General features: G+C 41.9%; 3 protein-coding genes across 6 annotated transcripts; 1 reads left to right on the top strand and 2 right to left on the bottom strand.

Annotated features, from left to right (window-relative positions):
* Nucleotides 1-10,309: 10,309 nt before the first annotated feature.
* fgf18a (fibroblast growth factor 18a) lies at nt 10,310-19,156 on the top strand. Its single transcript, XM_034133889.1, has 5 exons — nt 10,310-11,835; nt 15,185-15,224; nt 15,337-15,517; nt 17,278-17,384; nt 17,541-19,156. Exons 1-5 carry the CDS (start codon nt 11,804-11,806, stop codon nt 17,811-17,813), a joined length of 633 nt encoding a protein of 210 aa, XP_033989780.1. The 5' UTR covers nt 10,310-11,803; the 3' UTR covers nt 17,814-19,156.
* A 3,964-nt stretch (nt 19,157-23,120) lies between these two features.
* fbxw11a (F-box and WD repeat domain containing 11a) lies at nt 23,121-39,254 on the bottom strand. Of its 2 annotated transcripts, none has more exons than XM_034134061.1 (13): nt 39,123-39,254; nt 34,633-34,701; nt 33,814-34,033; nt 32,711-32,897; nt 32,375-32,465; nt 31,762-31,899; nt 30,370-30,488; nt 27,542-27,791; nt 25,740-25,858; nt 25,401-25,511; nt 25,231-25,309; nt 24,585-24,749; nt 23,121-24,425 (listed from the first exon to the last, which is right to left on the bottom strand). In XM_034134061.1, the coding sequence occupies exons 1-12, from the start codon at nt 39,159-39,161 to the stop codon at nt 24,588-24,590; spliced, it is 1,584 nt and encodes a 527-aa protein (XP_033989952.1). In that variant the 5' UTR covers nt 39,162-39,254; the 3' UTR covers nt 23,121-24,425; nt 24,585-24,587. The 2 variants fall into 2 exon arrangements, with proteins under 2 accessions (XP_033989952.1, XP_033989953.1); XM_034134062.1 differs by lacking the exon at nt 39,123-39,254 and adding an exon at nt 38,685-38,927.
* Nucleotides 39,255-40,797: 1,543 nt separating this feature from the next.
* Nucleotides 40,798-50,137, bottom strand: etf1a (eukaryotic translation termination factor 1a). Of its 3 annotated transcripts, none has more exons than XM_034134089.1 (11): nt 49,990-50,137; nt 49,501-49,611; nt 48,030-48,205; nt 46,161-46,300; nt 45,894-46,032; nt 45,548-45,738; nt 44,814-44,943; nt 44,515-44,703; nt 44,350-44,414; nt 44,109-44,256; nt 40,798-41,557 (listed from the first exon to the last, which is right to left on the bottom strand). In XM_034134089.1, exons 2-11 carry the CDS (start codon nt 49,584-49,586, stop codon nt 41,475-41,477), a joined length of 1,347 nt encoding a protein of 448 aa, XP_033989980.1. In that variant the 5' UTR covers nt 49,587-49,611; nt 49,990-50,137; the 3' UTR covers nt 40,798-41,474. The 3 variants fall into 3 exon arrangements, with proteins under 3 accessions (XP_033989980.1, XP_033989978.1, XP_033989979.1); XM_034134087.1 differs by having other exon boundaries at nt 49,986-50,126; XM_034134088.1 differs by lacking the exon at nt 49,990-50,137 and adding an exon at nt 49,735-49,957.
* Between the last annotated feature and the right edge of the window lie 16,934 nt (nt 50,138-67,071).

Below are 67,071 nucleotides of genomic sequence, written 5' to 3'. Positions count from 1 at the left end.
GCTCGTAGTGTAAGTGAGATTTCCAACCTCAGTCGTCCCCATCAGTCTCTCTGCACATTCTGTGCCGTGTTTCTATTGGAGCAGACAGTGCTGCGGTGAGAAAAACAACAGGAATTTCATCTGTCATTGATTAAGCCCATTAACGGTGGTGTCTGATGTCTTTTACACTCATTCCACACACACCGACATACAGCTGCACTCACAAACACACTGAGTTACATACACTCACACAAACACACACCCTGACTCCCCACGCACTGCATTGCTACCAAGACTACCATACAGTAACGGACTAACCATGGAATATCATCAAGACCCACACCATTTGTGTGTGTGTGTTTGTGTGTGTTTATGTGTATGTGTGTGTGTGTTGGATGTGAATGGATTTTCACACGCTAAGTCATGCAAGCCGGAAAATACTGATCATAAACTTCCAACCAGCATTAGCAACCAACAACCCCACAGAGAGCCAACACACACACACACACAAACCGCTGCAGCGCTACAGGCTACTGAACGCACAAGCTGACGTGATCCACACACACTGACATTGTAAACTGCCATTGAACAAACCGTACTTTCGAATACACTAACACACACACACACACCCTAAAAACTCACTGCTACTGAGCATACCAGGCCACCAGACACTTCAAACTCACTAAACAAACGTCTGAGGTTGTCACTCTGGTATTTACCACTCCTCCACTGTCACTTTATTAGCCAGCCTCACTACTTTGTACAGGCATTGTGATTTTAGCTGCGTGATGAAAGTACAGCTCACGTTATGTGACAGTTATTGGATGAAAAAAGAGCTCAAGTGCTAAGATTTCCCTACGAAGACATGGTTAACATCTCAGTCTCACTGCAGATTGAGAACAAAGCTGGAAATCGTCACGTATCAGAGATCTTCCTGAGCGCCTTAAGCATTGATGTAGACAACGCAAATTTGTCACAGAAATCAGTGTCATCAAATTGTTAAAACACCTCCCTGCAACTTCTCTGCCTAACATAATCCTAACATTAAAACTATTATACTGTGGTGCAAGCAAATATGGTTTTACAACAAAAAGGACACTGAAAGTGAATTGCTATAGATATAACCATGAATTATACATTACATTACATGTTAGACACTTTTATCCAAAGCGACTTACATACTCAATACTGTGGGCAATCCCCACAGGAGCAATTTGGGGTGAAGTCTTGCCCAGGGACACAACGATATGCTGACTGCAGTGGGGTTTGAACCCTGTTCCGAACACCAATGCACTAGTCCACTGCGCCACAGCCTCCCTATACATATATACACAGTTGTTACTTACATTCAAGCTATAATTTTTACATGTGTTTTAATTGAGTTGAAGTATTGGGGTCAAAGGTGTCTCCCCTTAACTCAAGTCCACTTAAGTCTGGGAATTCAGTCCTCATCATAAATGAGGACTGAGATTGTGCCACTGACATTAATTCCTGTCGCTGTTCAGCTGCTTTGTCACTTAATGACATATCCATGCTGAGCCAACTCCGTCCATTTAAGAAAAACTGTGAGATGAGATTGAAAACACTTCTTTAATGCTCAATTGGTTTATTTGACCGATCACTTGTCAATGTATGGAAAATGTCAATTCTCAGTTTTATAGGAATGTTAATAAAACTATGAAGTTCAAGTAGAGAAGTTGCTTCTCAAATGTAATTCTAAGGCTTTAGACAATGTCTGGGAATAATTTCTTGGCATTGCACAAAGAAAAGGAATTTAGATGATTAGTTGTGTATATTGTGGGTTGCTCTGTTCCTTTTCTATTTTCAATGTTATATCCAGTATGTTTGTTTGAGTATTTATAGCCTCTGAAGTTTCCTTTTACTGCAGTCAGCGATGTTCTCACCAGATCATTTTGGTCCAAAATAGTTTCTTATAATACAAATAATTTACCCCCTCCAAGATGAATACAGGACACTTAGAAGAAGAGAGTAATTTAACCAAATGGTTGTCTCCCAGCTGTCATTCATTCAAGGGAGTTATGACCGGCAAGATATAAAAATAGAGCTTAAAAAAAGCTATCCGACTTTAAGATTCAAACCAGCCAAGCCAGAAATGATTATCTGTATCATAGAAATACATCGGCAAATGTCTTTCCAAGTGCTCCAGCTGGTTATCTCCAATCTGGTCCTCTGATATCACACTAACACACTACAACACAATACATTACAAACAACGTAGCAGGTGGCGGATGCTGTTGTTTTCTTGGTAAAGTAGAGCTTTACAACATGTTAAAAAAATGTTTTACGGCCACTAGAAAAAATGTTGTTTAAATGTGTGGGACGATTAGTCCACGGTACTTGACGTGTTATTTTCCCACTTGGCTTTTGAATCGAATAGATATGATGTTTGTCATTTTAAGTCGCTATGATTGTCTCCTAGTAGTGAAAAATAATGAATTAAGTACTTTGGTAATATATGTTTAACAATTTGGATTCATGAGCAACCTCTTTATATAAATAATAATGTTTTCACCATAAACCAGTTAGGGTTTTTTACAATAGTTATTTACGTTTTAATATAATCCATATCAATGATTCTGCACAGAGTAGGTTATACAGAGCTGAAAACAAAGCATATGGCAGAACAGGAGAGTAAAGTGAAGCCAACAGCAGAGACACGGGGGAACAGAGCAGTGATGAGGGACGGCTACCAGAGACACCCGACAACTCACATGGGTGTGCACAGCAACCTACACACACCGGTGCACATGGGCCTAAACACACATGATTGCACACATATACAGATACACAGACCAGTAAAAGGCAGGCATGCAAACCATAGACTGCATATATAAAGGCAAAAACACACACTGGGCCTTGCTCAAAAGTACCTGCACACAATAAACATACATCACACCTGTAGTGCACATGTATACACATCTTTCCTTAACACATCATTCATGCTTGTAATCATGAACCCTTTCTTATCTGTAATTTTCCTCTCGTCTTTCTGCCTCCATCTCCTTCCTGCTTCTATTAAATTCCAGAGATCCGTCACATTCCATATTTCCATCACAGGAGACAGCCCCACGGCCCTGCTCTCCTGAAGTCCAAAACTCTGTCCAACTCACCACTCTGACTCCAGAATACTGCCGTGTGCTTAAATCTAGCTCTTTCTAAATCACTTTACTTTCCCACTGATTGTCACTTCCCATATATCACTGTCATTCAGCCCGTCTGTCGGGGGTCTGGGGAAAAAAGCTACGGGTGACTGAGTAGAGGTGTCATCAAATTCCTATCTGAAACTGTTTTGGTTGCTCTCACACACCCCAACACACCCACATGCAAACACATATATTTTACCTATAAGTCTGAATGACAAAGGGCAGAGGGGAAAAGCAGGTGGGTTTACATGGAGTGAGAGGTTGAATAGAAAAAGGGAGGAAGTGACAGAAGCCAACAGAGAGAGTGTTAGCGAGGGGGAAAGAGCGTGAGAGAAAGAGAAAGAATGAGAAGTAAAGGGAGAATAAAACAACAGGCAAAGTGGGAGAGAAAAGGAGAGGGAGAAAGCCTCCGGAGTGCTTTTTCGCTCCAACGGGACAAAAGGTTACAGCATGACGGGGGTAGGTGTCAGGTGATGTGTGACAAGTCCAAATTAAAGATGACATAATGGTGGGGGCCCGGATGAGGTCCAAACTGGGGGCTGACTGAGACTGAGGGTGGGGGCAGACCGTGGCAACCGAGTCGATCTGGGCCATGCTGGGCTGGGTTAGGCTGGGGCTGGGCAGCAGGGGGCTACCCTGCAGGCTCCTCCATATGGAACGCGTTAGCCTAGCGATTGCTAATGAAATGCAGGCTGACGTCAGGCAGACACCCACCTATTGTTTTGCTGCTTAATTTGTTATAATATTTGTCTTACAAATGAGGATTTTCCCAGGACAGAGGAAGAATAAAAGGCTACAGCTGCAGATGAACCGAGGGCAATGGGTATTACAGTAAGAGCCAATTGTTCAGGCAACAAATTGGGTTTGAGCATTCCCAGAAAATATATAGCAAAGTTAAGGGACTTAGCATAAGTGCGAACACAAAAAGGGCCAGGGCCTCAGCTGTCTAAGTGGGAGGTATAGTGACCCCAGGACATTCATGGGTGGGTGCGCTGGAAAGGGAGGGACTGCTGTAAGAGGATATGAGAATGTGTTAATTGCATATGGAAGTTTATAGCATAAACAAACATTTCTGCACTACTGACAACAACATGTGTTAGGAATGCACCGTTCAGGCTACTCCTGCAGCTGCCTAACTGTTCTATGCATCCTCATTCACACTCTTTCCGTAAGTGTTATTTTTTATAATCCCTCCCTCTTCCTCTACTTCAAACCCATTCACCCAGTTTCCAAGATTCAGAGAATCTTCCCAAAATAGGTTTAGTAGAGCATGTTTAAGAATGCTTTTGTTATTCCAAAAGGAGTTGTGCTGTAATTGACCACCACCTGGGCATCTGGCAGAAGTCACAGCGAGCTGGAAAGAAGGGGATTCAGAGGAAGGAGCTGTGGATGGAAAGAATGAAAGAAATGACAAAACAGAGATGAACAAATAAGGACCAAGGAAGGAGCAGAGATTAATGAAAGTGGGGGGGGGTCAATGATGGAAAGTGTGTGTTTCCATCATTCTCCCTTTCTCTCTGTCTCTCGCTCTCCCACTCTGACATGTCAATTCGACAGCGCTTTATTGGCGTGAGTAATGATGGCAGGTTTTGCCAGGGTAATTACATAGCACATTAAAGGGTTTCATAAACATTACAGTTCCTCTTCTGCCCGGTGGCAAGGCTAAAGGGGAAGGGAGAGGGGGGGGGGGGGGGGGACAGACTGAGAGAAATGGAGACAGTCAGAGGGAGCAGAAGCTACACAAAGGAGAGTGGAGAGGATGGAAGAGTAAAGGGCACTTAGTGGTGAGGAGGGGGAGTTAGGGAGGAGTGTGGAAGCGATGAACAGAAAAGATGACAGGAGTGAAGGTTACCGTGAGCGCCTGAACATGAAACAGGAAGAAAGAAAACGACATGCTGGAGCCACAGCTGCCTGAAGCGCACAGGATCACTTTCTCTCTCTCACACACATTCAGATACACTTGCAGACATGTGGAATACACGCCTACACAACTTTGTTGAATTGTTGCATACACTCGTAACCACTCACACTATAGCCACAGCATCTCCACACTGAGCTGCGCAGAGTCTGTCACTGAGGGTCATGACACTCACTCAACCAAACACACACAACCACAAGGACCATCATTAAACAAACATCCACCAAGTTGTTGAGCATTGCATATTTACATACAACCTCATTGGTCAAAAGCAATTAGCTCTTTCTACTTCTCTACACCCTAACGGAGCGCACTAAAAAGTCCCTGCCAATCTGAGTCAGATATCATGCACATCCACATCACACGGGACTTTGTGTGTTTTCCACATATTGTGGCAGACTTATCTTTTTTATCTATTTATGGGTCTTTTTGATAGAGAAATATATAATCTAACATAATCTGAAAACATCTATCCAATGCAAGTGTGCATCACCTGTCTCTAGAAGGACTTTTATGAAACTGGGAAATTAGGATAGTGGTTGAAAGGAATGTTCAACAGCAGCAAAGAATAATGCTCTCATTAAAAACATTATATTTTAAAACTGATGTGATTGCATGTTGTTTTGCTGAATTAACCAGGAGTATGCTAAAAGACACCATAAAAGTGGGGACATTTGCGGCACATTTCAAGTGATCAGGTAGAGGAAGTTTTAAAGAAAAAGCTGTCTGAGCAAAATATGTTTTTCAAATTGTACAATTGCCACTTTAAGCACAGTGTCTTTGGTTTCTATGTCAACCAAATATGCAGATGGTGTCTGCTGTTGTTGACATTTATGTTGGTCTTTCTTTGAGATTGTCAGAGGTTCTTAAATAGTTGGCTGCTGCATGAGGTTCAGTGATGAGTTCCTGATGATGCTGATTTATGATCCAGGTGCACGAAGATGGCTCCTTCCCAGTTTGATGTCTTTATGTTTTTGTTATCTACCACTTCATCAATGCAAAGTGTCCTAGCTTCAACAAGCGGCCATGCCAGATGGCGCAGAGGTGAAGATGAGACAGCCGTACTGCTGGATTGCATGTGTTGGTGAATTTGAAGTCAGTATTGTGCACTTGCTTAATCACATGTGTTTTGTATTATTTGGTATTTTGGCAAACCTTCTCCACAACAATGACAAAACATTCCTGAAGCCATATAATAACTTCAGGAATGAAAACTATACTATGACTCTCACTCAGAAAGCAGGTTCAAAGAACCCCCAAAGAACACAATCCAATAATTCAGTCTGCAAAATCAGGGTTAAGCCTTACAATGACAGGTTGGATTAAAATAATGATTATCCTGACACGAGTCCAAAGCAGCATCAAACCATCCAATTTGAAAGTGTCAAAGTAAAGTTATTCCAGTGCTTCAGCTGGGCTATGTATAGAGCAACAGCTGCAATAGATTGTGCAATGGAGGAGAGTAAACGTTCATATTAACTGGATTAATCTTGCTAAGCGAGAGAAGGGAGCAGGCTGTGCACCACCAACATCGCCGTTAATAAAAACAATATTTAGCTTTTCTCTTCATCTCAACAGCGGCTTGCTTTCGCGCAAACGGCTCTTCGCTAATTAATTCCTGCTCTTACTAAGTTGCAGCTGTCGATTCTCTCATCTCACAGACGCGGACAAGTGGCGAACAGGTTCTCATTTCAAAGCCCTGCACACTGTACGCATTCCTTGACTTCACATGGGCCCCCCTGTCATCAAAGGGCCTTTATTAAGTGTCTCATACATTTACACATTGGGGAACAGTTTAAACTTGGCCCATGATTAACGGAGTAGGGATATCTATCCCAGAAACCGATGTAAGCCTGACATCTCAACATCTCATGTGAAGTCTAAGGCCCATATCTGCAGGTATTAATCAAAGCCAAAAGCCCCCCTTTCCCTCCAGAGATCAAACAGGCCAGTTTCCCCGATCCCTCCTCCCATCCAATCATATACAGACCATACGTTATAGACAAAGCTAATTGGACACAATCCACTGCACTTGACACATCTGAAAACTCAAAATCTGTGTGTCACAAGAATGATGGATTACATTTATGCTGTTCAAAGTTCTCACAGTGTCTAACACTTCAGAGAACGCAGCAGGGGGACGATATCCCCGTCTGCCAACTTCTCTTTACTGCATCCAAACCAAGGAATATCTAAACTTGACTCCTCACCCACACCTCTCAAACACAACTGTCATAATGGGTCAACAACTGGCCTGCAGAGCTCCGAGCTCTGCATTAGGTTCCACTCCAATCACCCATAACACAGAGTCCAGCACACCATGCCTCTCCTCCACGGTGACCTTGGGGTCAGGCCAGAATGCCCTCATATAATGAGAGTGCTGTTTGGGGATTTGTTGGACTGTGATAGAGAAAGGGCGAGCACACGCAATGCACCCTGGGTCTTTGTCTGGGTGCTGACGGTATTGACGAGTGCTGATCGATGTTAATTGCTAGACAGAATGGCCATATTGACCAGGCTCCCTGGATGAAGAAGCCTGCAGGCCCAGTCAAAGAGAGAGAGAGAGAGGTACAGAGTGAAAGCTGCTGGCCCCAGACCTACAGCAGCCACACACACACACACACACACACACACACACACACACACACACACACACACACACACACACACACACACACACACACACACACACACACACACACACACACACACACACACACACACACACACACACACACACACACACACACACACACACACACACACACACACACACACACACACACACACACACACACACAGCTCTCATTCACTTTAATGAGTCGAGAAAGGAGCACAAAGGCATAACGTCCATCAATGCCAAGTCTATTCAACACAACAGAGGGTATATGCAAAAAATAGATGACCTGGTGTGTGTCTCTTTGTGTGTGTTTATGCACACGTGAGTGAATGCATGTGTGCATTTATGAATAATGTGTGCGGCAAAGTTGGTCTGCATGATTGTGTGAGTGTGCAAGTGTGTGTGGGTCTTAGCTAAGGATCAATAGGCAGGAGTTGCAGAGGCAAAGACATGGGCAATCAATATGCTGGCTGCAAACAGAGGGAGGGACAGAGTGAGCAGATAAAAAAACAGCCGGGAGATTAAAGAGAAGGATAGGGAGGACAGAAAATGAATGAGAACGAGTGATGTGACAGAAGGAGAGAGAAAGAGGAAGAAAATACCAGGTTGGTTTACACACACCACCTCCCCCCCCCCCTCCCCCTCCCTCCCTCAAACGTTATGTTATTTCTGGATCCCAAAATGTGATTTCCAAATCTTGGTTCAACATTTATTCACATAACTCCGCAGAAGGAGCAAGCTACGACGTTTTTAAGACTTGCTGTGACACCTTTATCTTGTGAGGAACCAATATTAGTGAGGTATGACAACATTATAACTGATGCAGATGTAAATGGGTCTTAGTTTAATTATTTTTCTATTTGTATTTTTAACCAAAACGTATGTGTGTATGTTGCTGAGCCGTATACTCTTAGTCTGGTTTCCCATAAGAAGCTTAGACCAATGTTAATTTCCCAGATTTACAATGAGAGTCGCAGCATCAGGATCCTTTGGAAAATCTAGCTACAAATCCACTGCTCCAGTCAAATCAGGCTTTCATGCACTGTTGTGAATGGAGTTGAGCTCTCCTGTCTGCTTTTTCTTACTCCACCATTGTACCAAGATCTGCTATAGTCCTTGTTCTGAACCCTTCCATCTGGGCTTAAGAGTACCAGACGGGCCTCATTCCTCATCACCAGAATGTGGTTCAAATCCCTCTCCACAACATTTACACTCGTGTCCCTTGCAGCAGTGCGGTGAGCAGCGAAAAAGCACCCAGACACAGGTGCAAAGACAGAGAGAGCCAGTAGTAGGAAAGAAGGCCAGAGGCTTGTCTACGGAGCATGACTGGAAAGGCATTCAACCACAATACCCCTACCCAGTCCAGCTCAACCCTGTCCAGTGTGTGTGTGTGTGTGTGTGTGTGTGTGTGTGTGTGTGTGTGTGTGTGTGTGTGTGTGTGTGTGTGTGTGTGTGTGTGTGTGTGTTTTTAAAGTACAATGTTGAAAAGAATAAACCTACACTTGAAGCCAAGAAAATTGTCCCTGATGTATGAAGCCAACCCTCTCCCACTTCTACACTTCTATTACACATACACATGAAGACATACTGCAGTATGTACACATTTACCTACTTTCCCTGCGTGTGCGTGTGTGTGACTGAAAGGTATGGCAGGAGTGTTGTGTTGGCTTGGCTGACCGTCTGCGGTTGTGCGGCGGTGAGAGGGAGTTTTGGGAACGCAGAGCGGGCGTTGCTGCCGAAATCCCTGAGAAATGTTCGTTTTGGATCCGTGTCCGTGCTTACATACCGCCCTCCCGACTGTCTCTCATTCTCCGTTTCATTTTCCCTCTTAAGGTTTAACTTAAAAGTTATGAAATGGGGAGTCAAAATACATCACTTGAAAGCGCGGCGGTGGCTTTGTGTGTGTGCGCGCGTGTGTGTGCACTGCACTGCCCTCCACCCTCAACCCTGAGACCGGGGCCACTGAGGCTGCAGGGGTGAGGTTATCTTAAGGGGAGATAATGGAGGGCAAGAAGTACGCTTAGTTTGAACTTTTAACACAGATGTTCACTTGACTGAGGCAGGTGTCTTTGTTTAGTGGAGATCTTTACAAAACAAAACGTTTTTTTCGCTTTTTCCTTCTGTCCCTAACATTCATTTTCTTCACTTTCAAATCGTATTTTCTTAAAAATAGGCTACGAACAAACAAAAAACCCACAACAAGGATCCATGTAATCTTTAAAAGTATTTCCAATGCATATATTTTTTCAAGTAGCCTATATTTTCCACCGACACATTATTTGAAACAATGCAGAAAAGTCCAGAAGAAAAGTGCATAATTACAGAAACAAATTGCTTTGTATTGTAAACAAGTGAAAATGTCCTTATCATGTCCAGATGTTTTTCACATAGAACGCAATACAAATTTATATTTTGCTGTGTAAATTGGGTCGGCATATCATAGCGACTGACTAATCCCATTTTATCCAATAAGTGTGCATGTGCGTGTTTGAGACAGAGAGGTGAGAGAGGGAGAAAGAGAGAGAGGAGGGAGGGAGTGAGGAGAGGAGAGGAGGGAGGGAGGATTGATCCGCGTCTGTTAAAATCTTGTTCTGGTTTTTCTTGGAGTGAGGTCTGTGCCTGCCGACGCGCCTCTACTGAGCAGCCCCCCTCAAGAAGAGCTTTTTATGGAAGGTAACCTTGGAACTTTTGAAAGCGAGAAGAATCTGCAAAATACCAAAGAAGTGGATAAAAAAACGCACGACCGGGTGTTTTTTTGCATTTTCTCTCGCGTTTTCTCCCCTTGTGTCTGAATGAAACAGGGAGGCAAATGTAAGGGGAAGAGGGACGGTGCAGGTTCTGAACTGGGAGTCGATCTGTCAGAGTGATTTTGGGTAAACACGTTTCCAGTGCGCCTGTTTTAACTTTATTTCTTCTGAAACTGGTGAGCTCCACTCCTCTCCTCTCCGATTTCGCTTTTTCTCGTAACAAGGAGACTTTGGTGTTTCCCTCTCCTTCAGAGAAACTGCTTAAACTTTCTACGTTTAAAAAAATAAATAAAAAGATCGGATTGCATTTTCCCCCTTCAAACATTTTGGAGGTGATGTCATCGTGCTGTGTTTTGGCTGGTATTGTGTCGAGAGGGCGCAGGGAGGACTCCTGCAGCCAGGCAGTAACCAGCGTCTGAAGCAAGCTTGGAAGTCCGGAAAATCAGGTGCAAAGTGCGGCTGTCATTTCCTCGCTGTGTCGCGGGTGGCTGAGTCCGCCACCCAGTCACAGCTGTTCCCATCCTCTCCGCCACCCCGCCCTCCATCGTCTTTTTTTCCTTTTATTATCCCCTCCCATTTTCATTCAGCACTCTCGATAAACTGAGCTGGACCGCTCCGGGACCTTATCACCCTCCCTGTCTGACACTGTTGGTGGGTGTCACCTGAGCCACAGACCCGTTGAGCCAGCGTGGGGACGCAGTCATGACCGAGGCAGCCCTGCATTACCCTGCGCCCGCAGAGCCCCCGTCTCCAGCTCGCCGTTTGCTCCATCAGCTAGCCCAGGTAGCCCACCTCCAACAGCTCCTCACCCTGCTCTGCTGGGAATAAATCTCCTACTCCAAAACATTTTTATTATCTCACCGACTGCTTAATTCATGTTTGTGACTAGAAGTTTGCTGTTGCGCTGAAACATTACGCATTGGATTACGCAGAAGATTACGCACGCACCGCATTTGTCCAAATACCGAGCATCACTCTGAGGGTCAACAAGATCGATTGGAGTTGGTTATCTATCACGCGTGAGCGCGCTTTCACCTGTTCCTCTCCTTGTCGGGAACGCGCAGCCTTTTAAAGACCTAACCTTCCCCCTTTGCTCCCCCGCCCATCCGTCTCTCCGCCGTTCTGGACAGCTGTTAGAGGTTGCCCGGCGGTCACAGTGGCACAGTTACCCCTGCCTCACATCCCAAATTCCCCACGCCGGGAGAACCGGGGCACGCCGCCGCCGATGCCAACGGGAGTGTCCGCAGACTCTTTTACTCTACATAACATCCAGCGGATTCAAAACACAGAGGGGAACTCTCCGGACTGTCGGACTGGCTCAGACCGAGCGAGGAGACTGTCTCTGGGACAAGTTCCATAGTGGAGGGGGGAAGCAATGTGGTCCCTTCTCTCCACGCTGACCGTCTTGTAAGTCACTTTTATCACTTTTTCATGTTATAATCTTAATTAACCAATCAGGAATTATCCATATCTGCAGTTCTTTATACTAGTACATTGACATGCCCAGCTAAAGGATGAAGATGACGGAGAGGAAGGTTGCAGTGTCTAACGATTACATCACTCCTCATCAGTCCCCATAGAAAACATGCCATGGAAGGCCCTGTTTTGATTGGCTGACGGTTCAGGGTCACTGGGTCAGAGTCAGTGCCCTGTTACTCATAAAACCTGCCATAAACATCTCCATCACCATCTGCACTTACTTCAGGGATGGCCAAGCGCCCCCACCCCCTCCATTGAAAATAGAAGTTGAGTTAAATAACACTGGCTTTATCTAGTGGGATAGGAAAATGATAAAGTGCCAGGAGCAAATCTAAGGGAGGGGGGTATAGACTCTGTGGGCTTGAGTTTGCCCATTTGAGGTGTGTCTTGTTAAAAGCCAAGGGATTTATTTTTCTTTCTTTGTGTCGGCTGTACTTCTCCCAGATGGCAGTCATCTCCAGATACTTCTCATTCCTTACACAACCTGGACAGGGTGTGTGCTGCTGCTGCCGGTGTCTGCCTGACTTTCTCTCTTCCTCTGTCTCCCTCACACTCTCTCCACTTACCCACCTAACTGCCTACATCTGTCGTCCTGTCTTGCCTATACCCCATTTTTTCACAGATACTTGCTCAGATAAAAAGTATGAATTAATAACTGATGAATGATGGCGCCCCTGGCAGTATCCAAAGAGGAGCAGTCTCACTGTTTAGTCTGCTGGTTTAGTTCTTTCTTGGCCAATCCTCTTTCCTTGAGTTTCCTTCTTGCCTATCAGTTTTAAAACTTCACTTCATCCATGCTGTTAGGTTATCAAGGTTATTGTACTTGGAAGTTTTCATCCAGTGAGAAAAGCAAAAGGGCCTTTTGCCACAACAACCTGTTACAGCTCTTCTCATAAAGCCACAGCTCAGTGTCTAGGCCCTCTGCTTCTCTAACCATGCTCCACCATAGGCCCTGTTACTGCTGATTCCACTCTCACGCCCACTAGCCTAACCACTATTCTTCACTGCTGAACATCTGAAACTCTTGCACCGTGCCGAAGCCCACTGCCCCAGTGTTGGCCTACCACGCTAACCACTGCTACACACAGCTGAAACCGCCGCTCTGTGCTGAGTCCCACCAGGCCGACCGCTCTCACTCCACGCTGCTGCCCAGTCCTCGGTGCTGAGGCCTGCTAGTCTAACCACAGACTCCATACGGTGGATCTGCTGGGACGCAGGTTTATGATGTCAGACCCTTGCTTATTTTGGCTGTTAGCCAAAACGCACCGGGCTTCATACCTCCTTCTGTCTTTACTCTCTCCAACTTTTACTCTGCACTCTCTTATTCTCTCGTTTTCTCCCCCTCCCCCACCCCCGGCTGATCCTGTCTCCCTCTTTCCTCTCTCTTTCTCTTTCTCTCTGTGGCTGGCATAATATGGAGTGTCTGTGGTTTTTGTGGGAGCAGGGGAATCCAGTGCCGAGGCACTTTTCATTTAGTGTCCTCGGCGGCAGTGCAGCCGTAGTGTTTTAACAGCTGAGAGTCCTCACAATGCACAGGCGCTCAGGTTTTTTCGGCTGCGCAGGCAAAATATGAGGGCCAACACTCTACTGCATTGCCCAGGATATCTGCATCTATTAGATCGACTCAGGGGCCAACACACCAGCTATGGGAAAGAAGAGGAGGGAAGGGGAAAAGGAAGCATATGTGTATGCGTGTGTTAGTCAGGAGGCAGTGACATGTGTTACGATGTGCATGAGTTGACCCCCCCCCTGTCTCTTTCATTCCCATTATTTATCTTTTTGTCTACTTCTCACGCCAGACCACACTCTGTGGTTACACTACTGTCTCTCATTTTGCCACTTTTTCTCCTCATTCCTTCAAGATGTTACCTTCGTCTTTTCTCACATTTGTGCATCTTTTTTCTGATGTTATCTCTCACCTCTCTTATTATCTGTCAGCCTTCATCTCCCCTCTATTTATTCTTACATCACCTTTCTTCTCCCTTTCCCTTTGTGTACCTCTCAGTCTGCCTCTCTCAGCAGTGCATATGTCTTTGCTTTGGCCCAGCTGTCAGCTGCCTGCTCCTCCTGTACACACACATACACCCTGCACACATCTGCACATCTGTGTGCATGTCCATGACAGTGTGGAGGAGTCACCCTTCTAACCCCAAACATAAAGGAAAATGGGAGGCAGGGAACGATAGGAGAAAGGTAGAGTGGACAGAGAGACAGGGAGGGAGAGATAAGGTAGAGAAGAGATAGGGAGGACAACAAGCCAGAGAAAAAGAGTGGAGTAGAGAGAGAGGGAGAGAAGAGGCATGCAGAGAGATAGCAGAAGATGAGGTGGGGAAAGACACAATTCGTAGAATAGCTTTTCAGCCCACACACTTGGTTCTGAACTTCATCATGTCTTCAGCCACTAATTCAGAGCAGTTCAAGGACTGCCAGAGTAAATTTTGTGCAACACGATCACTCCCTTACTAAAGCTGTGAATAACATTTGATACATGACCAAGGTCAAGGTCTAAACTTCAATTAGGCACTGTGATAAACTGTGAAGAATTTGTATTGTAACTGTAACCAGCTGTTTCATAACAAACATGTCTCAGATCAGAAGTAGTTAAGTCATTAATAAGAAAGTATGCATGAATGTTATATTTCCATAAGGAAAACACACCTAAATTCTGCATGCTACATCACCACGTTTACTTCCCACGATTTGATTCCTACATAAACCAGTTTTCCACACGTTTTGGTAGCTCATGTTCTCACTTATTCATAGCATCTCTAAATGCAACCACAGTCCGCCGCTCTCCAAAGCCACATCACAGCAGAGGTTACACCTGTAGTCCAGCCCAGCTGTCTACATACACAGAGCAGCCAAATGAGCCAGCCCAATCCCTTAGATGTCCAAACCAAAACATGTTCTAGTTGTCTAGGCATGTTTGCCATTTCGCCACGGTCCAATCGGGTCATTTGGAGGCCAGATTTTGGTGTGGCGAAAGTCAGGAAAGGGTCAGAAAGGGGGTTTGGACAGAAGGCTGGTAGCGTAACAATAAACACTGCTGTGGGTGTTGTGTGTCTGCCGATGCCTGGACATCTGCCTGTCTGTATGTCCTGTCTCTGTGCCAGCCGCACACCCAGCAGTGTGAGTAGTCACCCAATAAGGAAAAGAGATGTTGAACAGAAAGAACGGCAGAGAAGAAAGAGATGGAAATGATGGTGTCACGCACAACTCTTCCAACATTCAATGATGCTTGCATATTTCTTAACTCGTCTGTTTTAACTTTTTCCAGATGTATCCAGATGTTGCTGGTGATGTCCAATCCATTGCAGGTAAGAGTGTGCATGCATGACAAAGAGCGATCATAAAGGACAAGTTATATTTTTGTAATACATGCAGTTTTGTATTAGCCTGTTCATGACTTGTGTGTATGTGTGTTCTCAGCAGGTACTTGGTGTGGATGGGGTCAACTTCAGTGTGCATGTGGAGAACCAGACGCAGGTGAGAGACACCATGAGTCGGCGACACCACCGGGTCTACCAGCTCTACAGCCGCACCAGCGGCAAACACGTCCAGGTGTTGGGACGTAGAATCAGCGCTCGAGGAGAAGATGGAGACAAATTTGGTAAGACACACACACATAGTAGAACACACACAAACTCTTTGGTACATGTGAGTGCATGCACAGTTTCCTGCAAACACATGCACACTCACACCGGGTGCAAGTACAAAGACTTGAAGGTTGACCAAGTGCATGCATGAACGGATACAGAATGCAACTGTGCAGGCACACTCACAAAAGCACACACACAGGCCTCCCCAGGCTTTGGCAGAGGGGCAGTGGAGCTTGTCTTGGGAGTACAAAGACCTCATCGACTGGCTGCTGACTCAATGATTCACAAGAGAGCAAAAGAAAGAGAGAGAGAGACAAAGAGAGAAAGAAGGTGTCAGTGAAAAAAAGTGTGAGTTAGCTGGAGAAGCCTGGCAGGTAGAGTGTTGGGCCGAGTGTTAGAAACTCATCTCCTTCATCGATCCCTGCATTGATTTCTCATCCTCCCTGTTGTCTCCTCTGGATTTAAAACAGCAGGCTTCCTCTCCCTCCCTCCCTCCATCCTCTAACACTCCCTATGTCCATCCCCCACTCCCTCCTCCTCTCCACCTTTCTCCATCTGTAATGATGTCTAAACCATTCTTAAACCACACACAGAATCAATGGGCAGAAGAAAGCCAAGCCATAAAGCCGCAGTTCATATTTCTGCATGTGCTCCAGCGGTGGCTCACGTTGCACATCCTGATTGATTCACAAACAATTGAAATGGCTAAGATGCCACTTCAAGCCATTGATGGGAAAATAGATGCAAAAGGATGTCCGCTTTTAGACGCCTTTCTTAAACTGAACAATCTACCCAAAACTGACCAATTCTGGCGATTAGGTAGTACACAGGGGAACAGAGCAGAGAGAGAGGAATTCAGGCAAAGAAGGGGCGGGTGCATGAAGGTATAAACATGAAGCGAATGAGCAGAAGGGAGACGAGAGGAGAGTTGGGGGAAGAGAGAGGAAGAGGGCAAGAGGGAGGGAGGTATTGATTTCTCTTGACCCCTTTGTTGACTAAGGTCATGTAGGAACCATTTTAGGGATTTATTTTTAAACAGGCACAAGCGCTCTCTGAAGATGTGTAGTTGGTAAAGCTGTATTGCCTGGGAGGATGAACACACACACACACACACACACACACACACACACACACACACACACACACACACACACACACACACACACACACACACACACACACACACACACACACACACACACACACACACACACACACACACACACACACACACACTTACCTTAAAACAACAGTATCACAGACACTCAGTCTGTGTTCTCCAGCTTCTCTCGGCCCACCGTGCTCCGTCTACTCTTGGCTGTTATCTTTTTTACGAGGCCCATTTGTGGTCAGCGGCCGTGTGTGACCGGGCTTATCTGACAACCATCTGTCCAGCCCGGGACATTTACACCGGTCTGTGATTTATCAGCACATTTAACAGCAACTATGAATCCTAAAACGGTGATTCAATGTGAATGCCTTATCTGGTTTAAAACCCCTAATGTCATTAAATGGTGTCTGGTAATCTGTGCAATTAACTTGGTCGTCGGTTTGTCCTTGTAAGCTTGAATGTGGTTATTTGCTTTATTAACTGAATACAACATGAAACTAACTTAGCTTTGAATCTGGGTCATCTTTAACTTTCTTCCCTTTATATTTGTGTGATATAATGTATTAAACCTGTGACTAGGTCCTGCCCTATCAACATACATTTATCTGAATTGCCTGTGGCTCTAATGTCTGTCTGTCCCTCTGTCTGTCCCTTCACAAGCCCAGCTCGTAGTGGAGGCTGATACCTTTGGTAGCCAGGTGAGAATCCGGGGCAAAGAAACCAATTTCTACCTGTGCATGAACCGCCGTGGCAAGCTGGTAGGAAAGGTGAGACTTCAACCTTTTACAGACAAAAATGAAAAATATATATTTTCCAGTTTCCTGACCAGCCTCTCTTTGTTTCTCCATATGTTTGTGTGTGTGTGTGTGTGTGTGTGTGTGTGTGTGTGTGTGTGTGTACCTCTGGTTTCTCTGCTCTCTCAGAAGGCCAGTAATCGAAGCGAGGACTGCGTCTTTGTGGAAAAGGTTCTGGAAAACCACTACACAGCTCTGATGTCAGCGCGCTACACAGGCTGGTATGTGGGCTTCACTAAAAGAGGTCGTCCTCGCCGTGGCCCCCACACACTCCCAAACCAGCAGGACGTACACTTCATGAAGCGCTTCCCGCCAGGGGAGCAGCCTGACCTCACCACCCCCTTCCGCTTCACCACCGTCAGCAAGCGGGGAAAGCGGGTGCGCGCTACCGGGCCCCGCTAGTAGTGGCTAACACTAGCACCCACTTTCCTGTCATCCAAAGCCTTGACCTGAGCCTGCGAATGGCTAACCCAGTCATCTCCTCTGTCGCACAAGACTGAACACCTCCGTTTGTTGGGACAAACATTGACCAGGAATTGATGAATCATTCATGGGGCTCAGCTTTACACCTACTAATGTGCCACTACAGCCCCCTAGTAAGTGATCATTCCTCTCAATATAAGATCCCAAACTGGATCATAACTGGTACATCGCTGGAAGCTCTATGGACCTGGTCTGCTCCCCTTCGTTGGCCAGAAATACTGACAAAGAACCTGAAGGCCGCCAAAGTCCCAGACTCTACTAAGGCCTCTTTTTCCACAACCACAAAAACAAGGCCTTCATGTCTCCTGTTCTGGACAAGCTGGACAATTTAAATTTGGGATTACAACTGGACCATACAGAGAGAGAACAAGGCTGGGAAGGCTGACTGAACAAGAGAGTGGGTGCTAGTCCTACGGATAAAGGGAAAACAGGAAGGAGAGGAAAGGAAAGCGGACAAAGGGATTGAGTGATCTGCACAGATCAAATGGACCAAAAATGGACTGTTGACATGTGACGCACTTATTTGTCTCACTGCTAAATTGGTGTGAACCTGTGAGACTGTTGGATGAATGAGTGATTTAGTGAATAAACGCATGTTTGTAAGAACAAGAAGTTGTATGCAAGAGTGTTTGTGTGTGAGTGAGCGAGTGTACAAACAACCATGAGTGAAGCTGGATCACGAGGGACTCTGGAAAGGGACCATCCAGCTCCTGCATGAACCCGTGACAACTCACCGCAGGGACTGAAGCTTTAAGAACTGGAATGTATAATAACCAAGCTGCACCAAAAACAGCCAACCAAACACAGCAAACCAAACCAACCAAAGACAACTGGAGATCTTCTTCATGACTCCTCCACACACCCTGCCCCCCCCGAGGACACTACACCCTCAGCTTATAGGTGCAGAGGATGACAAGTGTGGTTGGGGCACGGTGCGGAGGTTGCCTTGTCTATTAGCATTGCTATAGAAACGACCCAGGGGATGATGCTCCTGTGCGATACCGTGGAAACAGAATGCTGCTACCAGGACATTCAGTGGAACAAACCAAAGTCTCATGCATACAAACAGGAGAAACATATTAAAGGGAACAATTTATTGAAAGTTATATATATATTATATATATAAAAGAAGACAGAAACCCTAAATAAGCAATCTTACTATGATGGTTATTATAATTATTACGATAAAATTATTTCATTTATTTATTTCAGCTCTGTGTGCAGCAGTCTTTCTCGACTCAGTAAACCTTACAGAAACATTTCCTATGTGTCTCAGCCTCTTTGAAATGCTTCCTCTCATGTTTTTTTTCTCTCACAATGATTATATTTAAGAGATTCATGTTCATTAATAATCTGGATGTGATCGCCTTGATTTATTGTTCGATTGGTTGTTCAACGAAAAATGATTGCCAAATTATTCCAGAAAATGTTTATGTCATGAATCAAGCAATAGGGCCAAAAAGGTGGTTTGAAGGTGTAATGGTTTATTCTGTTTTATCTTCTCTGGGTTATAGACTGTTAATTGAACAAAACAACCGTCTGAAAACATTTCCCTGGGCTCAAAGAATTTGTGAAATGCTGTAGGGTTAAAGATATGATGATATATACCATACAGTTTATACCAAGATATTCATTAGTTTAATATATCTGGTTGTTCTAGATCATTGTTGGCATTATTGCGATCAGTGGGTAATAAGTAATGCTATTATTGGGGTTGCAGAATGTTTGCACCAATGACCCTAAATTTGTTTCACCTATCTAATCATCTGGATTAACCAAAAACCAACATTTCCCTTTTGTGTTTCTATCCATTAACAGCCATCTTTAATAAAGGGTAAATTAAATAGTAATGTAGTTAAATAAAATGTGGTAAATAATAATTTTACCGTTTACAAACAATGAATTTGTAATGATTAATGTTAGCAATTTATAGTAAGAAAGTCAGACAGGGAAATTCACCATTTCTCAGAACTCATCTTCCAAACTGGGAAAAGATCCCAACTTCCTTAGCAGATTTCTAATAGAGACAAGGTGCAAGAACGTCAGATACGCAGAAAAACAGATTCTGTAGTTCATAGTTCTCATAAACACGGGTTGAAGTAGTCACTGAAGGTCAAAACTCAGACATTAGATTGCATAAAGAAAACAATCTAAGATGGAACAACCTTACTCATGGAACCCCTTCAATATGCTGAGTACCGACTATTTTGTGCAAAATCAACAGTGACCTCCACATCATAAAGTTTTGCCATGTGTATTCAGCATGAAGGATCAGACAGAACAGTGGAAGGGAAACATGCAGTAGTGAGATAGAGTTTCATAGCTGCTTCTCCTCTCATCTCTCCGGCTCTTATCCCCCATCCCTCCCCTTCCTTCCCTATCCTAGCAGGGGGTCACCGAAGAGATGTCGCTGCCAAATGACCCAATCATGCCTGCAGACACAAACAGCTGACTCAGGGGAAAAAAAAGGGCTGTACCAGAGGATTCCTATTGCAAGGCAGCAGGAATCTGCGCTGGAGGGGGTGGTATAAGGGGGAGACAGCGGGGTGGAAGGGAAACGGGGTGTGGGATAGAGAAGAGCGAGTAGGGGGTGGTGGGGTGAGTTGTTCATTTCTGGAACGTTGCTCCAGTTCCACTCGGGAATGATGGAAATATTCTGCGTAGCCAAACCCAGAGTGGAAGGTGTATGGTAATCATGTCGGGGAAGGAATGCCAAATATGTGCGTGAGAACGGAGCTGTGACCTGAGAGCTGCAGGAATTATGGGCCAAAATCCCACAGACCCAGAGGAAGCACACACACCCATATTCAACTCATACACACATCATATACTAATGGTGCTCCACCAAGCACAAATCCATCCCACATAACTTATTTCCAGAATTGAAACATCTAACTATACTAAACTAAACCCAGATATTTAGGAAACCAACGCTCCCCTACTTCTTCTAACCTAGAGAATGCACATTGTACAATAACCAGACATTATCGAGCTCAATTACACTAAACAGATCTTTGCTATAAAGGCATCACTTTATGCATCTCAAACACACATTCCTACTTACAAGTTACATTGTTTACAAGACTGAGAATGTGATCTACTGTAACAGGTTGTTTAGACTCCAAACTTTGCGGCCAAACCGACAAAGCCAATGTCTAACAAACAGATTACACTGTGGGAGAAAGCTGAGGGTATACTCCCACCTGGTGGCCATGCTTTATAAAGTGCAGTCCACACTTGTATAACCAACATTTGTTTCTTGTGAGGTGATTTAAGTCAAAGCTATTAAAAAGTAATTATGATTGTAATGCAATGCAATTTTTAATACAAGTTACTGCACCCTGGAAAGCCTATGATAGGTTAGGGAGAATCAAATTAATTTGTAAGGCATATAACATGTGGTTACAAATAAAACAAAGTAGATTTTAATATTGTGAGTCAGTGAATGCAAACTGGACTGCATGGGATGCAAACAAGATCCTGTCAATCAATTGTACTCCCTTTAGAGAGTAAAAAAAGGGTATTTTTAACTGATGAGGGTCTGAACACTGAAACATTGCTGGTATGGGGACAAGTGATGGTAAGTTGTAGGATTCTTTGGGGTTTTCAAATGCATAAGTTAAATTAAAGTAACAGGACAGTGTAGATCGACTGAGACACATATAATCTTGAAGTCAACGTTATACACATATATATATATATACACATATATATATATACACATATTTATATCTACACATATTTATATCTGATACAAATGTTTTTTCAGGAAATACTACCTTTAATAAAATGTGAATGGACAAGTATATCCAAAACGTCCCAATTGCTGCTATCCATTAATGCCACAGTGGATACAAGAGCATAACATGTACTTCTAGCCAATAGTAGATCACTTACATTTAAGTGCAGCAACAGGGATGATGTATGTTTTTTATGTTTACATGAGCACTAGTGTATTAGTTATGACAAGGCTTTAGGAGTTCCCAGCTTATGTGCTGCCTTTGTTAACACACCCTGTACTGGTTTAGAGAAATGTGGAAATGCTACTGGAGTACAACAGAAACCGGGATTGCTAGTTGGTTCTAACTACTACTGAGATGCTGAGAAATCAAGATCGCTGCACAAAGTTGATCAGGAACCTGGATAGAAACATGTGTACAGGGATATGAACACACAGGTTTCACACATCTATGAGATACACTCTGGTTTAAGTGGAACAATCTCACTTGACCTTCCAAACAGTTTGACATAAAGAAGCATTGACCAGCAGCTCTGCATCCTTACCTCGACAACTACAGTTTCTCCCCCTTAAAGGCTGAAACTTGGCATGGATGGCAGGTGTGTCCACAGTGAAGATAGCTTTTGGATGAATATTGGACATTCACTCCGGAGTCTTCCAGTCATGTTCAGTGTCGGCAGTCAGGACGTAGCTCTCATCGTAGCCCTCGCCCTTAACCACAGGGTTTCACTTACAGACTAGAAAGTAGCCTGCTGAATTTTTTCGTAAAGATAAAAGTAAATTAGCAATGCACAAACCATTACTTGTCCAGTAGCCCAATACACATGATGCATTAATTTAGAGATTATATTTAGATTGGATTTATAGGCCGAAGATATGGATTTTCGCATACAAATATTCATACAAAATAGAAAAAGCAGTTTGTGTCCTTCCTGTGCAGTGTACATTTTTTTCAAAAACTGCCATTTACAAAACAAAACAATATTCATGTTCAATAGTTGAAGCACTAGAAAGAACAATATATGTGGCTTTGCTAGTCCAGTGGAGTAATACAATGTGCTGCATTGATTTGGAGTCACTTGGTCACAGTCTGGAAGCTAATGGAGTAAATCAAGACTTTCAACAAAAGAAAAAATGCACTTTCAAAAAATATATTCATATAAAAGTTTCCAGGGTGCCAATACAACCTGTAGTCCTTGGGTTGCAGTATATGGAAACTGTTAAATAACGATATTTATATAAAATAGAAGCAGCAAACACACAAAACCAGGTGTGTCCTACTCGTCCAGTTATGCTGTGTTGATTTGGAGTCACACAACAAGCTTTTGAAAAGAAACAAGCTGAATTTCGATAAATATATATAATAAACATCACTAAAATCCCATCAAAAGAGGCGTCCTACTTGTCTAGTGTAGTTACACCACGCTGCATTGATTTGGAGTCGCATGATATGGAAGCTATTCAGAAAACAAAAAAACAACAAATAATTGCATCTACATGGCAGATAGCGGTAGCATAGCACAAACCCACTCACACATGCACACAGACAAGAACAGACAGACAATTAGACACTCATTCATGTTACAGTTGGTTCGACACTCCACCACTGTCAAGTACTTTATTCACAATAAGGTCATTTTCTTCTTTAAAAAATCATTTTTAATATACAACACAATTTTTGACAAGACAACTCCGTTTACAGCTAAATTTGAGCTCTTGAGTTCCAGCTTCTCTCATAACCAAAGCAAGCACGTAGATGATGGTAAGAGAAAGATGGAGTGGAAGAGACAGATGGACAGGGTCAAAGTTAGAAGAAAGAATGAGGAGAAGACAGTAAGAGAGGGGAAATAGAAAGAGGACTACGCTTAGTATGATTTTTGTACTAAGAACCAAAATACTCAAATAAAATGAGAAAATAACAGTAATAAAAAACAGTAAGAAAGTAAGAGTTAAAGAGAAAAAAAAGCAGAGGTTACCGGGATGCTGTATCCAAGGCAACCTCACATGCATGTCTGTCTGTTTGACGCTTCAGCTCTGTTCTGCCGCTTCACAAGTCCACATACACAAACACTCACGCAAATTTGAGTGTGTGCGCCCCCATATTCCAAGCGAGTGTGCATCTCTGGGGGTTAGAGGGGCGTGGGGGGGCACGGGAGGGTGGAGAGAGATAGGGAGGAGTCTGGGGGAGTGAGAGGGAGCAGAGAAGTCATCCCATTCACATTTCTCCCTCATTCACTCCCTTCATCTCCCATCCTTCCCTCTTTTTCTAGAGCCGAGTAAAGAGTCTCTGTCTCCCGCATCACAGCTCCGGTCATCCTCTGTCCAACTGTGCCACTGTTTGTGTGTGTGTATGCGTGTGTAATATATATATAAATATATATCTATAAGCAATTCCATGTCTGTGGAAACCTGGGGTTGAAAACTGAGCAGCAGAAGCTGCTATTAGCTTGTATTAAGGGGAGAAAAAGGAGCTTGTGACTTATATAAGGTCTAAGTTAATACTGTCATTAGTGTACTTTACAAAACATAAATTAGTAGAAGAAGGTGAACTTCTTTGGGGAGTTGCGTTGATTCTGTAGTAAGGAATCCTCATCAGTGTTGGCCTGTGTGTTTGTGTGTGCATGTGAGAGTACTGGCAGGCAATGGGCACAAGCTCAAGAGTCTGTCAGAACGGGCAGGAGGAGGTGTCAGGGTGGACAGAGAGATGACGAGGAGGAAGGAGAAAAGATGGACGCACCCATCAGCCAAACAGCCCTGGGCTCCTCCAAGAAAGGGTGTGTGGATGGCGCCACCTGGAGGGTAGTAAAGATTTAACAATCACACAAGGGTCTTGGCAGAGAGCGTTATCATACTGGCTGAATACAACATGCACAAACACAACCTTATCATGGGACATGTTTACAAAAAGAATGAAAAGGTCTCATCATCTAAGTGTGACTGTTTGTTTGTACCTGCTATCTAGAAATGTAAGTGTAGGTGCGGGAGGGAGACCGTCCCTCTGACTGGCCGTTGGTCGAGACGTTCAGGAAGTCCCAGATCAGAATGGTGTCGTCGTGAGAACTGCTGATGATCTGAAACTCATCGAACTGGAGGCGGAACACGCGGCCAGAGTGCTCCTGAAAACACAATTCAGAGATAATGTTTACATTCATACAAACAGGCAGAACGTGGATGTTTCTGTGTCAGCAAAATAACACATTGGTTGCAGGTTGACTGAAAAAACATTAATGTAAAATGGTTTGATTTGTCCATCACATATAAAAGGCTTTAAATATGGGAAGCACTGGACTTCACCCACAGATATATATTATAATACATTTTGAAAACCTCTTGGCAGTCCAACCTTAAAGGACTGTCACACACAGTCGGCGATCCCATCAGGATCAATGATGGTAGACTAAATGTCAGTAACATCTCACAGAGTAAATCCACAGCAGATCAACCAGTGATAATACACTTAAGAGAGGCAGATTCTACAAAATGTTTTGAAAACAAAACTGATCATTATATCTGGCTTTACAATACAGTTTACTGAATAATTCTTAAATTATAAAGCATACATTACACATACGTAACAGGCTCTCAGAAGGGACTTACCACTAGAGTGCGCAGACATAATGTGCTGGCGGGGGCTCGTGGGTCCAGCGCTGCCTGCAGGTCCCACACCTTGATCTTGCTGCAGGACGAAACGTGAGACGACAAAATGTCAGACACAAAATGCGTCTCCTTGCAGAAAGCTGTGTGTATGGTGTGTGAGTGATACTGACCCATCGTAGGCGCCACTGACAATCCTTTTGTTATCGAAGCGGATGCAACGCACCAGCTCCTCGTGACCTTCCAGCACTCGCAAACATGCACCACACTCTATGTCCCATAACCTGGAGAGAGAGAAGTCTCAGTAAACACATAAGATCACTCGGCTTTGACAGGGGGCCACTTTTGCAAAAAAAATTACAGAAGAGCAGAGGCCAGTTATGCCCAATCTTTGGACTACATTAAGATCATCATCAAACAAACAATTTTGTTGGAAGTGATTTTAATAATGTACATTTTAAATATAAATACAACATGATATCAACCATTTACATTGTAATTCTCACACGTACCGGATTGTGTTGTCAGATGAGCCGCTGACCACCAGGCGATCTCTGTACTGTAGACAGGCGATGCCCCTCTTATGACCATTTAGAGTGCGCACAAACTCACAGGTGCTGGTGCTCCATACCTACAGGGGGCAACACAGAGAGCGCTGTGAAACAGTGGCCTGTATTTATTCAGGAGTGCATCTCACCAAAGCTCATTATGATTTATTTAATGTAGGAACAAAGGGATTGCAGTAGAGCAGTGGACACCTCACAAGAGACGAATAATTTCAGCCAATATGAAAAATAATCCCCTTTGTGCTCAAAACTTTAAGCCATTTTCACACATGCAGTTACCGAATAATTCTTAAATGATTATTTAATAATAAATAATGTATGTAACGTGGGGCCAAGTGTGAAAGCTGTATTTAAAAGTATGATTGCATTGACAAGAAAGAGGGGCTCTCATGTGGGGCGATCAAACCAATCACAAGAGTATAATAATGACGTACACCCACACAGTGAGAGACCATAAACAACACGTTTTCACAAGTCATCCATTGTTTTTCTAATAATGCATGATTCAGGTTACAGTAACACACGCAGCATAACAATGACAAACGATTGCAACTTGTTGAAACTTTGACATTTTACTATAGTTTAGTCAAACAGGCCGCCCTTTTAATAACAGCCGTAATCCTTAACATAGGAAAAGTCAACACCCAAATATCCATACACTGTCTTGCCACTTATTCTTCTGGTTAGTTTAATGGCAGTTGGAATGCTTAACTGTTGCAATACCGCCACCTGCTGGACTGTCCCTAACCCCATGTTTTCAGACATTGCCATGTTACGTATAAAAATAATGGTGCGAGAAAGAAATGTTTCTGAAAGTTGAACATGTGTGAATAGTGAAAATAAGCTGCACTGCCTGAAAGGTTATCTTAGTCATTTTCCATGAACTGTGTGAGACAGAGGCTTTATACAAATAACATGTCATAAAGCCCAAGCCCTGCAGCAGTTCTCTAATGGGGCATTTCCACCATGGCGCGGAGCGCGGTTTAAGCGTGCCGTGTCGGGCCCGTTTTTGGTTGCGCTTCCACTAGGCCTAGTTCCGGCCCGGGGGTACTTTTTCACCTCTTTTCTGGCCCGACAAAATCGTGGTTCTATCGGGGCCAACAAACAGGGCTGAGTCGGGCTGAGTTTGCTAAACTAGAGAGAGAATCGCTGGCAAGGGGGCTACAACTACAACAAGATGAACATATTTGACCGTGATTTAAATTGTAATACACGTTTCAAAATGATGCCGAAGTAACAACATACTGATACCGGTTAGTAAAAACCATGAATTAATGCTTTGGCAAGTCTGCAGACAGACGGCAGGCGAAAGACCTTTTAAAATGCGTGTTTTCTAGGTGGAGATTGGCTAAGCTAACTCAATATATGCTCCGACCGTCCACACTCACAACAACGGCCTATACAGACATAAATAAAGCAGCGACTGTATTCGCCATGACACAGACAGTCTGTGGTGTGTACTTGTTTAACTTTTGTCTAGTTTCTGAACATATATAAGGAGCTGTGAGCTCTGAGTGCTAACAGCTAACGGCTGTGTTGTTTTTCTGGGGTTCTCATTGAAGATGACGTCACGGCTCCGCCTACACTGCGTTACTATAGTAACTACCCCAGTTCCTAAACTGTAATGGAAGCGCAGCATGAAGTGAGCCGGCCCTAACAAGGCCCAACGCGGCCTAGCAGTACCGAGCGAGGCCGAGGCCGACCGTGTGGTGGAAATGCGCCATTAAACACTCCTCAGTTTATGTTACCTTGATGGTGCGGTCCCCTGAGGCGGACACAATGTATTTGTCGTCAAAATCGACCACGTTGACGGCAGCTCGGTGTCCCACAAGGACACGACGAAGGCTGATGTCAGTAGGAGAGGCCATGTCCCAGACGGCAATTGAACGGTCTTTCGAGCAGGTGACCATCAGGCCGTTGGCGAAGCGCAGGTGAAGAACTGCCTCGTTGTGGTGGATCAGTGTGTTCAGTACCTCACCCGTCGTGACCTCCCACACCCTGCAGAGGATGAAGGGAGAGAGTAGAGAAGTAGGAGGAATGATAAGAGCATAGGAGACAGAGAGGAAAAGGAAAGGCAGGAAGGAAAAATGGAGATGTGAAGGAATGACAAAGAAGTGAGGAAAGTGATAGGAGGAAAGGGGGAGTAGGAAAAATAAGATGAGGGCAGTGGGGAGAGCAGTGAAAATGAAAAGAAGGTTGAGGATGCAGAGTGGAAAGGAAATGTAATGGGAATGAAGAAGAAAAGGGAACAATAGAGACAGGAGAGATCATTATGTTTATTAGTTTTACAATGGTGAGTAACTCAAGCTTCACACGCACACACTAACATGTCACTGAACTGTCCCGCTGGGCATTGAGAGGGAAATATAGGAAACACTGGAAAAGCTGACAACCAAAACTACAAACAAAGTGCCCGTCAAGTTGTTGCTAAGGAAGTGAAGTCACATTTTCCTTGGATACCGCCCAGCAAGTAGGGCTGAAGTGTGAAGTAATAAGAGAATTAATGCTGAGCTTCTGTGTGCAGTAGCCAAGCATGTGTCAACATATACAAACACGCCAGGTCTTTAAATATCGGCAATAAAACTGTTGTACTATCTCTGGTAATCATAGTAAATCTGACTCATAAAACAATAAACACACTCATGTTTATTTCTTGTAAGCACTGTGAGCAGGTTGGGTGGGAACTAACAGTAAACTGGAGGCGCCTCAGGTACTTTTAATACAATTTAACATAACATGGTTACATTTGTATTTGTTTTTATATGTTTCTAGTTATTGTGCTTTTTAATTATTGGACTCTCATTGTGTTATTTTATATTGTATTTATTGCCTGTACAGCACTTTGGTCCACTCAGGTTGTTTTAAATGTGCTATATAAATAAATAAAGATTGAGATTGAGATGCTTGAGTCATGACTAAGAAACTGACTATAATCAAACTGTATGTGATATGATGGCTGTTTACAGATAAATGACCTTACTTTGAGCAGCTTCAATGAGCTTGGTGCAATATGGTTAGGAACGCTCATTTTAAGTTGTTAATAAACTGCTGAAATTCATTTTCTACATTTATTTCAAAATGTTTCGTTGTCCACTGCAATAACCAGGTTTTTTTTAGCAGAGGTGAAATTTGCATCAGATATTTTGCTTAAGGTTGCTGGCAGGCTCTCAAAAGATAAAACACAATGGCCGATGTTTCAGGTGATAAGAGAACACGTCATGTGAGTTTCTCTGTGAACTTTCATTTTATTCTACAGACGCACTCACTTTTCAAATCTGAACAAACATTTAGCACCTTTAGGATGAGTGATCTTATTGAATTTAGTGAAATCCCTTACAGATGTGAACATATATTTGAAAAGTACATCTTTCTGCCATGTGACTTCTTTCATATAAATGAAAGATGATACGGATATTGCAAAAGAAAAGAGATGCTGTAGGTTTAATCTGTAAGCCAAACTATTGTTAAAGCTGCCGCTTTGTTCAGTTGTTGGCAGTAATGTATTCAAACAGAATAGTGGCTACGAAGACAGATTGTTCTGCTATTACAATTACAAATTAGTGGAGTGAGAAAAGTAGATTAGAGACTTAAGCTACTTTACAAGTCAGTCAGTGTGTCACAAAGAGCAGGAATGCAGCATTTGGCTAAGATCACAAAATGGATTTTATTATTCAAGTACACCCCTGTGTATCTGAGCTCTACTGCATGGGGCGGGGGGTTATAAGATTTAATAGAACATTAAAAATGGAGCTTGATTTAAAATAATACAGGAGTAAACATGTAAGAAACAAGCTAACCCAATGTTGCCATTGTATGCTATATATTTGCAGGGGGCATTATGCTGATCTTATTTAAACTATCTGATTGGATGTGTTTCACTATTAAAGAAGTGCACAAAAAGATGGGACCCATCTGTGATACAATAATTTTTTTTTAAGTTTAAGCATATTGATGAATATAAGGATAACATCGCAAAACACATTTTGGATGTGATAAATCTGATCAAATGTCCCCATTGTCCCATGCCTGATACATTATGAAGCTTTCCTTCAGTTGGGGAATACATGATTCACAACTACATTGGCTTTACTGCGCCCAAACTATTTAAAAAAAAAAGTATTAACTACTCTGTTTTGTAGATTTTTGAAACGGAAACAAACGTCTCATGTACTTTTGGCACAAATGACTTCTTCAACACCAAGGCTGACTAATGAATACAAAAAGAAACAAGGAGAAGCTCATTACTGTTGACTTATAACCTGACCGCTAGAGATAATAGCCTAGTAGTAAATATAATGGAGTATCAGAAATCTTGTCTTTATAAAAGCCCATCTTCTCCTCTTTCTTCCCCCCCCCCACATCTCATTATAGTGCCAAGGCTAACCAAGGGTGTACATTGTGTTCAAACTAAAAATATATGAACTAAAGATGAACAGATGACATTTGATCCCAGCAGTTAATCCCTTGAAGTCATCCAAACATCCAGCCTAATTAACTCTTGAGTAACAGTGTTTCTTCAGCTGGTCACTCTTCAAAAACACATTGTGTTCATTCGGTTACTGAATGTGTGTCGTACCTGACAGTTGAGTCAGAAGACCCGGTGACGATGACCCTCTCGTCGTACTGCAGACACAACACTGATCCTGTGTGACCGGTCAGTATCTTCAGACACTCCAGAGACTGCTTATCCCAGATCTGTCAGGAGACCGGAGGAGGAGGAGGAGGAGGAGAAGAAGGGAGAAAGATGAGTGAAGCCGAGGAAGAGGAGACGGAAAGAGGCAAGATAAGTGGTTGTATAAAGGTTGCAGATTGGGGTTATGTTAACATCGGCCTGTTCTCACAGCAGTGTTCATGCCCCACTTCCCCACTGCTGAGCTCTGATTGAGTACGTAAGAGCCATTCAGCCTTGTCCTGGGTAAGCGTCAGCCTCCTCCAAACAATACGACAAATGCACCCTTCTCCTCCCTAAATCCTCCCCTCCTCTTCATCACCATCTTCTTGTCCCCTCCTAGGCCAGACAGCTAAGTGGAACACACAACGGGTTTGGAGCTGAGCCCTTTTATCCTTTAATTCACTTGTGTTTTTTTTCTCAGTGTCTGCTGGGTTAGCTCAGCGCCACAGACAATAAGATGCTAAGCCACACTGAGCACTGAGAAAAGATTCATTTCATACAGCAGGTAGAGGAAAACAACCTCACACACAGCATGCATGTGCTTTCATAGCCAACATGTTGGGCTCTCAACTGCTGCTGCTTATACACACAAATAAGATGTTCAAGTCTAATGTATGCCTAACTACTAGGGCTGTAGTTATATTCCAGTCTTGACAGATACCAATCAGTCATTAATAAAAGTACAACAGAAATATCAGGTCAAATTGAGCTTTGTGATTTATTTTCACCACATTTCTTCTCTCTAACCTTGATCAAAGAGGGGGTTGCAGCTACTGTGTCCTTAATCAGCTCTGTTGTGGGCCAGTAAATGTATTATGTAAAACATTTCATGAGTGAAATGTGGAACAATGCGGTGTATAGAAACAACAACTAGCCTCACTCTGCAATTAATTTGTCCCGATAAATTACTGTTACATCATCAATCTTTGCTCACCACACCTCCGTTTTTTTTTTATATCTCAGATGTGCGAAATTATTGATCATCCTTTTGGTATCAACCATAAGAAGCAGGTACTTCTGGTTATTGTTGATGTGGGATATTAAATCATGTCATGCATCCCTTTCCTGTTGCACACGGCCCCCTTAGACATAAAGGAAGAGTATCTCACATAATGAAACAAACAGCCTTTTATCCATTTTTAAATTAACGTGTCCACTATACAGACAGCTCGGGTAGTTCTGGACCAGAAACATTTGTGTGGCCAGGTAGTCTAGTAAAGATTAAAAAAAAATGAAATGGGCATGGTAATAATCTCATAGACCTCGGTTGTTGACTGTTGTTTCATAAAAGCGTACCTTGATGGAATTGTCTCTAAGGCCACTGATGATCTTGTCATCGTCGTACTGGAGGCAGTAAACCCCTTTACTATTTTCTGAGCGACACTGAATCCTCTGCAAGTTGTGTCTGCCACATCGCCAATTTGCCTCGATAGTCTGGAGAAAAGATGGGGAAACAATGAGAAACAGAAACACAGAAGGCAAACACAGGAAGAGAAGCACTGCAGTTAAACAGAGTGAGATTATGGAGTCAAACCGTATGTAGTGTTATGTTACTAGAGAGATCAGTAACACCAGAACAATAACCTAAACATCTTTTGTTAGCTGTAATCAACATTTTCTACATGTGTGTAAAAAAAACAACACTTCTGAAAAGTGCGAATACATTTGTAATTTGAATATAAAACCATTAGATTAGCCAATGGGAAGTAGAGCGTAATTGCTCAAAAAAGTCTGCTCATGACATTTTGAAATGCGCCTTTAGGAACATGTTTCATAGAGTTTTGAAATGCACTGCCTGCAAAATGTCATTTTTAACAATGAAGGAAATCTGATGCAATAATAACGGCTGCTTTTAGAGTCGATTACTGGAGAAAACCGTTAATACTGAAATCCATTTCCTGCGTCTTACCTCTATGTCTTGGATGATCTTGGGATAAAGGGAGTGATAGTAGGAGTTGGGTGGGACTTCTGGCGTGCGGTTCTTGAACAGATATTTCTCCCTAGGGGAAGAAAAATATAAAAATGACAGCTGCTTTGTATCCACTGGGATTGTTCCTTTCTTTGAATGCAGAAACTCAAGACCAACCAAGTATAACTGTACTACTATCCACTTTAAATTATCTTAAATAAATGCCATGTAAAAGAACACTAACAAGTTTACTGAAGACACGTAGTTTATCTAGAAACTCAGACAGCATGCAGCCATTTTACACTAAAGTATGTGTATGTGTCTATATCCTCTCACCACTGGTGTCTCTCAGACAGGCCTTTCCAGAGCGGGTCGGTGCGGACCATGCGTTCGATGAGCTTCTTCCACAGCATACCCTCAGAGATGACCCTCTGCCACTCCTTACACACCAACTCTGCCGAGCAAAGCGAGCGTGCATCCAGGAAAGACAGGATGTTCTCCGCTATGTGATCCAAGCCTTGGGCTAGAGGGAGGAAGGGAAGAGTCTGAGTGTTTGCTGTGAAATTAATAGGATTTCATACGCTCGCTTTATCTGTGCCTGGTTTTTTAAGTAATCCTTGTTTGTTGGTATTTATTATCAATACTTGGAAATGTCTTTAAAACTAAATCAGCAATAGCAAAACCTGCTTGAACATTTTAGGAATACCATGTAGCACAAACGTTCTATAGTTTAATCTATGTTGTTGTTGCTGAGTTTATCAGAAGGCCACATTAACTCTTGACTTCTAGGTTTGTAGCAGAGAAAAAACTTGGCCATGGATAAAAATCCCTTGAATAAACTTCTCCGTTATAAGATCTGGATATTGTTTGAGCAAATCTGTAAAAAAAAAAAAAAAGAAATGTTGTATGTACTGACGGGTATTGTTTAAAAAGTTACGATACCAGTACCAAATCCAGTACCCTTAAAGACACTACACCGAACAGTTTTTTATGAAATACCCATAATGTTACTGTAAGCATTCTATACTGTAAAAATCCCACCACTCCACCCAAATTATTTTAACAGCAATACATTTTGAAAAGGTTGAAATGACAAAAATATATATTTTTACTGCGCTCAACATCTCCCGACTACAGACTATGAGTTGGGGGTCATCAGTGGACCACAAGTCACCCTAGAGGTGATTTGCTTCAAACACAACCAGAGAGATAGGCAATTGTTTTCAAATTCTGGCAACAAAAAGGATTAAATGCTGTTATCGTTTGACTGACTGGAGAAGTTTCAAAACTACTTGGTGCTGGGTTATAATGATCAATACCTTAAAGGGTATCGAGCACAGATACGCAGCCTAACTGTGGTCACACTGCATCAGAGAAGATGGAGCGCACACTGTTGGAGTTCTTGCTACCAATTGTTGCCTTTTATTTTGTCTTTGTACCTGGCAGCGCAGTGATGAAGTCCCTCTGCAGCATGGGTTTGAGGTAGGAGTTGATGTGGCCGTGCTGGTAGTGGCACATACGGGAGATCAGGCGCTCGACAAACTCAACCTGGTCGGCCTCCGACCACTGGTCGAACAGGGCGATGCAGTGTTCTTTCTCCTTTTCGTAGTTCCCCTCTGACGGACGCTTGCGGGACACGGCAACAGGACCATTACTAATCTGTAAATTTGAGAAAACACATTTTAAAAATTCAATTTGAGATACTACATTAGAATACAAAAACAATAGCAACTCAATCCTTGTCAGGTAATTTTTCCATCCTTAAAAACAGCTTGTGAACAGGATCAAGAGGAAGTTCTTATTGGTGGACTCGGCTCAAAATCAATTTCCATTGCCGAGGGTTAATGCTATTAAACCACTAAAAGCCTGCAGTATTGTGGGTGTTTGTGGGAATAAGAATTTATTTAAAGGAATGTTAATGTCAACATCAGTGTGAAGTTTATACTTGAATTGAACAGAATATCACAGTATACTATGAGTCCAATCACAATTTAAAATACTAATAAACTGCACTTCCTTAAATGTTGTAATGATTTTGAAGGCTGTGCTTTAACTACAATATCATCAACCTTTTATAGGAGGGTTCACCTTGGTAGGATATTTTAATATAAGTAATGAACTTATTAAGTATGACATTCTTATGTAGCATATACATATTTGAAAAGAACTGTAATTTTAAAGGATCTAAGCAAGAGGTCTTTATTTGTTGACACGAAGCTGCTGTCATGGATCCACAAAGTTAACACACACACACACACCTTGAGAACTGTGGTCTTCTTTGGCGACAAATCGTCCACGAGGGTCTGTGAATCCATCCCTGACGTGTTCTGTAGACAATTAAAAAAACAACACAGAGGTGTGGGTTATTGTTTTTATTTTATTTTGCATGATCTGTGTTGAAGGCACTGTGAGAGCCGGGGCAGCGGTGTGGACAGCGCTGGACACAAGAGTGCCACAAACACAGCCAAGAAAGGGGAACCATCATGACTTCTGAGGCGAGCACAAACACCCGTGCATACACACACACGCACACACACACACACGGAGTAAAAAAAACTAAGCACCGCAACAAAGGGAATCTATTCGCTTGCTTGTCTACGATGTTGGCTAAGTAGTCTGGACAGGAAATTAAACTGCAGCATCTTGGGTATGTCACTGGCAGCAGCACGGGCAGGACTGTAATAAAATCTGATAGTGACTAACAACATACACAGGACAGAAAAATAAAAAAATACTGGGAGTTAACCGGATCCTACCCATATCTAGCAAGTCCCTTAGTGCACTGCAAAGATGCTACAGAGCCTCAAGTCATTTCAATAGCAACAATTTGATGGCACAAATCACTCATTGACAGGCTGACCTGTCTCTTATACAAAATATATTTAGTATTAATAAACATACAGGTTCTTTATAGCATATACAATTCTTTGGACAGTCCAGCAGCAATATCATAATATTTGATTCATCATCACATAAGTAAAAACCAACATGGAGACCTGCTATTATCTATGACGGCTGTGTTTACTGGTTTTAGTTGTGACTAAAGATACGCCTGAGTTTTGATGTCAGGAGACCGCCTTAAACCAACATGTTTGCACACGGTAACATTTACTTTTTCACAAAACAAGCCTATTCCTGAACTATGAAGCCTTTGAAAACTCTCCTGAAATGAACAGGGACCCAACAACCAGAGCACAAAAAAAAAAAAAAGGTATTAATGCATCCATTATTACCAGATGGACTTCCAAGCCACTAACTAATTCAAGGAAATAGGAAAAACAAAGGTTTTACCTGGGAGAGAGTTGATCCTATCAAATATATGCGTAGGTGATGACTGAGCCAAGGTCAGTCTTTGAAAACAACATTGTTGGCAAAAAAGGTAGATTAGAGATCTCTTTGTATTTATCTGTTACTGCTTCTTCAGCTGGCTTTTTTTATATCAATTATACTAAAAGTTATACTTATTTACAGGATCGTTTTTAAGAAAAACCCGAAACCCCTTCAAGATCTTTAAAATGTTTTGCTTAATGTAATTATCCATCTAAGATGGTGACACAGCTAAATGTGGAGAGCAAAAACAAAAAACAACATATAAGTTGTTGGCACTAACCAACACACAAACAAACAGTCAGGTACCAAGACCCAAGCAGACGGGACGAGAAGCCAGAATGGGCTTGCTGATGTTGATGATCATGCAGAGCAGAAGAAGAGAAGGAAAGAAAAATAAAACAGACAGACCAGGTTTGGTCAGGCAGGCAGGCAAGCAAGCATGTAGCCTTTCATAGCTTGAAGGGAGACCCCGCACCTCCAGGTAGAAGGCAAGAAAATGTTACTCAGTGTGGGGTTTTTCTCTGGTACCCCCTGCATCCTCCCTCCACTCACACCAAATTACTTAGCAAATAGTCTACTATTTACGCTGAATGTAAAAGCATTCCCTTTTCATTACACAAAACCCTGTTTGACTTTTTAAGTGACCTGAGGACTGATTTAGATGCAACAACTGTGATTTGACATCATTATAAGTAAGTTAATTACAGTTTATAAAGCTACAATTCTTTGTCAAGCAGAGAGAGTCTGAGGACACACCAGAGAAGAACCTGAGAGCAGTGTGCTTCCAACAGTGAGGAAAGGACAACATAAGGTGAGGAGGTAGGAGGGTGAGCGGGTGCAGTCTGCACCAGGGTGGTATGAGGAGTCATGTGGAGTGGGCTCAGAAGTGAAGGATGAGGAGATGGCAAGGGAGGAAAGGGAAGGGAGAGGAGAAGGAGCAGCAGAATTAAGAGGAGAGAACCTGGTTGTGAGCCCGGTTGGAGGGGATGCTCTGCAGGCACCTGAGTGCACACAAACTCTCAGCCACCGAGGAGCAGCCCAGCCAGAGAGAGCGAGGCACAGAGCACTGTGTGAAAGAGAGAGAGGAAGGGAGGAGGAGAACCAAGTGGACAGGGTGAGGGAGGCAGAGAAAGGGAAGAGCAAGAGACCAGAGATGGGAAGTAAAGGAAAAGGGGGGGTGGGGGGTGTTGATGAGGGAAGTTGGGAGGAGGAAACCAAAGGGGATGAGTGAATGGATGGATCAATGAATGAAAGGATGGAAGTGGTGAGGAGTTGGCGAGGAATAGGACAGGCGGTGGAGTGTGGAAAAGTTCAAATATAAATATAATGGGATAATAAATAAATAAGGTTTGGTTTGAAATTGAGAGGAGGTGGGTGTGTAACCATCAAAGGTGAGGAGAGGAGAAGAGGGGAGGAGGTGGGGGATAGTGAGGGGAAAAACCAGTATTAGAGCTACACACACATTGACAGTGAGCGCAGGAACACACACTCCATCACACACAAGATACAGACTGATAAACATACACACAGAAGCATTATTAGACATGAACTGGGTGGGGATAGGTAGAGAGGGAGGGGCGGGGGGATGGGAGTAATCATCAATGTTGGTCTCTTGTTTTGAGAGAAACCCCACCCACTGTTCTGCCAACCCCACTCTCATGAGTGATTAGTGATTATCACTGGGACAAAAATTATATTAAAACAAATAAATGCAGAGACAACCTGGACAAAATTGAAAATGGTTCGTAGGACTGTGAGATTACGGACCACAACCCCTGCTCAAATGTAGATTTATTTTAATTGTAATAGTTGTGTCCATCTATCACGTTTCGTTCTTCAGCGATAGACAAATATAGATGATGTAAATGTAACTAAGTTGTTAGGATACTGTAGTATGTGCTATTGTGGACAGATAAATTACATTTCATACTATGTTAGGCTAATAAACTCCTTCCAACATTAATATGTCTTTATGTTACTTGGTAAACATGTTGGCACATTTATATTTTCTGTATTTATAATCAAGTCATTATCTTCAAATACCAGACACCAATGGAAGATTTTGAAAGTAATTCACCTATTACATTTCATTGTATAAAGGTTTGTTATGCTTATCAACACCTTACTTAAGTATCCTTCGGTCTCTTAGTTTATTTTCATTTCTCTGAAGTAAGTTATTCACCGTTTGTAAAACATCTGTAGTAGTTTTGGATAGGACCTTTCAGCAAAAAATAGGCACTACCTGCTCACTCATGCACTAGAGTGTGTCACAGGAGACGTCTGGTCCCTATAATCGACAAAACAATCTAAGATATTAATGTAACTTTTAGGGCCTAACGTGCTATGTCAATAGCAATACAATTGATGTGTTTGTTGGGAAGCTGAGGGCTGTGCGGTATTTCAGATATGTAGTACGAGGACCTGCCACACGAAAGGAAACACATCCATACATTAATTGACAAAACACAGTTGTGCCTAATCTTAATTTGCGTCTTCCTGGAGACCACTTTGACCCCTGTAATCTTAATGTTAGCTATTACTGAGCTAACGTTAGCCTAGCTGGTTAGCTTATCAAGATAGCTTATCATTTAACAGGAAAGAGACCTTATTGACCAAAATATGACCGTATATAGAAAGGAAGCGACATTAAACGGAGAGTTCGTGATTCTGGTTAACAATAGAGCTTTCATCACCCAGGTCAATTGTCTGTTTTGGTATGGTAATAGCTGTCAAGTACACCTAGCATTTTTAGCATCTTAGCTACAAAGCTAATTGCTACCTCGCTAATCGTGGTAAACGCTATGTGAATGAAAAAGTACTACACTTCCTTCTACGCACTTTGAAAATATAAACAGAGAACCAGCACACTGTTACGATGTTTAACAACATCCCGTTGTATAATGAAATGTACTTGACTGATCCACGTATCGATTACCATGAAGACGCCTAACATAAAGTACATAATATAACATACCCGTACATTTGCGTGGTTGATCGCCCTGTAGCCTGTGTTAGCTGCGAGGCTAGGTATCAGACAGGGCCCAGTTAAAGTGGCGCAGCGTCACCGCAGTGAGCGTTACCCCGAGGATCCTGTCTTCGGCCGACGACCGGGCGTCTACCGTTCAATTCCCCCGCTGTGTACCAGTGTTATCTCAAACAACAAATGATTATAATCTATCAGATGCCGAAGTCAAGGTCTCGGCTATTTGTCTATCCAGTATGCGGAGCAATCCTAGCGAAATGTATCGATAATTTCAGGCCCTCCCTCTGTTTTCTGGTCCCCCCTCCTTTCTCCTCCACCTCTCAAGCCGCTTCAGCTCGTTCCTGCCGTCGAGTCGAGTCTCGGCTCTTACCCCAGAAATAAGAGCGATACTGAACACTTCGGATGTCCAGGATGCCATAACGAAGCGATTCTTACCATAAGCTCCAACGTTTTGTCCTCCATCTCCGGCTCCATGTTGACGATCCCCCCCGAAACTCGCTCTGAAAATGGAAACCCAGCCCTGCGTCGGCGGCCCGCAAATGCAGAGACGTCATTCACTTCGCTCAACCACACAGCTTTGGTAGGGCAGTGTCAAAAGGGTGGGTGGGGGCGATGGTAACGCCCATGCGATGAAAAAACGCGCTGATTGGACAGATTTTGTCAAAGGGGGAGTGATTTGGTAAGTTTGCTTTTTATTGATTGGCTTACCGTGCTACCAAGGCTTCCCCGGTGACTCCCCCAAACAAAAGGGCAAATGGATGAAGATGCTGTTGCTATCCTGAAGTGGAATACACTAAGGCAAAATCAATCATCCGCATAGCTTTGCTATGAGCTGCTGCATGATGTCGGCGATTGTAATGTCATGTGTGGTTAAAGGAAATGTTAATTGTAATCCTGCTCCAAAAAACAGTAACCGAGATTGTGTTTTCAAGTAGTTTTTTCTTCAAATATTTGAAAAATTAAGGTCTAATACAATTCAGAGAAGATGTTTGTGTTGTTTCATAATATCTCCACCCAATTGCATATGTTAGACATATGCTTAAAAAGAATGCAAGTGAATACACAGAGGGATGAAAGTTACACCAGGGACCTCTTGCATAAAAGCATGTCACAGAGCTCACATCACAACTTTGAGTAAACATGAAACTGCATGAGCATAGATGGAAGTAATCAAAATAATCCTAAGAACTCTTCATCAGGCATGATATTTCCTCATCCTTTACCTTTGTTCACGCTTTCCACATGAATCCCACAGGCATTACATAAGGTTGGCTGCTCAGTCAATTGAGTGTTAATGTTAAATTACTCATCTGATAATCAGAAAACTGTATCGTCATCTTCACAGGACATTTTTCACGGCTATAATGTGCAGGATGTTGAGTTTCCTTCCTAAACAGAGTGCCTATTCTGAGAATTCATCTAAGCAGGAGCCTTAGTGCAATTTGACTACCTTATCGTGTCCTTTGAACCAATGTAACTCTTTCTGTAAAATAGTTAATGGATGACTGTGGTGTTTCACATGGCCATTTTTTAAAAACCGCTTTGTGAAGCTCTGTCACCTTTTCTCAACAAAGCATTAAGAACAAAAACTCACCTTTATCTTTAGGGTTTCCCTAATAGAGGCAAGCACCAAATCTGATTTTCCTAATCATCAACACACACACATTTTTGTAAAATATCGACTGGAATGAATCAACTAATTCAGATGTTAAACAGATGTCTCATTACAGAAAGCTGTGACTAATTTTAAAATGAAACCACACACAGGAAGAATTTTAAAATTGGGAAAAGGATTAAAAAAAATAAAAAATTCATCTCATGACTACTTCATCTTTTGTCAACGGGGAGATTACCTTTAAATTGATTTGGAATTTAAGAAAGCAAAGTTATCAGGCCTTTGTTTTCAGCAAGTTAAGATGAATTCAATTGTAATAAGAAGAGGTGGATCCTGAGAAACCAATTGGACAACAGAATCACCTAAAAGCAATCATGGGTACTTATCACTAACAGGAGAACAATGTATTCATTTTAAGTCAGGGAAGCATAGAGGGGGTCCACTCTGCCAGGAAGGTGACAGACGCAGCACAGGATTGAGACCAGAGCAGATGAAGAGGTAGCAATGGTTTTCAGCAGTTCAAATTTAATACTTTGTCCCCCTTTCTCTACAGAAACCCAGGTAAAAAAAATCCCCCACTCTCATAAAATACAACAGCAGCAGTTACCAGTAAAAAAATGAAATGCAAAAAAAAAAAACGAGAGAGAAAGCATAGAAGGGATAAGAGAGAGAGAGAGAGAGAGAGAGGGTAGAGGCATGAAGAGGCAAGAAAGGAAAATATATTTTCTATATGCGAGGAGTGAGTCCAAAGTTCTTCTTCAGACCGGGTCTGGGAGAGCGAGGAATCTGGGAACTTGCTGTTGTGTTCGTTCAAAATGGAGGGTAGGAGAAAAAAAAAAAAAAAAGAGAACAAAATGAGTCGAGTCCAATCCAACTAGGGGAAGGAACCAGCACTCTAAGGCAGGGATTTATTCAGGAAGGGCTTTCTCCCTCTCTGGATGAAAGAAAATCTCACTCCTCTTCAGCCTGTGTTATACATTGTGTCATGTGTGTACAGATGAAATGTATGCGCAAGTTTGTGTATGCAACAGGTAAATTGGAAGGTGTGTCTGTCATACATATGGTCAACACGGTTGCACCTCTCACTTGCTGCAAGAGAGGTGGCATTTTTCTTTCCTCATTTCTTCATTCATTCCTTTGCTTTTCTTCTCCCAATATCAGTCCCCGACTACCTAGTAGTCATCCAAATCAAAGATCTCATCGTTCTCTCCTTGGTACTCCATGCCCTGGAAATCAACCCTGTACCGCAAGATACCTGAGGAGCACAGGGAAGACAGATTAGCAATGGGGTAATAAGATGATTTGCCAGCTTATGTCATGTTTGGTTAGATTGTGAGAACATTAAAGGAAGAATTTCTATTAGGATAAAATAATCCCTCTTTGCTATGGCGGTGGGAGTTTTGTAAATATAAAGCACAAATTCATGAAATCCTTTTATTTTACTACTTACTGAATAAAAAAACAAAACATAAAATGTACTTTTCATTTGAGGAAAATAACAGGATCTAATATTTATCATTTCCAAATTAGTTGCCAACTAATTCAGTCGTCGATTCGTTGGTGACGTCATCACGTGTGTTTTACGCGCCGTTGAGCTCCAACGTTATCGGTCTTTTTATCGGTACTAAAGACATTTAAAAAATATATGTCATATGTATTATTGCTACATAAACATTATATCGCAGTGTTAGTGTCGCCAACTCGTTTCTAATATGCAAAAAGACAAAAAAAATTGCGTCTATGATGTATTTTCGATCTTTCCAATCCAGACGAGATCTCTCTCTCCCCCGTCTAACCCTGCTACATGCATGCAACACACGGCGGGGATGGCGGAGAGAAGCACTCCGAGGTGTGGTTAAACTTTACCCGTCTCGATGTGGACAATGCTCGTTGCCAATAGTGCAATAAGAGTTTAGCATGTAAGGGCGGTAACACGAGCAATTTGTCTAAACATTTAGCAAACGTGCACCACATTCAGACGGAGAAATGCACCGGGTTCGACTGTCTTTCTAGTAGCTCTGTAGCCCCATCCACAAATAACTTTTCCACGTCAGCAACACACGGAGTTAACAAAATTATACAAACATGGGTTAATGATTAGAGGTAACGGAGTTATTTATTTTGTTAAAGTTTCAGCTATTCTGTTTACAGTTCGGTTATCACATTATTTAATACGATTTGTTAAAACATTGTTGTTTCTTTTGATGTGAAATATTATTTATTTTATTTAAAGTGGACCTATCATGCTATATTTGAAACATATATTGTAGGGCCATACCTATACAAAACATGTCTGTGAAGTTTAAAAAAAAAAATACCAAACAGATCACCCATTGTAGCCATGCCTCATACTGCTCAAACCCCTCTTTTGCAGCCCTGTTAGAGAAACGCAGATCTTGGGTCCGTAGCTTGAAAAAAATAAAAGAAGAGGAGGCGGAGCTAATGCCTGATCAGAATTCTACCGGAGATAAAGTTAAATTCTGCTGTGATAAAACGCCATCCTGTTTAAACCACGTCAAGGATTATTTCTGAAATAGTATAGAGCTCAAATGCTTTTTCTCTTGCAGGTTTATCACAAGGTGAGTTCTTTTTTTATTTCCTGCTTTTAAAAACACATGTGCTCTTCAGTACAGGTTAGCTGAGTGTTAGCGAGGCTTGCTAATGTAAACAAAGACGTCCAAAACACGTCAGGCATTGTTTCTGAGGGTCCGCCACCGCTATTACATCACAACGGATGGAATCTGTATCCGCTCGTTGTACACCCGTTTTTAAAAGATTTGGGTACGGAGGAAAAGAGAGGGTTTTATTTTCTGACGCTGCGTGAGTTCCCCGACGCACCGGGGACACATATTTATGTATAAAAGACATCACAAAGTGCATTTTGCATGATAGGTCCCCTTTAAATAAAAAGCAATGTTAATTTTGTTCACAATTTGTTTAGTTAATTTAATAACATATGTATTTTTGAATCAAGTATTCATCTTTGTCTTCATTGTTAGTTTCCACATGCCTAAAACAACCTCAAGCTAAATCTAAAAGTTGATGGCTAAATAAGAGCGTTTGAGAAATTGTGCAAGGCATAATAGTCTGAATAGTCGATTAATCGTTTCATTAATCGATAGATTAATCGATTATCAAATGAGTGGTTTGTTGCAGCCCTATAGTACGGTAAGGATACTGTGAAACTATTTATTACACACCAAGTACTTTTAATTTGCATTCATTATGCCTAAATTCTTTACTTTTCCATCCACCAGGTCACCTCAAAATAATCAAATGACAGTAAAAAGTGACGGGGTAAAAAGAAAAAGTAACTGTCAAATTTGCTTAATCAAAATGTACATCAAGTGGTCAAACCAGTTAAAGTGAATGCGTATAACTTTGCTCTGCTGCATGGTTATTTATAAAGTGATTTGCAGAAAGAGGTCCAAAATAAACTATTTTAAGCCAAATAGGTTATAACCATAAACTACAATGTTTAGATGAAAGTCTTTAGTTCATGGAGATAAGCCAATGATTATTAATAGCCTGTGACATACTTGGAATGCTTAACTCTGGCTATCAATGTCTTGATTGATGCTGAACTCAACATAAAATACATTTAGGTGGAGCAGCTTCTTTTAAAAGATTTTTTTTTTTTTTATTGGGACATTATTTCACTTAGTGAGCAGATGTACTTCTCTTCAACTACAGGAAGTTAAAGGCCCCATGTATCCTCAGGTTTCCATTGTGTTTTCTCTCTACTAAGTCACATACAAATCACTTCCGCCCTCATAAACCCCATCATTAAACATCAGTGTGCTCACCCCCGATGCCTCCAAAGCCCTTGACAAACTGGGACCCTTCCTGGCTCTTGTCTGTGACTATCTCAAGCGTGGCTCCAAATTTCTTGTAGTTGTTAGCAAACCACTCCAGCAGTGGCATGCTCTCGATCAGCTCATGTTCCTGCCCCGTCTAGAAACACAACCAGTCAAGAACAAATGGCATGATGGGTAATGGGTTTAACTTAAATCACAAGCATTTGTCATTTTTGGTTTTTGTGCTCACCTCCTTGTCTGTGAAGTGAGACTTGTCTTTCTCCTGCTCCGGCGTCAAGTACAAAGTCTTCTCATCTGAAAACCCAAAGGAGAGACGTGAATATTTAAGCATCATAGCAGAATGTTATAGCAGAATTTTTAGGTTTTGTTTCTCAGCAACTGTTTGATGGTATACTTTTGGGAGGCAAACCGTTCTCGGCCCCGTTGCTCTCGGCCCCATGTAGACGTAGAATGTAACGCATTGTGTCCAAGTTCTCGTAGACTATAAGGATCTCTACTGCTCCCATCTCCAGGGCTTTGAGTGTGTCCTCCACACCAAAACAGTACTTCCCCGTGTCCTGACTGATCTCGTCGAAGTAGCGCCCTGTAGAGAGGAATAACCGTTTAGGAAAACCTCACCACAACAAAAGCTTACCTTTTCTTTAGCGGGCACTGGACATGTCTAATAACAGTTGTTCCAATAGGAGGACTCACCTATGAGCTTCTTCTCCTGGATGAACTTTACATTAGAGAGAACCTCTGCTGAGAGCTCAATAGCCTGGTTAAAACCATTCTCTCCTCCGTAGGAGATGTCCACCAGCTTCAAAACCTTGGCCTGTAACCTCTGTAGAAAACACACACACACACAAGTTAAATACAAGTTACAGATACCAACACAGGCATAAAGGGATGTTATTAGGGCCCACTTCATATAAATAATATTTATATCTAACCCGGCAGCTTTATAACAAAATCACTGACATTTGAGATATGGTTTAATAAAGGCTATCAACCGAAATATACAGTCAGTAATCAAACATTATGCTTTGGGGTTTTTTCCAAGCAGAGCTGTTGCAGGCTCATTGAACAGTTACCAGTATTAAGATGCTATTGCTCGATGGTTAGAGCACTGCAGTACTAAGCTCACATTTAACTTACTGTTGTTGATAAATATCAATATTTAATCCTCTTAACATAGATCTTCATTCATCAGCTGTCCCTTACAATAGAAATAGTATTGCTACACATGTATATAAAAGTAACTAATATTGAGCTTTATTGTGGTGCATGTTAACCCACAGACAGGAGCAAAAAAAGCAGATTGCATTAAATAGCGCTGCATAAATGATTGTTCAATAGTTTAAATAAACTTATATAACCATCATCAGATTCTGGATAGCAGTTCAATCCTAATGCTATAACATCATTAATACTTAAACGTAACTTACTGGGTCAAACATGTCCGACTGGCTGAGCTCAGTCTTGAAGTCAGCAGAGCCAGCCAAGACCATTCCTGCCACATTTACTTTGTCGTTGGAAACAAAGAGCTGGACAGCCGTCTCAGCGACCTTTCTCACGTAGTTGTGTCTCTTTTCCATTCTCAGACGAGCAAAACGCAGAGCAGACTGTCCTCCTCTGCCTGAAAGAGAGATAAAGAACTTTAGAATGTTTTAATTATGGGCAAAACTAAGAGACATAAACTATTCCAGAGAAATATTTAAATAATGATCTGACTATTGTGTGTAGGTAAAAATATCCAAAGTTTAGTGTGTTGTGAGTTTTGTGGGTCAGTACCGTGCTTCTTGGGCAGGTCCACGGTGAACTTGTGAAGCACCTCCCTGGTGTTGCCCTGCAGTGTGCCGAACAGCGCCCCGCTACCATCGATCACAATAAAGCCAAACTTACTGTCGTCAGACAGCAGGGCTGTTAATGCCTGCGTAAAGGGAGAGAAGAATAGATTATGAGTATGTGACAAAAAGAAAGTGCCATAGAAGTACTGACATTGAAGTTTGTACAAGAAAAATATCATAAGCAGACACAAAACCAAGTGAAAGATCTCACCTCGGTGTGGAACTTGTTGTCGCAGAGGTACAGGGAGGTGTTGATTGGCTTAAAAGGCTCAAAGTCGATATTAACTTTCTTCTCCTTGCCCTCGTCTGTCACAATGGTGCCACAGTAAACAACCAAACCATTGGGTGGCACTGACAAGAGAGAAAAGGCAGAGAACAATAGTTTAGACAAACATCAGGTTTTTGGATGATCCTCACTTACTATGCGTAGGATGCAGCATTGGTTTTTATTAATGTATAAAGCCATTTTAGGTAAGCTTCCACTCCACATATGTGCCAGATTTGCTCCAGTTTGTGACTCTTACAACCTCAGATCCAGTGCCTGGATACGGTTCCAGGTACCTGCCGTGCGGACTGAGGCTGGAAAAAGGAGTCTTTTTTTATTATGGTCCTTGGTCTTGGAATGACCTTCAATCACGCCTAAAACTGATGGCACTTGTCTCTATATCATGTTTTAAATTGAAGTTGTCTGAGGTCCTTACCACCAGCTGCTCTTGCAGTAATAAGTAGTGCACCTTTCTTACTGTCCTAATGGGCACAATGTAGTGACTGCTTTTTCATCTTTTGTTTTCTTAGTTATGTTCGCTGTATTTTACATGTTTGTGTTATGTGTAACGTTGCTGCCTTCTTGGCCAGGTCAGCATTGTAAATGAGATTTTATCTCAATGCTTTTTTATCTGGTTAAATAAAAAAATTAAAAGTACAGATAAAAATTACAACATGCAGTTTCTGGAGAGGCCAGTAGAATTATCAATCTTTCTCTAATACATCACTGCACATGTTCCGCTTTTAGTTGTCCCTGAATCACTTTTCTATCACGATGTTGAGTAAACAAACAGGTTCCTTCTCACTTGCCTATAGAGAACCGCAGTGACGCGTCCTACAACCCGGAAGTAAACTCCTTCCAGTTCCTTCGTCAAAAACGCAATGCAATTTCTCCATAGGATTTTGGAAAATAGCTCGAAATAAGGTCTGTGGTTGACACACATTTAAGAGACGGATCACGTTTTGTTCAGCCGGATAATATCCACACGTCTACCCTACTTTTATAATTTTCGAATCATAAATCTAGTCGCCAGAAGGAAAATGCTAACGTTATGCTATAAACGAACTACAGCAGGGTCGCTGCTTCAACGTCACGCCAACTTAAGATCCATATTCAAACGTACAGATTCGTAATGGTACAATTTGAAGCGTTTGTTTGAACAGTTTGCAGGAGGCAGGTACTTGCTTTCAAGCAGAACAGGGCAAACAAACTTAGCGGGAGTGTTTTACGTGTTCGGTGTAATGACGTAAAACGGCCTGGACAACTTCTGTAGTCCTATTCAGCCACATGTGAACAACCATCGTTTTTCAGACACGTAAACTCTTCAAAAATCACCAGCGGGGTCACTGCTGATGTATTTAATGTCGTAGAAGAAAACGTGATCTGTCTCTTCAATTTGTGTCAAACACAGACCTTATTTCGAGCTATTTTCCAAAATCCTATGGAGAAATTGCATTGCTTTTTGTCGAAGGAACTGGACGGGGTAAAAATGCTAACTTACTTCCGGGTTTTAGGACGCGTCACTGCGGTTCTCTATAGCAACCTACTTTAAATCAAATGCTATTAACAACACATTGTAATATAGCATTAACACCACATATATTAATGGGAACCTGTTTATGGTCCATTGAGACAAAGATGATGTACATTTAAATGTATATAATGTCCAGTTCAATCTATATTCAACTGTAACTGGCCTTTACCATAAACACAAGGGTATTTCTCTGGAAAGACATTATTTTCCGCTGCCCCTGAAAACATTATCACAGATGGAAGACAGCAGGGTTTTATTTGGGTTTTTGTTGTAACACATACCTTTGTTGTAGAGTTTTAGTCTTTGCTGTACAGAGGTGATGGCCCCGAGTACTGAGAGCCTGTTGACTCGACTCTTAATGTTGGAAGCAGTGCCAAACTCATCTGCCAACATCTTGGCCACTCTGGATATCTGGTCCTTGGGGGGGATGATCAGTGAGATCATACTGGTCCCATTTCTAGAAAAAGAGGGATATGATTTAATGTTAGTGCTCACATAAATACACACAAGATGCTATGAGATGCAATGTCTAACAGCTTGCATTGTTGCTTTACCACTTCAAGAGTCTAGCAGAATAAACACCACAACAAAGGATTATTATATCTGGGAGTTAGTTATCTAATGTAGCTACTGTATACATCAACATTGATTATTTGGAACTGCAACTTTGACGTTGTATAAAACTTGGAGAAAACCCTACGTTGCCCTCATCTCATTTTGTAAACACACAACACTTTTACTTGCAAAGTATCACCTTGACAAGGCCTAAAATGTTGAGGGACAAACTGGGTGGGATTTCAGTTAAACAGTATACAATATCTGCCCTTGAAGCAGAGGACTGTTTCAGTTCCACTGCTACTCACTCTCTCTCCCCCTCTCCATTCACTACCAGTCAACAAAGCATACCAGTACAGGCTGACACTGCACACATACAGACATAGGGCAGGTAGCAGCAGCTGGATGAATATAGGGCAAACGGTCAACTGTGTGTGACATGGCAGGCGGTGGCGCACAGGACAGCAGATTCTGCGCAACACTAGACGGCAAGCTGTCGCAGACCAAGATACAAGCAAGTGTAGCGACACCCACATTTCACATGTCGTGTTTGATCATTCAAGAAGGCCACACTGGCAAGCAGCTGATATGGATTTTTTTTTAACAGACCGTTTCGTTGCTAGCAGAGCTTTAGTTTATTGTGACGCTTATCAGCCCGCTTGACATGAGGTGAATAACCTGGAGACTCTTGCTGAAATAAAGAAGCTCTGTCATATAATCCTCGTGAAAAAAGGCCAGACGAGCGTCATTTGAAGTCTGCTGGAGCGAGTGGAAGTCACACTGTAAGCTAGCCGGCTTTCCTCTTTCATCAACGTGCTCTCTTGATGAAGACACCCATGGCGGCCTCTTTCCACAGATGACGTCTATTAGCCGGTCTCTTTAGCAACACAGCTACATTACCGTTACCTGCGTTACACGCTTTGTGGGACTGGAGGAATCATTCTCCGTAATGACAAGGACACATCAAAAGACACATTGTTCCATATTAACACGTTTCCGACCTCCAGACGGGTTAAATGTGACAGCAGTTAGCAAGCTATAACCAATAGCTATGGTAAGCTAAGTTAGCCATGCTAAGCTAACCACTCCCAAATTCTGCCCCGCTTATCCAATCTCCAGCTGTTGCCGCGGTTAACATTCACAGCATCACAAAGCACTTTCTACTATTTCGTCTCACAGCTCAAATCCGTCCCTTACCCGCGGGCAGCTTCCAAACTCTTGATCAGCTTCTTGATTTTCCATATCTCCACGTTCCTATCCGCCGCGCTGGGGTCGTCCGCCATCTTTCTGCTGTAATCGGTTCAGCACCTGAAAAGACGTGAAAAGGGAGAACAAAACATATTCAGTGAACCGGAAATGAAAGAGATTGGCAGAAAGTTATAGTCCTATTATGCTGGCAAAATATGTGCCCTAACCAGCTGGACTAGGTACCTCTCCAACCTAACGGCGCAGTGTCCGTTAAGGCACCTGACCAGTAGCCGGGCTGCCAGAGAGGGAGAGCCTGAACCCGGCCTGCCTCTCTCAGTACAGAGCGCGGAGAACAACGGGCCTACTCCTGCCAGGCCCTAAAGCCCACCCTGTTCTTATCTAATACGGCCTACTTTACTCTGTTCTCCCAGAAACCAGCTGTCAGCTTTTAAGACCCTTCGTGTTTATCGGTGTAAATGGAGCCTGTACGGTACCTGCCTCGGACAACGCCGCTCCGCTCCGCTATCTGACCGCTGGGCTACGTCGAGTCGGTGGTCCGAGGAGTGACGTTGCCTTCCAACCGGTTTCTCTCCTCCACACGCTGCGCGTGGTGCAAACGACGGGGCTCACATGTGGGAGGTGGTTTGAAATGTGGCGTTCACTTCCTGGAAACCACCTAGAAACCAATAAGAACGCTTGGCTTGTACGTCAATCATAACAATCTAAGCAACGATTGGAAAGACGCTAAAAGCATCATTGAATGTGGGGGGGGGCTTTAGAACTTAGCATCATGGGACTTGTAGTGTGTTGGTGTACTGTAAGGGGGAGATCCGCTGGCAACTTTTAAAATACATTTACCAGATGAACCAAGTTAATTTTCCTTTCTTTCTTTTCTTCTTTTCTACGAGAAAATACATGTCCTTTTTAATTTCTTGTAAGTTGAGGAACCTGCGATCTAAGTTTTTCATACATTACATAATTACACCATAGTTGTGTAGGCCTACATGACAATAGACCTTTGAATCTTGAATCTTTGAATGTCCTGGTTTTAAGACTGTTATAAAAATACAGAAACAATCATTCTATAACATGAAAAATGTATCTTACTTGCTGGGGTCCTTAGAGGAAAAGTTCACTATCACCTTGCTTCGCAGTCTTGCTTAAACCTTTAGTTTCGAGAAACACTTCAACTCACACTGGGCTCAAAACCCAATAATAGGTCAACTGAGGGCAGGAGGGTAAACTGTAGTGACTCAATTTTCTGACATATTCATAGATGTTGCCAGGTGTATAAGTCACAATGGCTTGTGTTTTTCTCAGAACTGAACTCTATACCCTCGCAGCCTCTCTAAGCTTACTATTTGGTGATGCGACATGTTTCTTTTCTCTTTGGGTTCATCATTTGGGGTTTTCTTTGTGTATCCAATTAAGCAGTGTTGTTCATCCTTTTAGACTGAGTGTATCAAGATTGTGGCCTCCAAACTGCAGGGTGTGCTCTTTTAAACCAGTGAAAGGTCAGCTGTCCAATTAGTTTGACTGGTGGTATTGAAGACTTGCTTCAAGCCAGGCCCCCCAATAATCCAATTACCTTCTGTTGTTGTGGTTGATGATGCAGATGCAAATGATAGGATGACATATGTGAGCCAAAGATTGCAGTGTGAATAAGTACAGTTTGGTCTTATTAAGGGTTTTAGGTTGCTCTGCAACACAGCACTTTATGGTGGGTCATATCTGTAGTTAAATATATGAGTTTGTCGTATTTGCTCTTGGGTTTTTGTTGTCTTCATTGACATATTGTGCCACAGGAGACAAAACATAGCAATGGTGATAAAACAAAATGACACTGGTACACACTTTTAACACTTTGAACTAAGCACATTTAAGCGTAAAGGTTTCTGCTTACTGTTAATGCTATCGTTAATCTTTTAAATGTTGTGTGTTTGTGGTGATTTTAGGAAAAACTAAGCAACAAGTGATGATTGTTCACCCTGTGACTATTAGACTGTCAGGACGGTTAAGTTAGGCAAGCACTCTTAATTATTGTATATTTATTGATATATTGTGTTTGAAGTCAGATGTGTCACTTTCCTGATATGTTCCCATATTGCATTTGCCAGACTTTCTAAACGTAGCTTAAAGGTATTTGTAGTAACAGTTACCAGAACAGGGTATCAATTAAAGCCTGAGTAAGAATCAAAAATAGCAAAAATATAGAGGGACAAGACCCTGAGCCTGATGTATTTTCTTCTTCAATTGAAGATATAAAGAGATGCAACCTTTTTTTCTTCTTCTTTTAAATAGAGCAATGGAAGTTCACTATGACCTACTATAGATTTACACCACTAGATGACAGCATTGCTTAAAGGAAAAAAAAACATCATCTGTCTCTGGCTTGTTTGGATTAGTCGATGAAGGAGTATCACATCCCTGTGGTTACTTTTTTTTTTGCATTGCTCAATGGGACACTCATAAGTCAGGTCTTGTTGTGTATGTTGTCTTAATTGTGGCGTGCTGTTTGTTAGACTTTATTAGGTTGCCATATGCTGGATATTAGTCAGCGTCTTTAGCGAATTGTGATTGTTTCCATCAGAACAAACATCTGTTTGTGCATGAAGCAACAAGCCCAAGGATTATCTCAGTGGTAATACCCATCATGGTCAACTGTTGGTGTGGGAGGCGGTGGGTGGAGCTTCTGTCTGGATCTGTCACTCACAGGACAGCTACATCATTGAGAAAAAGTGATATAGCAGTTTGTGCAACTGACTGCCTCCCAGATTGCCCAGTGCCGGTATCAGCGCCAATTCATCACCATCTGTCGACCATCAGAGCTGTAATGATCTGTCGTTTGGAAATGGATGGGGCTCGCTGTGCTGTGGATGAAGGCTCTGCTGGTCAGGGCTGATATTCCTCATTTCACCTGGCCATCACACATGAGCACTGAGATAAGCAGAGAAGGTTGACATGTTTTTGAATCCTCAGCATTGTAGCTAAATAAGACACAGTATTTCGTAATGCAGTGACAAGGAATGCAGTCAGAAAAAGGAATTATATCAGGGGTTTCAAAGCTCTTATTCCTTTTGCCTGATGGTCCACATTTTAGATCCTTCGAGAGCATTTCAAATATACATTTCAAACATGCATTATTTCGGAATTTTCAAACAAAAAATCTGGAGATAGATCAGAAAATCATGATTGTCTTTTCCCGTGCTCCAAATAATAGAATAATTCTCTGGTGGACAATAACAGATGTTTCACTGTAATACAAGTAAGTATTGATACATATCACATACTCTGATATTCAAACCCAGGTTTTGATGACTCAATACATTTTGATGGGGTGCGGTGCGTTTGTGCATTTAAACTGTATTTATTGTATTTGTAAATTCAAATGGCTTGATACTACTTCCAAGTTAAAAACGTTAAACATTGAATTACATTTTACTAGTTACTGGTACTGCTAGACATTTTCACTCATGCACCTGCCTTACTGCCCTTTCAGATTGTCAGATATGCTCTGTATTGTGTGAGAGACCTTTCATACCCTATGCATGTAATGATGTCATATCGGATCAACTAGCCTGTGTGGTCATATGGCCATAAGAAGGAAGTGCTGTGTGTGTGTGTGTGTGTGTGTGTGTGTGTGTGTGTGTGTGTGTGTGTGTGTGTGTGTGTGTGTGTGTGTGTGTGTGTGTGTGTGTGTGTGTGTGTGTGTGTGTGTGTGTGTGTGTGTGTGTGTGTGAGAGAGTGTGAGAGAGAGAGAGAGAGAGATCTCCCTTTTTCTGTTCATGTCTCAGTCTAAGCTGTAAAAGTGTTATTGTGAGGCACTCACACACTAACACACATCACGTTCGTCTTCCCAGAGTGAGTCCTGTGTTTTCTTCCCATGCTGTCATCTCTGTTCATCATTAGTGCTGCCGATCAAAGAGACTCCAACACAAACAAACCAAATATGCATGTCAGGTATAATTATCAGATTGTGTTTCTATGGTAACAGTTAGCAACAGATTGTTTGTGTGTGTGTGTGTGTGTGTGTGTGTGTGTGTGTGTGTATGTGTGTGTGTGTTGTACATAAGTGGAAGAGTGCAAGAGTTATGGTGAGTGTGACCCAAAACAGATGCCAGCAGGTTCACAGGGCTCTATTTCCCCCATCTGTGGCCATCTGCTTAAGAGGAGTTGAGGTGAGAGAGGGATGAGTGAAGGTGGGGATCTCAGGGGGATTCAAGGACACGGTGCTTGTCATCATGAAGAAATGTGAGCAAGGTGAAAAAGACAATGCATCCAATCAGACACTTCCAGGAAGAGGCAGACAGTTACATTACCAGAGAAGCATAAACAACACGTGCATATCGTAGAGAGCCAACATCTAAATTGTTAGTCAAAAATGATTGTTAAAAAGACTATTAAAAAAAATCTGAGCTCTGTGATACCCGTTACCTGACTCCTTCCTGGCATGTTGCAGCTTTGATGCTCCACTCCCATTAAAACTTAATTTACCCCTCGGTGTGTGCAGTACAACTTTTTGATGCACAGACAAGGAAATGTTCGAACTCCTCAGAGAGAATTAAGCAGCTCTGACTAGCTAATCTGTGACTCAGTATGTGTCTGTCCCCAGGCTCTCTTTCTGTGTCCTCCCCAAAAGAGGATCATAATCGTCAGCACTTCAATGGCTTGCTCATGACTTAGACCAATCTTCTTAGGATGTATGTACGAGAATGTAGCACTGTTGGCACCTTCCAGCCATCTGCTGTACCACTCTGAGTTTTTTGTTTTGTGACAAGAGCAAAGATTTGGGATTGCAGCAGCAGGGCTGGGCAGGGTGCAAGCATGTTTTTATGTGTGTGTGAACATTCCAAAGTTGACATTCTCATCACATCCCTGGCTCTCTTACTTGTCTCCACAGAGGCAGAAGGAGATTTACGGATCTGCGTCCTAATATTTAATATTAATCAGGAATGGAGAGTCGAGGTTGTCATAAATATAAATGAGGTCTTTTGAGGCATAGGGTGAGACACGCTTCATGTCCACACAGTGTAGGCTATTAGGAGTTTATCAGCTCAGTGGATTAAGACCAATAACCTAAATGTAAAGGCCAAGACACACAGTCAATCTTAATGATGCATTGGAAAGGGGTTAAACCCAAAGGTAATACAGACCAGCAGGGCTGCCTTCCCCACTCACTAACCCAGGGAATAATCCAATTGTCTTTCACGCCTCATGTGAGGAGTTCAGTGTATTTTGCAGCCTAAATTAGATTCTAAAACTATTTTTTTGCCTTATTTTCTGTAACTGAATTTCATATAAAAGCAGAGCCGCTTGAGCAAACAATGTGCAACCTGTCAGAGTTAGCCTGGAGGATATGTGCTGTGTTGCAGTCAACACATGCAGCTGATAAAGCCAGGACTGCCACCCATTATTCCCATCAATCTCGCATCATTCCCAGGATCTGATGGGTTCCTCTTTGCCAGAAATCTATGTCTGAAAACAGAATTAATATACACATTTGTACATGCAGAACAAATTATATTTGTGTATGCCAATTTACGGCTCTTAGAAGAATTAACATAGATGGAACATGAAGAGAATTATATAAGTCTAAATTATGCTGAATTATTACAAATTAGTTTGGTGGCGTTTAGATGAATCTATAATGTGGGGCTGTGTCTGAGTACCAGAGCTGCTGAAGTCTTGGTTGTCACTCCAAAAGAAAACGTTTTCATACCAGTGAGTCCAGTACACGCAGTGATCCATATGCCATCACTCATGCAGCGCAGCCTTAAACTAGTCTGAAATCATTATATCGGAGCTACCACTATGACAACTTCACAGATAGGGAGAGGAAGAGGGGAAGAGGGGATGAAACAGTGGAGAGAGATGGTGGACAATTGATTTTCTTCGAGCTGCATTAATCAAATTGACTACAGAAGGGCATTATCAGTACAATGGATTTAATACAGCGTATGAAATGATGACAAAGGCGTGTCTGGTGAGGCAAACTCACTCTGAGGGATGATGATGGGAATTATCAAAATTCGATGACAGTTGGAGGACATCTCAGAGTGAAATTATTAATACAAAAAACGTTCCTAAATGTATTATTCAGTATAAATGTATAACTGTGTGGGTTGTATTTTATTTTTATAATGCCTCAGTGTTTCTGCAGGAATTCAGAGTGCAACTTTCATTAGAATTTTGAAATTGTTGAAAAATAGGACTGAAGGACATATTCACTCTGCTTGCATTGAGCGAGACAAAGATCCATTTTTAAAAAGAACAAATAATTGTCGATACGGACAATGCAATTTAACACAGTTCCAATACAGAGCATGAAACTGATGTGCTGCACAGAGAGTTTACAGCTATAGTATTTTAAACTTGTGTCCCTAGTTGGGCTTTTAGCCTAAATAAACGACAACAGCATATAGAAATACAGTAAATGATTGTGGTATCTTACTGACAACATCCTGAGAGTCCTGGCTAGATCAGTCCGACTAAGAAACTCAGAGAGAACAAAATGAATTTAACATCAAACATTGAAGTTGTTCTTATTTGCTATATTTATCTTTGAAATTAGTAAAGAAATATATTAGGGAAATATAAAAGGGAAATTGCAGGAATGAGTCAGAGAAAGAGGAGTTAGTTAGCTCCACAGGAGGCAGAAAAACACACCACATGGTAAAGAATGGGAGGGGTGTAAAATAGGGGGGTATGGCCGTTCATTTATTTTTAGTAGCTTTATGACTGTTATTAAAATCTTGTAGGAACTTTATAATAATCGATTGAAAGGAGAGGCAAGAGCAACCCTGCAGACTGAGAATGAAATACTTTATATTCTAGGTTTACCATCGCTAATAGCTGCTATTGTAATATTTAAATGCAGGCAACACTGTTGCCATTGATTCATGAATTTTTGAAAGGTACCTAAATTGATTTATTTACAATTAGCATGCACATTTTAATAAACAGACAGTATTTTCCAGTTTAAGATGGGAATGCATTTATAAAGCATTGTTATTCAAAGCATAAACCATTTAGGTACAGTGTTGCTCAAGGACACTTTAACATGTGGACAAAATAAACAAGGGTTTTAAACAACTAAGACCGCAATTAATGGATGACCAGCTCATCCTGCTTGCTCAGTTAAACTCAGCTAAGAGGCTTCTTCAAACAATCCCTGCCTCTATTTGCAAAGCCGAGGTTGCTGTTATTTCCCTTAAGGTCTGTGTAAATACTGCTTTTTCAAAGAGGTCAAATGTTATAGCAGTCTGTGAAGACATCAACTCTGAGCTTTTGAGAAAAAGAAGAAGTCCATATCGCTGTGATCACAGCGTTGAACTGAAGCATCAACAGTGTCATTGTGATCATCAAGATCAACTATCAACGTGATCAACAGCTTAACATGACCGCTCATGTGTAGCTGGGAAAGACAGAAAAAGTCTTAATTATTCCTGTTTCGAAGAATACAGAAAAAGTACAACCATCTCAGAGGGTTGATTCATTAACAATGTTGAACCCTAAAAGGAGCCCAGCGGTAAAACACAGAACCGAGTGATTGCCTGATGGAGGGACAAAAAACCATAAACCAGAAGCTGGCCTTCCTGCAGGAAACATACAATATGTATGGCAGTGCGTACAGTAAGCTAATATTTCTGTCCTCGCAGACTGGGACCAGAGGCAAAGAGAAAAGAGAAGACTGAATGAGGGGAGAATCTGAACAAATAAAAGACAGAGAGAGAAAGTGACAGAGACAAAGTCTTTTTCTTAAAAGGCTTCAAATGTGTGCCGGGAGGACAGATGATCTTTTCTTTTCACTATCTCTGTAAAGCGTCTTTGAGCACTTGCAAGCGCTAACAAAATACATCTATTATTATTATTATAGATGTCCTGGTCTGTTTAATGACAGAGTAGAAAGTAGATGCGGCATAGCTACCAATCATATACGCCTGGAAAGGTCTTCAAGACTTCAATAGCTCATCTAAGGTGGACCACTGTCTCTGTTTTCCTCGCACACTCGGTTATTACTTCATCCTGACAGCCAAACTCCTATGACCTGCTCCTGCTAATTTGCGAAAAAAAGATAAACACAGCTTGTTACAGAGGCTCAAGAGATAAAAAAAAGAGAGGGTGATTGAGTGATAAATGAAAACAAATACTAAAATACATTAATACAAACCGTAATATAATACACACTTTACTGTACAGATGTGTCTTTGAGGAATTATTGCACAGGAAAGTGAGAGTTTCTGTTAGAGCACCAAGAAAATAAATACAATCCAACATAAAAGCACCCTGAAAACCTCTCTGACACAAAGGCTACAACAATTCAACATTCATATTTATCTAGGCTGTTATCCATGGAATTGCTTTATAATGCACATGTATTCCTGCTGTTTTGTATACCTTAGAGTCAACAAACACCTCTTCTCTATTATTAAAAGATTGAATGTGCTTTAAGCCCTGAAATGTAACTGAAAATGATCACACCTCCTTTTATTGTGAATCTACATCCTAGACTGCAGACTAGCAGCTCATGATTCTGGTTTCTCTTCCCTGGCAACCTCCAAAATGTTTAAACCCACTGCTCCCAGCACACATCAGATTAAGTGTTTTACATACATTATTACATTGTGGACAACCAAAGGAAATATATATATGTGTCTAGCACTGGAAAGTCAAGACATGTATTGTTCTAGCAGTTTGCAAACCAAACATGGACAAAAAGTGAGAATAAGTCCAGAATAAGTTAGTGGACGGTACGCAGGCATGTTCGGTTTGTTTTGGAGTATTTTGGGTCCTCTAGTGACTCCTTAGGAGACTTTTAAATACCCAATGTTCTCTGTGCCACTTTGTGATGGGCCCCTACAAATGAGTACACCTGTTAGTATCATGTTCACTATGTTTGAGTGGAATGTTTAAAGAGGATCCCTGCAGGCTGTCTGCAGCAGTCCGCATCACACAGGCAGAACGATGACAGTCTCACAGCACTCCACCTGATCAAAGAGATATCTCCGAGAGACTGACACCTTTTGCAAAGTGTGGAAGAGTTCCCCGGCTGCATGGAAGGTGTTTTCTTTTTTAATGCATAGGAAGGGGGTTGCTAGCATATCTATTCTTTAATGTTTTTGGGATTACAACCATTAAAAAAATATATCACATAATCTGATAAAACAATAATAATAATAATTTGACGAATAGACATAGACGAATCTACACCTTTCAAACTGTTTTCTTTTAATCTGTTCTCAATTCAATGTTTTTTACACTTCTTTCCGGGGTTACTGTGTTTATGCTCACACCAATACTGTGAACAATTAGAACAGACACAAAACTATGATGGGGAGAGATGTTTAGCACATAAAAGAATGAAAAAGACAAAACGAATGCCCCTAACTGAGATAATAAATTACTGAAGCATTTTATAATGTCATAAGCACACAGGATGCTGATTCAGGTAAATCTAAGTAATACAAATAATTAACTTGCAATCGAAATATAGAAATGAAACAGGAATAGTGATATACTATAGTTAAATCTTTATTTATCATATATAATTTTTTCTCATATAATACAATGTCAACCCAATTTATGGTAATACAAATATGTTGCTAACTGTTACCATAGGAACACAATCTGATAATGTAGTGGGAATGCTGATACAGCATTCCAACTATCTGTTATGCTACGCACAAAATTCTTTATTATTCCGCCGGGTTATTTTGCACCTCTTCTTCTCCCACATTTCACATAGCAGAAACTCCGTTCAAACATCAAAACCTTCAGCTCGGTCGGGAATCGATGGCTATTACTTTTCTCATTCATAACTTTCATAATTCCAGAGATACATCCCATAATTCATCACATTTTTAACATGGAAGTCAATGGAGAAACTCTTAAAAAAATATATATATTTAACCAGGTTAAAAAATCCCATTGAGATCAACGATCTCTTTTTCAAGGGAGACCTGCGGTCTTCAGACTTGAACAATCTTCATGCAACTTCAACTGCTTACTGCTCCTTCATACTTTCACTCAGAAACCTCATTCCAACTTTAAAATGTTACACGTCTTTCTGACATTATTCGTGTAACACAACCTTTAAATCTGATTCGTACTTTTAGAGATATTAAACATTGTTCAGACCTTGGTTTAGATTTTAGAGTGTGTGATGTCACAGCTAGAGTGGAGGACAGATTTAATTTTGCCTTCATATTTTCTTTTAAACCTGCCATAATTCCCAAACTCTACATTCCTGAGACATAATTTTTCATGAGAAACGTAGGAAAACATCTCGTAGCTTGAAAAAAAAAAAAAATTAAGCAAAATAATTAAACAAAATGCCTCTTGAGGGCATGAAGTGACAACAACTTTCAACATGTCTCCATTAAACCCCATTGTAAGTTCAGCCTCATCTTTCCCCACCACAGCAGCCGCACACCTTTAGTTAATCTGCCAAAAAGGCCACATTATTAACCCGAAAGTACACAAAAAGTACACTTCAGATGCTCAAGTTCCTTGACATGCTTCACACTTTGAAATTTCACCGATATCTGCTACGGTTCTTCAACAAAACGTTCACATGTAAGAGGTTTATCTCTCTTTCAGAACAATGAAAATGCTCTCCTCTCACTGATTACTGCTCATCACCATGGAAACCTTTGATCTCTGGACACGTCGTTAGCTCAAATATAAACACCTGTGTCATGGAACACGATGATGTCATAACTCCAACTGACATGCTCAGAGCAGCAGACTTCAGATAATGGTTAACACAGCTCTACGTCAATTATGGGGTGTCATCATATGCCGTTTCCATGGAAACTCATCCCTCACCATAAAAGAAGATGTCGCTGTAACTCCAATGGACACGGTCCGATCGTCCCCCAAACTTCGCTTGTATATCACCGGTCCATGCCTCAACAGCTCTACGCCAAATCTGAGATCTCACCATAGGCTGTTGTCATGGAAACGCATCCCTCGCCATAAAACACGATGTTGTCATGATACCTATGCAAATGGTCTAAAACAGCACCAGACTTCAGATAATGGTTAATGGTCCTGCCCTCAACAGCTCTATGTCAATTATGGGGTGTCATCATATGCCGTTTCTATGGAAACGCATCCCTCGCCATGAAACACGATGTCGCTGTAACTCCAATGGACACCGTCCGATCGTCCCCAAACTTCGCTTGTATATCACCGGTCCATGCCTCAACAGCTCTACGCCAAATCTGAGATCTCACCATAGGCTGTTTCCATGGAAACGCATCCCTCGCCAAAAAACACGATGTTGTCGTAACTGATATGAAAATGGTCAAAACACCACCAGACTTCAGATGACAGTTAATGGTCCAGCCCTCAACATGTCTATGTGCCATTAGTGAGTTTTCCTCAAAAGCTGTTGCCATGGCAACGCATCCCTTGCCGTAAAACACGATATTGCTATAACACCGATGAAAATTGTCAAAAAGTGCTCAAACTTCACGTGTGCTAACAGTCCAGCCGTGAAGACATCTACGTGACAGTTTTGAAATGTCTTCAAATGCCGTTGCCATGGCAACACAATGCTCGCTCACGGTTTTCTCATAACTTCAGTGAAAATGCTCCAAACGGCCCAAAACTTCACAGGTTTGGTAACGATGCAGCCATCAAAACATCTAAGCGTATTATGGGGTGTCATCAAATACCGTTGCCATGGCGACAGATCATTCATCATCAAAGTAGTTCAATAGTGTGCAGTTCAAATATTCTGCTGCTTTTCCAAACTTTTTGACTTTCTTTTCTTCTCTTATCACACATTCAAGCCCCCAGTGTTCATGTATCATTTCAATCTAAATTCTTCACTTTCTTCTTACACATTACATTACAGAATAGCAATTCAGCATCAGCTTTTCAGCATAAAGCATTACCACTAGCAATTCCTTCAGGAATTGCATTCTCTAGTAAGTTATACCTGACCTGCATATTTGGTTTGTTTGTGTTGGAGTCTCTTTGATCGGCAGCACTAATGATGAACAGAGATGACAGCATGGGAAGAAAACACAGGACTCACTCTGGGAAGACGAACGTGATGTGTGTTAGTGTGTGAGTGCCTCATAATAACACTTTTACAGCTTAGACTGAGACATGAACAGAAAAAGGGAGATCTCTTACTCTCTCTCACCCACCCACTCGCACGCACACACACTAACACACGGTTAAAGCAGTCCTTGAAACATTTCATATTTTTTCCTGAATACAACAGTTAGATATGTTTACTGTAAAATAAGAACAATCAGCATTATTTAACATAATTTAATTACAAAACACGTATTTTCTCACCTTTGACAGTATTTGGTGTTTGGACACAATTTTAATTTGTTCATTTTGACAGTGACTCTCCTCTTTCTTCGTCTGATTCTCCTGCTGCTCTGGCTTCTCCCTCGCTCCATATTTGCCTCTCTTTACACTTTGAATGAGGCACACGATGGGTCTCAAAGGAGCCCTATTTTTTGTTTCACTTTGCATGACCCAAATGACTTTGGACAGGAAGGCACTGCTGCCCTGTGAGGGGAAGTGCAGAAAGTGAAAGCAGAAAACATTTACACACTGGGAGGCACACGGACAAAAGGACAAGATACACAGAGACAACACGTCCTGTTAACTGTTTCTTTCAGCAGCACAGCAAGGTCACTTCAGCTTAAAGATGTCAGACACACAGTCAAAGCTGTTCCACTGGGAAAACAGGACACACATTTGTACATTCAGAGCACAAGGGGCTTAGTGGTTAACAGAGACCTTCAATGAGAACCCTGTGGGGAGCATTCACCCCGCTGAAGTCATCTTCAATGAGACAGCAGTGTGTGAATAACGGTTCCGAGGGAATAGACTGCGGCTGATCCTGCACTATATCAGATGATAGAGCAAAAAATATGATACATTAATATGTTAAAGGACTACTTAAAACCTTATAGCACAAAAATGGATCAGAGGCAGAGTGACACAACACTATACTGCATCAATAGTGGAAATGCTCAAGCCCCTGTCACACTGTCCCAAAATTGACACCAGATGGACACACGATAAAGGAAATGTTCAAATTCGGCTCTGATCGTAACAACATCGGGCCATTCGTGAGGGCATCTTAAGCCATCGTATGACCACCGGTGGAGTTTCTCAGGCTCCGGCAGCAACTTCGTGAGCGGTGGCAAAATCTTTGGCATGCCAAAAAAATGCCGAAGGACCTTGCGAATGTTCATTTTCATGTTGAATTCGTGTGTCCATTTTGCGCTTCGTAAGGCACTCGTGAGGGCATCTTGTCAAATCGTGTCATCTTCGTCTGATCATAGGTGCCATCGGAATTTTTCGCCCCGATGACACCGATGATCAGACGAATTTGAACATTTCCTTTATCGTGTGTCCATCTGGTTGTTTTATTGCACAACAAAATCATGTAAACATATTATGTAAATAACCCAATTTGTGTTCTGTGAAACTGAAAAGGATATTACATTGTTTTTGTTACTTTCGTTGCAGTTGTATGTCTTAAATTTAATTTAGGTTAACTTCCTGTTTTATTTAGATGCTTTCATTTTGAAGACGAGTTGAGAGGAAGTTGTTGTTACTATGGAAACAACATGACGGAGAAAACTTAATATCTTCTATATATAAAGACGGAGAAAGTAAATTACAAAGTCTGAAAATATCAGTACAGTATCATAGTACTTTAACATAATTGTTTTTGTTACTTTCATTGTTACCATCTTCGTGCAAAATTCACAATTCCATATTCGTGTGTCCATCTGGTGTCAATTTCGGGACAGTGAGAGTGTGACAGGGGCTTTAAGGGATGGATAACAGAGGCACATTTTAAACTCTTATTTGGTAGTTTAATAATGGGGGTGGGGAAAAGTCAATGCATGCAAGAATTGAGAATCTTATCTTTTTAAATGTTTTCGATTTTTAAAAATATTTTTTAAATGTAAACATTAAAACTCTGTAATATAATAAACATGATACTACTATTGCTTTCACATCATTATTTTCCGCACTGGCTTTATAAGCGAACAGCAGACTGGAGTACATCCTGAAAATAAGCACCACAACCAACTGAATCAAGAATCAGCTTGAATAGTTTGTGACCCCTTAAATCAAAATCGTATCAAATTGTGAGGTGTTGAAAGATTCACAGCCATATCAAGTACATTTGGAGGCCCTGGGATACAAAAAATGAACCCAATACAGATTCATAAATTGGGAAGTTTATAGTGTCCACACCATGTCATGTCACAGATTTGCGGATTTTAACTTGGCGATTGATGACAAACAGCGCATGTGAACGAGCTTTCATAAAACGGGACAAGAGAGAAATGGTGAGGAGGGTAACTCATCTTTGCAGTGGAGATGTGTAGGTCATCCATCCGCCCTTTATGCAGAAGTGTCACCATCAAATATAAGAATGGGGCAGAGGAAAGGAGAGGGGAGGGTGACATGGAGATGGATAGAGCAATAGAGAGAGAGAGAGGGAGGGAAAATGGTGAAAGTGAGATTTACACAACCGGGGGCACAGAGAGAAGTGCTGAGTATCAGATTACAACTGTGCTTATTGATACTGTTTCCTACAAAGTCCTGGATTCAATTCCTGTTATATTAGCCTACTTGAATATAAAAAGAAAATATTTTGAAATAGAAAAGAAAAACAGTATTTTTTTTACAGATTTGGCTTATATCTTTGTGATAATATAAATGCTTTCTATCTTGTCATTTGCATGTTGAATGTTTGAAAAGTTTGTTTCTTAATTAAGCATTTGCAAAAATGCATTAATAAAAAAAGAAAAATTGTACCAACCCTTGATTTGATGCCTCTGCTAACTGGACAAGCTACAGTTTACATACAAGTCTGTCCAAAATATCATCACGTTAAACACGCATTAGACAAAAACTAAATAACTTCCAAATGGACCAATCCGTGGAGCTCCTCACACACACACACTCTCTCAGCGGCGAAACTGTGATGCGCTGGGGGGGGGGTGCTGGAGCCTCACAGCGGCGAAACTGTGGCGCGCTTATCACTGTAGGTGCGCCGCGTTTGGGGGTGCGGGTGCTAGTGGAGCCTTGCAGATGGAGGTGCTGCAGCCCCCTCAGAATCCCCTCCTTCCCGCGTCCATTCGCGATGTCTCGTTGTCTCGCAGACCCCACGCAGCAACCAGGAAATGAACCCAGCTCACACTATCCGCTCCTCACAGCAGCAAGCCGCGCAACGTCCCGCCAACACGGCACCCAGACCCCCCATCTGTTTGTCATTACTGGTGTCATTTTCTGGTTGCAAACGCCATTGTAACACATAATCACTGATGTTCCGCTGTAACGGTAGTGGACTCGACAGAGTGGGCGAGCTGACCAATCAGAGCACACTGGGCTCACAGGGAGGGGGGGGCAGGAGCTCCAACAAGCCGTTTAGGACAGAGAGTGAATACACATACTATACAGAGATGCTGTATGAGAAACGAATGTGAGTTTGGAAAATTGCACAATGTAAATCTATTCTAGTATACCTCAACAATGGAATTATGATCAGTAGAAATGGCCATGACATGAGACCTTTAAGGCCTCCCTGAGAAACTCCCTGATAGTCCAATAGCAACGCTTGGTCAGGGTCCTTTGGCGTGCAGTTGTGACGCACCGAGTCTCCTTCAGCTTCATAAATGGACACAAAGAGCTTTCAACTGATTGCAATGTATTCCCATCGGCGGCGGTATTTGACGCTCAGGGAAGCACCGCATCGGTCCATGTCGGCGGCAGTTAAAGGCAATGTGAGCGTCCATTCCCATTGGATAACGGAGAATTTGACACCCGGAAGTAAGTATTCTCCTTACTGTCGATTTGATTTGACCAGATTATCCTTGTTAATTACACAACATTGATTGGTTTAAATTGTGTACAATGGTTTTGTGTTTTTCCCCTTCGACTCTGAGAAACAAATAGTTGTATCGGAGTTTAGGATGGCCGAAGACACTACACTACCCATAATCCTCAGCTATCGTTTGAGACTACACCATGCGCTGACAAACCCCGTGATTAGTCCTCAAGCTCTGTGATTGGTTGACCTCCGACTGTATTCCATATGAAAAAAAACGTTTCGTAAAAGATAAAATCATACTTTATTCAGCTAGTGCTTGCTTTACTCTTTGAAAGTTATCACATAAATGCATTGTAATAAATGGTTCGGCTCAGGGCCATCCCTCCCTACAGGCCGATCACGCAGACTGCGTGGGGCCTCACCTTGCGGAGGGGGCCTCATCTTGCGGAGGGAGCGTAAACTGAGCCGAAAATGCGGCGCACCTATGCGCTTATGCGGCCCAATTAGTGTTTCGCCGCTGCGAGGCTCTACTAGCACCCCCCCCGCGTCGATGCTCGCGAAACAGATGGCCTCATCATATAACTTTGCGTGGGGCCTCATGTTGGCCAGGGACGGCCCTGGTCGGCTGTATTAAATATTACACATATGGCTTAGTTATTTATTTATCTACAGAGATTGGGCCTCAGAATAGACCGGACTGTTTTAATTTCACAATAAAGTTAATAGTAATATTTTGCTTGATATTATTATTTTTTATTAACTAGACAGCTGGGTCATGTTAATACCATCTTTTCTGTGTTGCTGTGGGTTTTTCCCATCGCTTTTGTGTTACAAATATCAAAACAATATATGTGTGGACTGTGGAAAACAAAATATATCTGTCGTAAACCAAACCGGAAACAGCAGTATATTTGATTGTGTTAACACTGTAAACTTGACAGCTTTTTAACCCGAACCACCTACTGGTTATAGCACGTTTAGAGTAATTGCAATGCAGGTAGATTGTGCTGCTTTTTAATTACTATTTTTAAATGCCTTTTTCTTAATGTCTTTAATTTTTGTAAAACACTTTGAATTGCCTTGTGTTGAAAGGTGCTATATAAATAAACTTGCCTTGCCTTGCCTAAGGTCTGCTGCATGTTTTGTTGAATGTGTTATATTTGATGAAAACATTTAAATATTAAGAGTACATACAAAATAGGGGGAAAGTAGAAGGTCAATGATAGAAATATAGAATAGAAAATATCAAGAAGATACTGTAAATGATATCTAGAATAAAACAGTTTAGTGCCGGATGTACAAAGATATTAATAGGAGGATGTGCAAAACAGACAAACTAATTAGGCTTTATTAAAACATTAAATAATACTTTAGGTTAAGGTCTTCTTTTAAATACATGTAAGCAAAAAGCTTTGGGGGTATCTACAGATAAATATTAAGCCTGACAAAGTACTTCATGTTTAATATATTGCATGGTTTGTTTTGGGACTTGACAATCAACTTTCCTGCAATGTTAACTATGTTGAAGCACTTATTTTAACCGATATTATACATATTTATTATACTATTATAAGATGTATGTAGATAGAATAAGAAATGTGCAGAATATGACAGTTTAATGGTGGAGGTACACACATATTGATAGATGTCTTGTAATGCACTGTTGAGGAACCTGCGACCCAAGCTTTTCATTCATTGCATAACTACACCGTAGTTGTGTATATGATATGTCAATAAACCTTTGAAAA

The sequence above is a fragment of the Trematomus bernacchii genome, unplaced genomic scaffold (genome assembly GCF_902827165.1).
Source record: "Trematomus bernacchii unplaced genomic scaffold, fTreBer1.1, whole genome shotgun sequence".
Classification (NCBI taxonomy): Eukaryota; Metazoa; Chordata; class Actinopteri; order Perciformes; family Nototheniidae; genus Trematomus; species Trematomus bernacchii.
Note: the sequence above shows the minus strand (reverse complement) of the source record. Positions and strands in the feature narration are given on the sequence as shown.

Bases quoted from the DNA above. Each gene is read 5' to 3' on its own strand.
- fbxw11a (XM_034134061.1), bottom strand. From the start codon at position 39,161: ATGGAGCCGGAGATGGAGGACAAAACGTTGGAGCTTATG. The intron at 34,702-39,122 runs GTAAGAATCGCT...AATTGTCTACAG, and splicing joins ACAAAACGTTGGAGCTTATG to AACACGTCAGGGATGGATTC. The intron at 32,466-32,710 runs GTGAGAGGATAT...TTCTTCCCCTAG, and splicing joins CTGTCTGAGAGACACCAGTG to GGAGAAATATCTGTTCAAGA.
- etf1a (XM_034134089.1), bottom strand. From the start codon at position 49,586: ATGGCGGACGACCCCAGCGCGGCGGATAGGAACGTGGAGATATGGAAA. The intron at 46,301-48,029 runs GTATGTGTTACA...CTCTCTTGTCAG, and splicing joins ACTAAAACTCTACAACAAAG to TGCCACCCAATGGTTTGGTT. The intron at 44,257-44,349 runs GTGAGCACAAAA...TTGTGTTTCTAG, and splicing joins CTCACTTCACAGACAAGGAG to ACGGGGCAGGAACATGAGCT.
- fgf18a (XM_034133889.1), top strand. From the start codon at position 11,804: ATGTGGTCCCTTCTCTCCACGCTGACCGTCTT. The intron at 15,518-17,277 runs GTAAGACACACA...TCCCTTCACAAG, and splicing joins AGAAGATGGAGACAAATTTG to CCCAGCTCGTAGTGGAGGCT. The intron at 17,385-17,540 runs GTGAGACTTCAA...CTGCTCTCTCAG, and splicing joins GTGGCAAGCTGGTAGGAAAG to AAGGCCAGTAATCGAAGCGA.